Raw genomic sequence first — 72,089 nt, 5'->3', positions numbered from 1 at the left:
GATAGAATGACCTTTTAGCCCATAAGGGTCTGAGTCATTGTTGTAAACTTTTATGAGGGGCATGATTGTAATTTCTTACAGGCTGTGTCCTATGTCTATAAATAGTGAACAGTATTCCTTTACTGTTCACGCTTTCCTGTAATTGCAAACGCATTGCCCGGGAATTATTATCTGTCAAGGAGAAGGTATAAATGTACTTGAACTCTATGTTTTGACATTTTTATGTTCATATAATAAAATATGTGAATGATGTTACTTATTTCTGATACATTTATCTTTAATGTCTCATGTTTTATATGTTATTTCATATTATTTTGTAAGTTTAATCACGAAGGTATGACCTTCGTGATATTTCACTCATGGTCTTCGTCCGAGGTTCATTAAATCCTTGGGGAAATAATGCTTCAGCGGACGAAGAGCATTAATATTTAACATTTTATGTTGCCTTGTTCTTAATTCATAGCATTTGAGAACAAGTCCCCAACATTGGCGCCCACCTCCGGTGAACTCACTTCCACTTTCCTGAGACAATGGCTTCGTTCAAGAACCAAGCTGGAACTGCTTTGGCTCCGAAGCTGGTTCTCCCGATAACAGGCGGTTCATGCTCAGAGCCGGCTAACAAGAAACAGAAGAAGGAGGCATAGAGAAGAGTACAACATGTAGGGGTACAAGGACCCTTCATCAAATCAAGATGGTCTCACATCCCAATTACCTTTTCTCAAGAGGATATTCAGCTCAAGGATTACCCACACAATGATGCCATGGTTATTTCTTGTGTGATCAAAGGATTTCTGGTCCATAATGTTTTGGTTGATACAGGTAGTGCAACAGATATCATATTTGCTAAGGCCTTCAGACAAATGCAAGAGCCCGAAGACAAGATTCATGATGCTACGCACCCTCTTTGTGGCTTCGGAGGGCGGCAGATTGTAGCACTTGGTAAGATTACCATGCCAGTAACCTTCGGATTCGTCAACAACATAAGGACTGAGCAAATTGTGTTTGACATTGTTGACATGGAGTATCCTTACAATGCCATCATTGGTCGCGGAACACTCAATGCTTTCGAAGCAATTCTTCATCCAGCATATCTTTGCATGAAGATACCTTCGGATCAGGGACCTATTGCTATTCATGGGAGTCAGGAAGCCGCCAGAAAGGCCGAAGGGAATTGGACTGATTCAAAGGCAATCCATAACATAGATGAAGCCGAAGCTTGTGAGCAGTACAAGCATAGAAGGGAGAAGGCTGCTTCGGCCGATCAGCCAAAACCCATGCTTTTATGCGAAGATATCGCAGAGCAGAAGGTGCTGCTGGGATCTCAATTGTCTGAGGAACAAGAGAAAACCTTGATAAGATTCTTGTTCAACAACAAAGATGTCTTTGCATGGTTGGCTAATGATCTTTGCGGAGTTAACAGGGATGTTATTGAACATTCGCTTAATGTTGATCCATCCTTCAGACCTAGAAAGCAGAGGCTTCGGAAGATGTCTGATGACAAGGCCGAAGGTGCTCGAAGTGAAGTGAAAAGACTTCTCAGTGCTGGAGTTATCAGAGAGGTAAAATACCTAGAATGACCGGCTAACATTGTTATGGTAAAAAATGCTAATGGTAAATGGAGGATGTGTATCGATTTTACTGATCTCAACAAGGCCTGTCCAAAGGACGAGTTTCCATTGCCAAGGATAGATTCCTTAGTTGATGCAGCAGCTTCATCAAAGCTTATGAGTCTGCTGGACTGTTATTCAGGCTATCATCAAATCTGGATGAAGAAGGAGGATGAGCCGAAGACTAGCTTCATAACCCCTAGTGGAACATATTGTTACCTTCGGATGCCTGAGGGGCTCAAGAATGCTGGAGGAAGCTTCAGCAGAATGACAGCGAAGGTTCTTCAGTCTCAGATAGGCAGAAATGTGTTAACTTATGTTGATGATATCATTGTAAAAAGCACGAAGCAAGAGAATCACATTGCTGACCTCCAGGAAACCTTCGCTAATTTCAGATAGGCCGGTTTAAAGTTGAATCCAGAAAAATGTGTCTTCGGGGTGAAGAAAGGGAAATTTCTTGGCTGCTTAGTTTCAACAAAAGGGATTGAGGCTAATCCAAATAAAATCGAAGCTATCCTTCGAATGGAACCACCCAGTACAAAGAAGGGGGCTCAAAGATTGACAGGAAGACTGGCATCTCTCAACAGATTCATATCTAGATCAGCAGAGAGAAATTTACCATTTTTCGAAGTGCTGAAGTCAGCCGAAGTTTTTCAATGGAGACCGGTCCAGCAGAGAGCCTTCGAAGAGCTGAAGCAATATTTGATAAACCTAACAACGCTAACTCCACCAACGCCAGGGGCTCCTCTGTTGTTATATGTGGCAGCCTCGCACTCAGCGGTAAGTGCGGCACTTGTCCAAGAGAAGCTTGAAGGGCAAATCAAGAAGCAAGCTCCAATATACTTTGTATCTGAAGTTTTTAGTTTATCAAAGAAAAATTATACAGAATTGGAGAAGGTGCTATATGCTGTTTTGATGGCTTCTAGAAAGCTTCGGCATTATTTCCAAGCATACAATATAATTGTCCCTTCTTCACAACCATTGAAGGACATTATGAGAAATAGAGAAGCTACTGGAAGGATTGGAAAGTGGGCTGCGGAACTTAATGAATTCTACATTGATTATGTACACAGATCTTCGATTAAATCCCAGGCATTAGCTGACTTCATTGCTGACTGGACGCCAGGGGCTCAAGTAGAAGAGGCAAATAAATATGCCGAAGCATGGACAGTATTCTGCGATGGTTCTTGGGGAACCTTCGGAGCAGGAGCAGCCGCTGTGTTGGTCGCACCCTACAAAGTTAAAACTTGCTACGCAGCAAGACTTGATTTTAGCTGCACAAATAATATTGCTGAGTACGAAGCTTTACTTTTGGGTCTTCGGAAGTTAAAGGCAATGGGAATCAGAAGGGCGGTTCTTAAAACTGATTCCCAGGTTATCTCTGGTCATATTGACAAGAGTTGTAAGGCAAGAGACCCGAAGCTTGAGAAGTATCTAGATACTGTCTGGAGGATTGAAGCTTCCTTTGAAGGGTTTTCTGTAAAAAATATTCCTCGAGGAGAAAATGAGCATGCTGATTTGCTAGCCAAGTCAGCAGCACAGGGGCTGCCCTTACCTTCGGAAGTATTTTTTGAAACAATAAAAGCACCTTCGGTTGAACTTCTTGAAAGAGCGGTCCTCAACATATCTCCTGTTTATAGTGAAGACTGGAGAACTGAGATCATCTCTTACCTTAAGGGTAATTTCCTTTCAGATGACGAAGCTTATAACAAGAGAATAGAGGCAAGAGCTCGTCCATATGTAATAATAGAAGGGGAGCTGTATAAGCATGGTGTCTGCTCTCCGTTACTCAAATGTTTATCCAGAGCCGAAGGTATAGAATTAATGAAGGAAATACATGCAGGCTTGTGTGGATCTCACATTGGATCTAGGCCTTTGCTGGGAAAAGTTTTTCGCCAAGGATTTTATTGGCCAAAAGCAGCTTCGGATGCAGCGGAACTAGTCCAAAAGTGCGAAGGTTGTCAGAAATGTGCAAGAGATCAAAAACAACCTTCGTCTCTAACTCAGTTAATACAACCCACTTGGCCGTTGCAAAGGTGGGGCCTTGATTTGTTAGGTCCGCTACCACCAGCACAAGGAAATTTAAGATATGCTGTAGTGGCAGTGGAATATTTTTCTAAATGGATTGAGGCAAAGCCTTTAGCCACAATAACTTCGGTTACGGTTCAAAAGTTTTTCTGGCAAAACATTGTTTGTCGCTTCGGAGTGCCGAAGGCTATCACTGTGGACAATGGAACGCAGTTTGACTCCGAAGCTTTTAAAGAATTTTGTGACCAAATTGGCACAAAGATCCATTTTGCGTCAGTTCGACATCCGGAATCAAATGGACTAGTTGAAAGGGCTAATGGCATCATAATGACAGGAATAATGAAGCTAATATTCAATCAACCAAGGGGAAAATGGCCAGAAGAATTAATTAAAGTGGTGTGGAGCTACAACACAACAGTATCAAGGTCAACAGGTTTTACACCATTCAAATTGCTGTTTGGTGATGAAGCAATAACCCCAGAAGAGGCTAAGGCAGGATCAATAAGAACAGTGGCTTCGGCGATAGACGAAGCTGATTGTTCTATGGACAAAGATGCTATAGAAGGGATCAGGCTTCAGGCTGTGGAAAACATCAATAAATACCAAGCCGAAACAATAAAATGGCGTGATAGAAAGGTTCGGTTGAAGAACATTAAGCCAGGACTTTTGGTGCTTCAAAGAGTGGCCAACCCAGACATAGTGGGCAAACTACAACTAAAATGGGAAGGCCCCTTTCTAGTAGTATCTTCGTCAAGACCCGGTTCCTACAGATTAAAGGATATGGACGGCAACGACATTCCTAGATCGTGGAATGCGGATGAGCTTCGGTGGTATTATGTGTAACTTGATGTAATCTTTTCTATTTTTTATTTTGTTGTTTTAGTTTTTCCTTATGACACCCTTTTCCTTTCCAAAGGGGGAGAAAGGTTTTTAATGGGGCCACAACATGTAATTTTTCTTTTCCTTATTTCAATTCTATAAGAGTGATATCCCTCAAAAATGTAAATGTAAAAGCTGACAACGCACCATCGAGTGCAATGGGAAAAGAAAAGAAGGAGAAGCTCAAAAGTCGTTCCCAAGGGAATGCAGAGCTTACAACGAAAAATAAACGCAGATTCCGCCGAAAGTAAAAGGCGAAGAAGCTCCTAAGGGAGGCTTACAGCGAAAAATAAACGCTGATTCCGCCGAAAGTAAAAGGCGAAGAAGCTCCTAAGGGAGGCTTACAGCGAAAAGTCAGCGCTGATACACCGAAAAGTAAACGGTGAAGCCGAAAAATAAACGGCAAAAAGATTTGAGTCATTCTCAAGGGAATGAGGGCTACGATTATGGTTTTTTGGATGTACATTCAAATAACCATTTGCACAATGCATTACATCATGACATTTGCATTCATAAACATTCATTTAGACATATATAGGATCATCATCATCGTATCATACATAAAAGGCAAATGCTTCGGCTATGAGGAAAAACTTCGGAGGAAGAGGAAATTTTCATGCTTCGTTGTGTACGAAAAGAAGGGAAGGTGTTTTTCGCCTTCGGCTCAAAAGTAAAGTTTCATTCGCAACAAAGCAGATTGTACACGGATAAAGGAGAAACGATATATTACAAGGTATGCACAAATTTACATTAGTTTTTTCCACAATTATATTACAAAGATCTCTTCAGAATTTTTTGTAGGAAAGTCTTTTACAGCAATTGTTAAGTTTCAGCCCGTCATTCTTCAGCTTCATCATCCCGCATATATTAAAGCAGAATAAGAAAGGTGCAAATTTCAAGGAGAAGGTGAAAGTAACAAGTATAAGTTTCTCACCGGCTTAAGGTGGCTCCGAGCTTCGTCACCAGCCATTTTTCGCCCGCCATTTACCCAGATCTGAGTCATAAATCTGTTTCCAATGCTTCGGGCTAGGCTTGGGATGTCAACCAAGTCTGCTGGTGACAAGCTGAAGTTTGGCCTATTTACAATTTTTCCGTGCGTACAGCCAGCCTTCAGAAAAGCGGTGGCTGTGCCTCAAGAAGCTAGCAGGGCGCAGAAGTCAGCATGCCCAGCAATGACTTCGTCAAGTGCATCAACCTCGCCTTCAATATATTCTAGGGTGCTAGGCAGGTTCTCAGCTGAAGGTGTAAATGTATCAGAGCTGGCTCCAATTGAGTGAAACACATCCTTAAGCCGCTGCACGCATCGGCTGCCGAAGTTTAAGCATTTCTCCTGAAGCTCCTTCAATGATTTTTGCAAATTTGAGTTCTTCTCGATTTCGGTCTTCAGACTTGTTTCGAGGTTCTTCTTTTCCTGCTCTGATTTTTCTGACTTTTTGAGTAATTCATTGTTTAACCTGTTATTTTCGGCTTGGGCTTCAGCCAATGAACCTTCCATAGATTGAATGACGAAGTCCTTCTTTTCCAAGGCAGCTTCGTGATCTTTAACTTTGATTTTAAGATCTTGAACAACTGAGTCTTTTTCCTTCAGAGCAGCTTCGTAATTTTTGACTTTGCTTTCTAGATCTTTGATAGTAGCTTCGTTCTTTTCATCCTCAAGATCTTGTTGCATTCTCAGCACTTTACTTAGAAGTATACTCTGCCAAAACAACCTTCGTCAAAAAACAACTTAATTTAAAATAAAAATATATAATAATAAAAAATCGACACTTTTTACCTTGAAATTAGCATAGAGCAAGCTACCGGCGATATGTTGTCGCTGGTATCTGCAGAGGTCTGCTTCAATCTTCGGCAGGCCAACGCTTTTGGAGAAGGTCCTAACAACCTTGGCCTCGGTTCGGTTCCGAAGGCATCTCAGCTTCCCTTCATTAACTCCACCAAAAAGCAGAGACACTGGTTTGTATCCACAGGATATAGCATATTTCTTCAGCTCTTCTTTTTCAGCGTCTGACAACTCTTGTCCAAGTATATCTTTAAAATTAAAATCTTCTTTTTCCAAAATGTCTTCAATCTGTTCTTTTCCTTTTTCTGTTGCCGTGTTCACTGTAATCACAGCAGTTTCTTCTTCAGCCATTCTCAAAGCATATTGTCAATATCTTCAAGTGTAGTTTCCAGGTTAGGATCTTCGTTGGTCCCGGGTTCGGTCCCGGTGGCTTCGGCTCCGGTGGCTTCGGCTCCTCCGGTTTCGGCTCCGACGGTTTCGGCTTCGATGGCTGTGGGATCAGCAGTGACAAATTTTGATGCCGAGGTCGGTGGCGGTGTCTGATGAATGACATCAGCCACTTGGATAATTCTTCGTTTTTTCGGCTTTGCGGGACTTTCTGCTGCCGAAGCTTCTTTGCCCTTCTGAAAAAACTTCGTCAGTTCCGGTGCCAGCGGGCTTAGCTTGACAGGCAAAGGTTCAGTCATTACCTTCAGAATCTCTTCCACTTTGGCAGCAGAAGGTGTCGCAGGAGTTTCCTCCTCCTGGGCCGACGTCTTTGGTTTTGGAGATGCAGGTTTTGGAGATGTACCTTTTCTTTTCCTTGAAACAGCTACCATCGGACCAGGGCTCAGTTTTTCAGAAATTTCTTTTTCCTTTTTGGCCAATTTGGTGCTTTCTTTGTCCAGGGCGCTAGCAATCCTCTTTCTCTTTGGGCCTTCGTCATCTCCGCCCAGTTGCTCGTAATCAGGGTAATCAAAATTCAAAGCATCTAGCACACGGTTCAATCTTCGCTTCGGACGAGTGCCGAAGGCTGCAGTCATCAACTGATCTTCTTTATTAGAGTAATTTCCGAGGATATCGTTGCACATAATCTCGATTGAGTCCAGCCACTCTTGGCAGGGCTTTTTAAAGTGTTTTTTTAAACTTGTAGTAATATGGCAATCGAACAAATTCTCCCTTTTTCTTTTCTCCCTCCAGCTTCGGCATCTCCCAATCCCTCATTGTTGGAAACACTTTAAAAGCCAGAAATTCCTGTACCAAGTCTCTAGTGCCAATATGATCTGAAATCACACGAAATTCAGCCAAAGCAATTTGGCTCGGGCTTCCACTTATCATGTTGCATCGGGGCCTCGTTTCTCCGAAGGTTAGCTCTAGTGGACTCTGGACCAATTTATCTTCATCTTTATCAACTTTAACATAAAACCACTCAGATTTCCATCCGGCTGGCCATTTGCTTCGGTAGCTTATCACTGGAAACTTCGAAGTTTTATGATAAGCAAAGTTGTAACATCCAAAATTCTCATGAAGACCATCTCCTCTGGCTTTAGTCTGATAGTGTAGTTCATGGACTCGACAGAAACCTTCACCGAACGGTTCCACTCCCTGGCTACGAAGGGCCCAAATATAAACACTTAATCTAACAATAGCGTTAGGGGTCAGCTGATGCAGGTAAACCCCAAACTTCTTCAACACATCAGCAATCATCCCATTCAAAGGAAATCTTAATCCTGCTTTAAAGAAGCTTTTGAACACAGCAACTTCATTCATTTCCGGCTTCGGAGTAATCTCCTCCCCGCCAAAACGAACCAGCTCCTTTTTTGTTTCACTAAAGTAGCCCAGCTTCACCATTTTTGGAAGATCAGCTTCAGAGATGATGGACTTTCCAAAGTCCAAATGACTAGGTTTGCTTGGCATCCCGCAGTTGTATTCATCTTCGGAACCAGCTTCTTCAACATCAGCTTGCGTTGCTTCGGCAGCAGGTGTGTCTTCTGATGGAACTAGCCCGGAACGCCTCATCGCTTCAGAAATCGGAACAGTTTCAACGGCTTCGGTCTCGTCTCCATCACGCTCAACCCTAGTAGTGGAGCGTATTCTGGCCATTTGATTTTAAATTTTCTTGAAAAAAATCTTTGGAAGTCAATAACCTTTTTTCCGAAGCTATCCTCGTGACGAAGCACAAACCAAACTGGAGCTTCGTTTTGAATGCAAAAATCAAGCTTCGGCTGTGGTTAAATTTTTGGCAGCAAAACAATGCAATAGCAATGAATGCCGTGGTAACTTCACACCTACCTGTCTGTTTATATAGTGCTGTAGGTAAGAAGGTGAATCGTCAGGATTTTTTCACCGGGCAAACAGTCACTCGCACCCACTGCACGGTGGGCCGCAGAAACCAAGAAGGTGAACCTGCATGGTAGGACCGCTCCGCGCTCGACAACTGTATCGTTTCTCGGCAACGAGCTCAGGGAAGGTGTTTTTCGGACCTTCCGCTTCTCGAAGCCTAAGAGACTTTTTTCACGGATCAAGCTCGTTACGAAAAACAATCTAGCACCGCGAAGGGGCTACTATTGTGACCATGCTTCGTCGCCGAAGGTCCTGCAGGAAGAAACAGCTTTGGCTAAAGCTGCTTAAACATGATGACCGAAGCTACCACTCATGAAGCTTCGGTGTTATAGCATGTCTGAAGATGAAGGATCGAACCGACTTAAAGATAGAATGACCTTTTAGCCCATAAGGGTCTGAGTCATTGTTGTAAACTTTTATGAGGGGCATGATTGTAATTTCTTACAGGCTGTGTCCTGTGTCTATAAATAGTGAACAGTATTCCTTTACTGTTCATGCTTTCCTGTAATTGCAAACGCATTGCCCGGGAATTATTATCTGTCAAGGAGAAGGTATAAATGTACTTGAACTCTATGTTTTGACATTTTTATGTTCATATAACAAAATATGTGAATGATGTTACTTATTTCTGATACATTTATCTTTAATGTCTCATGTTTTATATGTTATTTCATATTATTTTGTAAGTTTAATCACGAAGGTATGACCTTCGTGATATTTCACTCATGGTCTTCGTCCGAAGTTCATTAAATCCTTGGGGAAATAATGCTTCAGCGGACGAAGGGCATTAATATTTAACATTTTATGTTGCCTTGTTCTTAATTCATAGCATTTGAGAACAAGTCCCCAACAGGCCCTAAGGTGTACTTCCTTAGGATCGGCTTGGAACCTTGCACACATGCATACAGAAAGCATAATGTCCAGTCGAGATGCACATAAATAGAGTAAAGATCCTATCATCGACTGGTATACCTTTTGATCTATGGATTTACCTCCCGTGTCGAGGTCGAGATGCCCATTAGTTCCCATGGGTGTCTTGATGGGCTTGGCATCCTTCATTCCAAACTTGGTGAGAATGTCTTGAATGTACTTCATTTGGCTAATGAAGGTGCCCTCTTGGAGTTGCTTCACTTGAAATCCTAGAAAATACTTCAACTCCCCCATCATAGACATCTCGAATTTTTGAATCATGATCCTACTAAACTCTTCACAAATAGATTTGTTAGTAGACCCAAATATGATATCATCAACATAAATTTGGCATACAAACAAATCATTTTCAATGGTTTTAGTAAAGAGAGTAGGGTCGGCCTTTCCAACTTTGAAGCCATTAGTGATAAGAAAATCTCTTAGGCATTCATACCATGCTCTTGGGGCTTGCTTGAGCCCATAAAGCACCTTAGAGAGTTTGTAAACATGGTTAGGATACTCATTATCTTCAAAGCCGAGAGGTTGCTCAACATAGACCTCTTCCTTGATTGGTCCATTGAGGAAGGCACTCTTCACGTCCATTTGATAAAGCTTAAAGCCATGGTAAGTAGCATAGGCAAGTAATATACGAATTGACTCAAGCCTAGCTACGGGTGCATAGGTTTCACCAAAATCCATACCTTCGACTTGTGAATACCCCTTGGCCACAAGTCGTGCCTTGTTCCTTGTCACCACGCCATGCTCATCTTGTTTGTTGCGGAAGACCCACTTGGTTCCTACAACATTTTGGTTAGGACGTGAAACCAAATGTCATACCTCATTCCTTGTAAAATTGTTGAGCTCCTCTTGCATCGCCAACACCCAATCCGAATCTTGAAGTGCTTCCTCTATCCTGTGTGGCTTAATAGAGGAAACAAAAAAGTAATGTTCACAAAAATGAGCAACACGAGATCGAGTGGTTAGCCCCTTATAAATATCGCCGAGGATTGTGTTCACGGGGTGATCTCATTGGATTGCTTGGTGGACTCTTGGGTGTGCCGGCCTTGGATCTTGTTCATCTTCCTTGTCTTGAACATTGGCATCTCCCCCTTGATCATTGTCCTCCTCTTGAGATGGTCATCTTCTTGATCTTCTCCTTCATCATCTTGAGCCTCATCCTCATCTTGAGTTGGTGGAGATGCTTGCATGGAGGAAGATGGTTGATCTTGAGCTTGTGGAGGCTCTTCAAATTCCTTAGGACACACATCCCCAATGGACATGTTCCTTAGCGCGACGCATGGAGCCTCTTCATCATCTAGCTCATCAAGATCAACTTGCTCTACTTGAGAGCCGTTAGTCTCATCAAACACAATGTCACAAGAAACTTCAACAAGTCCAGTGGACTTATTAAAGACTCTATATGCCCTTGTGTTTGAGTCATAACCAAGTAAAAAGCCTTCTATAGCCTTAGGAGCAAATTTAGATTTTCTACCTCTTTTAACAAGAATAAAGCATTTGCTACCAAAGACTCTAAAATATGAAACATTGAGCTTTTTACCGGTAAGGAGTTCATAAGATGTCTTCTTGAGGATTCGGTGTAGATACAACCGGTTGATGGCATAGCAAGCGGTGTTGACCGCCTCGACCCAAAACCGATCTGAAGTCTTGTACTCATCAAGCATGGTCCTTGCCAAGTCCAATAGAGTTCTATTCTTCCTCTCCACTACACCATTTTGTTGTGGTGTGTAGGGAGAAGAGAACTCATGCTTTATGCCCTCCTCCTCAAGGAAGCCTTCTATTTGTGATTTCTTGAACTCTGTCCCGTTGTCGCTTCTTATTTTCTTAATCCTCAAGCCGAACTCATTTTGAGCTCGTCTCAAGAATCCTTTCAAGGTTTCTTGGGTTTGAGATTTATCCTGTAAAAAGAATACCCAAGTGAAGCGAGAATAATCATCCACAATAACTAGACAGTACTTACTCCCGCCGATGCTTATATAAGCTATCGGGCCGAATAGGTCCATGTGGAGGAGTTCCAGTGGCCTGTCAGTCGTCATGATGTTCTTGTGTGGATGATGAACACCAACTTGCTTTCCTGCTTGGCATGCGCTACAAATCCTGTCTTTCTCAAAGTGAACATTGGTTAGTCCCAAAATGTGCTCTCCCTTTAGAAGATTGTGAAGATTCTTCATCCCAACGTGGGCTAGTCGGCGATGCCAGAGCCAACCCATGTTAGTCTTAGCAATTAAGCAAGTGTCGAGTTCAGCTCTATTGAAATCAACTAAGTATAGCTGACCCTCTAACACTCCCTTAAAGGCTACTGAATCATCACTTCTTCTAAAGACAGTAACACCTGTATCCATAAAAAGACAGTTGTAACTCATTTTGCATAATTGAGAAACAGAAAGCAAGTTGTAATCTAAAGAATCTACAAGAAAAACATTGGAAATAGAATGGTCAGGTGATATAGCAATTTTACCCAATCCTTTGACCAACCCTTGATTTCCATCCCCGAATGTGATAGCTCTTTGGGGATCTTCGTTTTTCTCATAGGAGGAGAACATCCTTTTCTCCCCAGTCATGTGGTTTGTGCACCCGCTGTCGATAATCCAACTTGAGCCCCCAGATGCATAAACCTACAAAACAAATTTAGGCCTTGTTCTTAGGTACTCAAACGGTCTTGGGTCCTTTTACATTAGAAACAAGCACCTTGGGTACCCAAACACAAGTCTTGGAGCCCTTGTGTTTGCCCCCAACATATTTGGCAACTACTTTGCCTGATTTGTTGGTTAGCACATATGAAGCATCAAAGGTCTTAAATGAAATGTTATGATCATTTGATGCAATAGGAGATTTCTTCTTAGGCATTTTAACATGTGTAGAACGCCTAGAGCTAGAAGCCTCATTCTTATAAATAAAAGCATGGTGAGAATGAGTCTTCTTGGCATGAATTCTCCTAATCTTATCCTCAGGATAACCAGCAGGGTATAAAATGTAACCCTCATTATCCTGAGGCATGGGAGCTTTGCCCTTAACAAAATTGCACAATCTTTTAGGAGGGGCATTAAGCTTGACATTGTCTCCCTGTTGGAAGCCAATGCCATCCTTAATGCCAGGGCGTCTCCCACTATAAAGCATACTACGAGCAAATTTAAATTTTTCATTCTCTAATTCATGCTCGGCAATTTTAGCATCTAATTTAGCTATATGATCATTTTGTTGTTTAATCATAGCAAGGTGATCATGAATAGCATCTACATTAACATCTCTACATCTAGTGCAAATAGAAACATGTTCAACAGTAGATGTAGATGGTTTGCAATCATTTAATTCAACAATCTTAGCATGTAAAATGGCATTCTCATTTGTAAGATTGGAAATGGAAACATTGCAAACATCTAAGTCTTTAGCCTTAGCAATTAATTTTTCATTGTCATTTCTAAGGCTAGCAAGAGAGGCATTCAATTTATCAATCTTAGCAATTAAATTAGCATTATCATTTCTAAGATTGGCAATTGAATCGTCACAAATATTTGACTTCTCAACCTTAGCAATTAAATTAGCATTCTCAATCCTAAGGTTGGAGATAGTGTCATGGTAAGTATTTAGCTCACTAGTTAATTTCTCATTTTTCTCTACCTCTTGAGCATAAGCATTTTTAGTCTTAACATGCTTCTTATTTTCTTTAATTAGGAAGTCTTCTTGGCTATCCAAGAGTTCATCCTTCTCATGAATAGCACTAATCAATTCATTCAATTCCTCTTTTTGTTTCGTGTTAAGATTGGCAAAAAAGTAAGCAAGTTGTCCTCATCATCACTAGAATTATCCTCATCACTAGAAGTTGCATATTTTGTGGAGGACCTTGATTTTACCTTCTTCTTCTTGCCATCCTTTGCCATGAGGCACTTGTGGCCGATGTTGGGGAAGAGAAGACCTTTGTTGATGGCGATGTTGGCGGCATCCTCGTCGGAGGAGGAGTCGGTGGAGTTCTTGTCGGAGTCCCACTCCCGGCAAACATGGGCATCACCACCCTTCTTCGTATAGTACCTCTTTTTCTCCTTCTTCCCCTTCTTGTCGTTATCCCTGTCACTATCACTAGACAACGGACATTTAGCGATAAAATGACCGAGCTTACCACATTTGTAGCAAAACTTTTTGGAGCGGGGTTTGTAATCCTTCCCCTTCCTTTGCTTGAGGATTTGGCGGAAGCTCTTGATGATGAGCGCCATTTCCTCATTGTTGAGCTTGGAGGCATCGATGGGGACCCTACTCGGTGTAGAGTCTTCTTTCTTCTCCTCCGTTGCCTTGAATGCAACAGGTTGTGCCTCGGGTACGGAGGAGGCGCCTTGCTCGATGATCTTCTTTGAGCCTTTGATCATCAACTCAAAGCTCACAAATTTTCCTATTACTTCCTCAGGAGACATTAGTTTATATCTTGGATCACCATGAATTAATTGAACTTGAGTGGGGTTAAGAAACATGAGAGATCTAAGAATAACCTTGACCATTTCATGGTCATCCCACTTGGTGCTCCCGAGGTTGCGCACTTGATTCACCAATGTCTTTAGCCGGTTGTACATGGCTTGCGGATCCTCTCCTTGGTTGAGCATGAAATGACCCAGCTCCCCCTCGATCGTTTCCCTCTTGGTGATCTTGGTCACCTCGTCTCCTTCGTGCGCGGTCTTGAGTACGTCCCAAATTTCCTTGGCGCTCTTCAACCCTTGCACCTTGTTATACTCCTCTCGACTTAGAGAGGCGAGGAGTATAGTGGTGGCTTGGGAGTTGAAGTGCCGGATTTGGGCAACTTCGTCCGAGTCATAGTCTTCATCCCCCGGTGATGGTACCTGCACTCCCAACTCAACAACATCCCAAATACTAGTGTGGAGTGAGGTTAGGTGATGCCTCATTTTATCACTCCACATGTTATAATCTTCACCATAAAAAACCGGTGGTTTGCCTAATGGGACGGAAAGTAAAGGAGTACGTTTGGAAATGCGGGGATAGCGAAGGGGAATCTTACTAAACTTCTTACGCTCATGGCGCTTAGAAGTTATGGACGGCGTGTCGGAGCCGGAGGTGGATGGCGACGAAGAATCGGTCTCGTAGTAGACCACCTTCTTCATCTTCTTCTTCTTGTCGCCACTCCGATGCGACTTGTTGTGGGAGTGTGATTCTCCCTTTCCTTTGGAGCCGGACTCCCTTGATGGAGCCTTTCTGAGACTTGTAGCGGGCTTCTCGCCGGTCACCATCTCCTTCTTGGCGTGATCTCCCGACATCACTTCGAGCGGTTAGGCTCTAATGAAGCACTAGGCTCTGATACCAATTGAAAGTCGCCTAGAGGGGGGTGAATAGGTGGAATCTGAAAATTATAAACTTAAGCACAACTACAAGCCGGGGTTAGCGTTAGAAACATAATCGAGTCCGAAAGAGAGGGCGAAAACAAATCACAAGCAAATGAAGAGTAAGACGCGGTGATTTGTTTTACCGAGGTTCGGTTCTTGCAAACCTACTCCCCGTTGAGGTGGTCACAAAGACCGGGTCTCTTTCAACCCTTTCCCTCTCTCAAACGGTCACCTAGACCGAGTGAGCTTCTCTTCTCAATCAATCGGGACACCAAGTCCCCACAAGGACCACCACACAATTGGTGTCTCTTGCCTTGATTACAGTTGAGTTGGGATCAAGAAAGAAAGAAGAAGAAAAGCGATCCAAGCGCAAGAACTCAAAAGAACACAAATGCCACTCTCTCTAGTCACTATTTGATTGGAATGAACTTTGGACTTGGGAGAGGATTTGATCTCTTTGTTTATGTCTTGGAGTGAATTCTAGAGCTCTTGTATTGAATGCAAATGGCTGAAACTTGGATGGCATTGAAGTGTGGTGGTTGGGGGTATTTATAGCCCCAACCACCAATATGGTCGTTGGTGAAGGCTTCTGTCGCATGGCGCACCGGACAGTCCGGTGCGCCACCGGACACTGTCCGGTGCGCCACCGGACACTGTCCGGTGCGCCAGCCACGTCAACAGGCCGTTGGGTTCCGACCGTTGGAGCTCTGACAAGTGGGGCCGCCGGACAGGTCCTGTTCACTGTCCGGTGCGCCTTCTGGCGCCTGCTCTGACTTCTACGCACGCAGGCGCGCACTGTTTGCTTTTACTGTTCCTTTGCAGATGACCGTTGGCGCGAAATAGCCTTTGCTCCGCTGGCACACCGGACAGTCCGGTGAATTATAGCGAAGCGGCCTCCCTAAATTCCCGAGGCTCGCAAGTTTGAGTTGATCCACCCTGGTGCACTGGACACTGTCCGGTGGTGCACCGGACAGTCCAGTGCGCCAGACTAGGGCTGCCTTTAGTTTAACTTTGCTCCTTTGTTTTGAACCCTTTCTTTTGTCTTTGTATTGGTTTGTTGTGAACCTTTGGCACCTGTAGAACATATATTCTAGAGCAAACTAGTTAGTCCAATAATTTGTGTTGGGCAATTCAACCACCAAAATTCATTTGGAAAAGGTTTGACCCTATTTCCCTTTCACCGGCCTTCGCCTACCTGCATCGTTTCGTGGTGGAGGTCTTGCAGAGGTTTGAGGTCCAGGTCCACCAGTTGACACCTAACGCCGTGGTGGCGCTGGCGAAGTATGTCTGGGCGGTGACTTTGTTCGGTGGTCAACCTTCTATAGAGGTCTTCGCCAAGAATTACTGTCTGCACTGGCAAAAGAGAAAGATTGGGAGTAAGATTGCACAGTTTGGATCGTGCACGTTGACGCCGAGGACTAGGAAGACTTCGGCGGAAGTCGTGGAATTGGTTCCCTGTGCTCGCAACAAGTGGGGCAACTGGTGGGATTATTGGTTTTATGTTTCAGGAAGCAAAGTCGAAGACCTCCCAGGGCTCCCCGCGGCCGTAATGTGCTCCCATTGTTATGTGGCATTCCCACAATTTCAGGTGGCGGAGGATGATGAGGACGAAGGGGCCCTCCGGTGCGCTGCCCGCATGAGCAGCGGGCGTGATTTGGTTGAGGAATTCATTGGTTATGGAGTGTGGCCCCTGGCGCATGGTTGGGTGCTTGGCGAAGTATGCCCTCGCCAGATGCCTACTTTGGGCCAGTAGCTGGTGCGAAGTCCGGCCTTCGCTTTTGTAATACTCGAAGTTGTATACAAAGAATAATAGAGAGAGAGCTCCTCATTTTGTGTGCCTTATTTGCATCATAAAAAGAGCACCTATGTAATTGAGAGTGACTAAATAAAATAATGATTCTAAAATAAAAGAAAGTGCCTTTGTTGGAGTTTTTATGTTTGTGCATTAAATAAAAATAACAACAATATAAAATGACTAGAAATTGGATTAAGCCCTACCTTGAAAACTAGGGTTTAAGAGTAAGAAGAGAAATGATATGAAAATAAAAAATAATATAAATATATTTCTAGAATTTGTACTTTTCATTTCATAATATGGTTTGATAACAAATTTGTACAAGGTTTGAAACTAAATTTGAATTCAAACTAAAAACCTTAGAAATGAAGAAAATAGAAAGAAAAATAAAAAAAGAAAAAGAATAAAAGCTTACCTGGACCGACTGCTTCATTTCGGCCCACCTAAGGTGACTCTCGCGCCAGCCCACTCGAGCCACGCTGCGCAACGCCCACTGAGGACTGGGGCCCGCGGGTCAGTTCCTCATCCCGCGCGCGCGCTCGATGCCTCTGCCGCGCGGGGCCAGCGCGTCAGCCACTCCGACCCCTTCACTCAGCTCGCGCGCGCCTCGCTGACTCGTGGACCCAAGCCGTCGGACTCCTTTTCATCTCCACGCGCGCCGGGTGACTTCCATGTGGGGCCCTGGTGTCAGGGTTATCCCCTCTGCTGTCAGCTCGCGCGCGCTGCTAACAACCTCGCCGGGATCTTCGCGCTGATGGATCGGGAGGGGGAAACGGCTTACAGGGCCACGTCCGTGGGTATTTGAGCCGCCCCTCCTTGCCCCTCTCATCCACCCGCAAACTCCCCACCATACTCGCCACACTCGCGATCCGAAGGTCGGGCGCGCCATTGCCGTAAAGGGCGGGAGAAAGGGGGAGCTCTGTTGCAGCCGTTCTTCACCGACGTGGTAAATTGGGGGCGTGCGACTGCCCTACCACTTTCGTGGCATCCTCGTGGACAAAATTGGCATCGCCGCGGCATAAAGCGAAGCTCGAATCAACCGAGGATTCCTCACCGGGTTGGGCGGTCACCGTGGCCACACCTCACCGTGGCCGAAGCTTGGCGCAGCGAAAACCATGGTAAACATCCCATCCTTCGCTTGTACTTCATACCCCCATCGTGTTGCACCAACTTGAATTGAAATTAGCTTACAAGAACCCCTGGAATTACTCACCGGAATCTATGCGCCGCCGTGGACCCGCTCTACTCCATGGCCAGGGCGGTAACATCAGTCAAACATTAAATTGGGGGCTCTATCGGGTTCGCCCTACCTTTGGCTTAGTGTGGCTTGGTTGGATTGGAAACTCGGGCGGCGTGTGGCCGAATCGCACAAGTCCGGCGATGGTCCGCCGTGTGCCCTGGGCGGCGCCACCGTAGCTCGACAAAGGAATTGGGGGAGACATCTGGGCCGTCCGTCTGTTGATCGACGGCTCGGATTAGAAGATCGCGTACCGTTTCATCCTAACCGTTGTGCGCCGTCGATCTGTGGATGATCGGCTTAGGTTTGATTTGGGGTATTTAGATTTGTGGCCGTTGGATCCATAGTCGACGCACACGATTAGATCTGGGCGGCGTCTTGGCTTCGGGCCCTCGGATCTTGATCCAGTGGCCATTATTCAATACCGGTTCATATAACACTTGATCTATTTTGAGCCCTAGATTCCTGATCGGATGGCTCAGATTAGAAGTTACCCCTTCACGGGTACGTTTTATAAAAGAGCCCCCGCAGAATCATAAAACCAACCCGCCGTCCTCACTCACTATTTATTGGGTCTAGGGAATCTTCTGCACTAGCCCCTGACCTATCCAGGAATCGAGGCCCAGTCCAGAGCACGTTTAAAATGTATAAATGAATTAGTAAATGTATTTTTAATACAAAAATAATTCCTAGAACTTAGTTAATTCATAGAAAATTCATTTTAGCTCCAAATTTAGCCATTCCAATTTCTAAAATTTTGTAATAATATTCTTTATCATTTAGTATCACTGTTTTGACATGAAAGCAGTAATAAAATTAATTTGTCATTTAATTCTATTTTAAGCACATTAAATCTTAGAAAATTCATAACTTGAATTCTATAACTCCAAATTTAGTGATTCCAGTTCCTATGATCTCATTTTAATGTGTAGATTTTTACTGTATATTTTATTCATCTGTTTGGTGTGATGTTGATCTTGGCTATACTATGTATGTATTGTGTTGATGCGAGTAGACGAGCAAGCCACTGTGGAAACTGAGGTTCAACAAGTAGAGATAGCTGAGGAGGAGCTCATTGAAGGCAAGTTGTGTCCTTGATCACTTACTTTTCCCAGCCATGTTCTTATTAATTTTAATGATCTGCATAGGTTAATTTTGATGGGAGCCTTTATGTTACCCAGTTTTGATTACCTCTATACCTTGTTCACCCCTGAAACATTTTTGGGTAGTACTTGCTATTGCTTTATGTGGATTGGGTATGGAGATACACTACTCAGGATTATTTTGTTATTATCTTGTTATTATTACTGTTCATGTTAAGATCATTAAATTAATGGGAACATGGAGCGACCACCCGGGAAAACAGTGCTACCACAAGGGTTTAATGGGACGCCCTTGGCTGATTAACTAGGAAAGCTAGTGGAGGGCTACCTTACCCGAAAGGGGCAAGGGCAGTAGGGGAGTGGTCAGTGTAGGGAGGTCCTTGTTTGATTTTGCTGCGATGGCGGTCAGGCAAGAACCCTGCACTGGAGCTTCCTATAAACTGTAGCGGGTAGTCTGAAGCTAGTGGAACTTTGTAAAGGCCTCGTAGTGTTACCCTGCCTCGCTTCCTTGGTAGAGGTGTATGGGATTCATGACCCCTTGGCAGATGGGTAACACGGCTTGTGGGTAAAGATGCGCAACCTCTGCAGAGTGTAAAACTAGTATACTAGCCGTGCTCACGGTCATGAGCGGCTCGGACCCTCACATGATTAATTATGGAACTTAAATTCAATTTGACATTTGCATCGCATTTGGGATTATTTTACTATTATTGTTCTTTATTATTATTAAGGTTTGGTATTTACTTACACTTAGTAATTGCTAATAAAATCTTGACCAACTTATAAAAGCAATGCTCAGCCTCAGCCTTTACTTCATTGATTAGCCTCACACTACATGAACTCCCACCTTTGGTGAGTTCATGTCACATTATTCCCCACGACTTGTTGAGCTATGAACGTATGTGAGCTCACTCTTGCTGTCTCACACCCCCCCCACAGGAGAAGAACAGGTGGTCGAAGAGGAGCCGCCTAACACTGAGGAGTTCGATCTGATCTAGGTGGCGTTTCTCAGTCGACATTGGCGCCGACGATCCTTAGTTCGTTTTATGTTTACACTTTTATTTTGTAATAAGTCTTCCGCTATGTAATAAATACTCTGATGTTTTATGACATTTATCTCTATACACTCTGTTATTATATATGTCGTCTTCTTTGGCGCATGTATGAGATGCACCCGGCTTTGTTCCTTAAAACCGGTTGTTACAGAAGTGGTATCAGAGGAAATGTTGACTGTAGGACGAAACCTAGATAGAAATGGACAAAACCCTTCCCTACTTACCTTACTCTGATTCATTCTATACTTATCTCATCTTGATCCTATCTCACCTTTTGCTATTCCACTCTGATTACTCTCATCTTTTCTACTCTAAGACAAGATGGATTTCACACCTTGAAATCCTATGATCTTTTTAAGAGATAGGGAACCTAAGACAAAAATTTAAACTATTTTCTCTATTTAAAAATGTTGGTTGATTGTGCTGATGATCAATGCCTGATTTGCTTCTTTGATTGATTGAAATATTATATGGACATCTTAGCATGTGCCAGCATAAGGTAATAAATTAACTATGGTGGGTAAAATATTAAACTGCTTAACTAATAAATCCCCCAAAGTAACATGATTTGTAATTACTGCCTTGGCTACTATTTTCTTACCATATGTATCTAACTCAGATGGTCAATACCAGGAGGGGTGGTGGAATTGATTTGCCTCCTAACCAACACACTCGGAGAATATACAGACAACCCCAGCCACAACCTGCAGAGATGAACCCTCCAAATCCTCCACCAGGCGGAGTTGACCCACTGGTTGCTGCTCAGATGGCGGTGATGCAGCAAATGGCGGACACTATGGCTGATATGCGTGCCCAGATGCAGCAAGAACACCAGGAAATGCGTCAGGAAAGAGAAGATATACGCCAGGAGTTGCGCCAGGAGAGAGATGAGATACGCCAAGAAAGGAGGGCGCAACAACAGCAGCTGCAACAACAACTTCAACAACAGCAACAACAACAACAACAACAGCAACAAGTGCCACTGCCTCCACCACCACCACCAGTTCCACCCCGAGACAAGCATAGAGAGTTCATGAGTCATAAGCCACCTACATTCGCTAGCTCACCTGATCCACTGGACGCGGATGATTGGCTGAAGTCCGTTGAGAAGATGCTGAATATTGCACAATGTACTGACCGGGAGAAGGTTTTATATGCTTCTGGACGTCTGACCGGTCCTGCTGCTGATTGGTGGGATTCTTATACTGCTGCCCACGATGCTGCTGATACTATTACTTGGGCAGAGTTCAGTACGCAGTTCAGGAACTACCATATTCCAGCTGGGATGATAAAGATCAAGAAGAAGGAGTTTCTGTCATTAAAGCAAGGCAACATGTCAGTCAGCGAGTACAGGGATAAATTCATTCAGTTGTCGAGATATGCTCCAGAGGAAGTTGCTGAGGATGAGAGGAAGCAGGAGCACTTTATTGAAGGACTTAATGGACCCCTACAGTATGCACTGGTTGCACACACTTTTCCATCATTTCAGAGATTGCTGGATAAGGCTCTTGCTATTGAACACAAGCGTGTTCAGCTGGGTGATTTGAAGAGAAAGGCAATATCTCAAGGACAAGGAAGCAGCAGTGTTCGTCCTCGCTACAGTTCACCACAGGGTACACCGACTCGACCAGGAGGATCGCGCCCAGTTCAGCAATCACCACTGAGGACTCCACCTCCTCGACAGGCTACTCCCACTGGCACCCCGACGAAGTTTGCAGGACAGAGTCTAGGCACTACGTGTTTCAAGTGTGGGAAGACTGGTCATTATGCAAATGTCTGCCCACAGAGGATTGCTACTACTCCAGCTCAGAACAAGCAACAGACCCCTGGCAAGGGATATTCTATAGCCAGGGTGAATCAAGTCAGCGTTGATGATACTCCTGATGGTGGGGACCTCGTAATTGGTATGTTTTATGTTAATGCAATTCCTGCAACGATATTATTTGATTCTGGTGCTACACATTCATTCATGTCTGCTAGATATGCCAACACAAATGAAATACCACTGCTAAATATGAGAAAACCCATGATAGTAATTACACCTAAAGGGCCTGTTGAGGCGAATCAAATGACACGTAGATTGACATTAACAATTATGGGTAGAGAATTTGGAGCTACTGCTATAATATTAGAGTCAAGCAGTATAGATCTGATCCTTGGTATGTCATGGCTAAGAAAGGCAAAGGTCGTTATAGCATGTGGTAGAGGTACCGTGGAACTCACTACCACTAAAGGAGAAAGATTTCAAGTTAATATTGCAGTAACCTCCTCATCCATGCGTGCAATGTTCTTTATGCCTGAGGAGTTTGTTGGTGACAACATCCGGGTGGTTAGAGATTTTCCGGATGTCTTTCCAGAGGAGTTACCAGGGATGCCACCTGATAGAGAAGTTGAGTTTGTTATTGATCTTTTACCTGGGACCGCCCCTATTTCTAAACGGCCATATAGAATGTCCGTAGAGGAGTTGAAGGAACTGAAGAAGCAGTTGACGGAGTTACAAGAGGCTGGTTACATTCGTCCGAGTTCCTCACCTTGGGGAGCACCGGTATTATTTGTGCAGAAGAAGGATGGATCGCAACGGATGTGTGTGGATTATAGATCTCTTAATGATGTTACGGTGAAGAACAAGTACCCGTTGCCCCGTATTGAGGATTTATTTGATCAGATGAGAGGAGCCAGGGTATTCTCGAAGATTGATCTCCGATCGGGTTACCATCAGATGAGGATTAGACCATCGGATATTCCCAAGACGGCTTTCTCAACTCGATATGGATTATATGAGTTTACTGTTATGTCATTTGGACTAACCAATGCACCAGCTTACTTCATGAATTTGATGAATAAGGTGTTTATGGAGTATTTGGACAGATTCGTCATGGTATTCATCGATGATATTCTTATCTATTCTAAGAATGAAAGTGATCATGAACAACATCTAAGGTTGGTGCTACAGAAGTTACGAGATAATCAACTCTATGCTAAGTTCAGCAAGTGCGAGTTTTGGATTGACAAGGTGCCATTCCTTGGTCATATTATTTCTAATGGAGGAATAGCTGTGGATCCTGCTAAAGTAAAGGAGATAATGGAGTGGAGAGTGCCCACTACAGTTACGGAGATTCGGAGTTTCTTGGGACTCGCAGGATATTATCGGAGATTCATTGAAGGATTTTCTAAGATTGCTAAGCTCATGACATCGCTTTTGGAGAAAGGAAGAGAATTCAAGTGGGATGAGAAATGCCAAGAGAGTTTTGATCAATTGAAGGAGAGATTGATGTCACCTCCAGTATTGATTATGCCAGATCTGCAGAAGGGATTTGACATTTACTGTGATGCATGTGGCCAAGGACTTGGATGTGTGCTTATGCAAGATGGTCATGTGATTGCCTATGCATCTCGTCAGTTGCGGAAGCATGAATTGAACTACCCCACTCATGACTTGGAATTGGCAGCGGTTGTGCATGCACTTAAGATTTGGAGACACTACATTATGGGGACTAAGTGCCAAGTATATACGGATCATAAGAGTTTGAAGTACATATTCACTCAGAAGGATCTCAACCTTAGGCAACGCCGTTGGTTGGAGCTCATTAAGGATTATGATTTGGAGATTCACTATCACCCAGGCAAGGCAAATTTGGTTGCAGATGCCTTGAGTCGGAAGGAGCATGTTCACTCCGCTTTTGTTGTCCAGCTACCTGATGAATTAGCAAAAGATTTTGAGAGACTCAACCTGGGAATTGTTACACATACGGAAGGAGTTATCATCGAATTGGAACCTACATTGGAGCAAGAAATCCGCAAAGGACAGATTGGTGATGCCAAAATCCAGGAGATCAAGGATTTGATAACAGAGGGTAGAGGCCCGGAATTCACAGAGGATGAGCAAGGCACGATATGGTTCAAGAATCGGATCTGTGTTCCCGATATTGATAGTCTTCGGGAAACCATATTGAAGGAAGCACATGACTCAATTTATTCTATCCATCCTGGAAGTACTAAGATGTATCAGGATTTGAAGCAAAAGTATTGGTGGTATGGACTAAAGAGAGATGTGGCTGCACATGTGGCTATGTGCGATGTATGCCAAAGAGTTAAAGCTGAACACCAGAGGCCAGCCGGATTATTGCACCCACTGAAGATACCTGAGTGGAAATGGGAAGAGATTGGCATGGACTTCATTGTTGGATTACCCCGCACGTCTGCTGGATATGATTCTATATGGGTGATTGTGGACAGGCTAACTAAGGTAGCCCACTTTATTCCAGTGAAGACCACGTATTCAGGAGCCAAGTTGGCAGAGTTGTATATGGCACGGATTGTATGCCTACATGGTGTGCCAAAGAAGATTGTGTCAGATCGAGGATCACAGTTTACCTCTCAATATTGGAAGAAGTTGCACGAGTCATTGGATACAAGATTGAATTTTAGTTCGGCTTACCATCCACAGACTGATGGGCAGACTGAGAGGACTAACCAAGTGCTAGAGGATATGTTAAGAGCTTGTGCTCTTAAACATGGTGGAAGTTGGGATAAGAGTTTGCCGTATGCGGAGTTCTCTTATAATAATAGCTATCAGGCCAGTTTGAAGATGTCACTGTTTGAGGCTTTGTATGGCAGGAAGTGCAGGACTCCCTTGTATTGGAATCAAACTGGTGAAAGACAGTTGTTTGGGCCTGAGATTATACAGGAAGCAGAGGAGCAAGTTCAGCAAATAAGGGAGAATTTGAGAACTGCACAGTCAAGGCAGAAAAGTTATGCAGACACCCGGAGAAGACTACTTGAGTTTAAGGAAGGAGATTATGTCTATTTGAAGGTGTCACCACTCCGGGGTATGAGAAGATTTAAAGTCAAAGGAAAATTGTCCCCTCGCTTTATTGGACCCTTCTTAATCTTAAAGCGAGTGGGAGAAGTTGCATATCAATTGGAGTTACCGGATCATCTTGCGGATGTTCATGATGTCTTTCATGTATCTCAGCTGAAGAAATGCCTCAGGGTGCCTGAAGAACAATTACCAATGGAAGACCTTAATGTTCAAGATGACCTGACTTATGCTGAATACCCCATCAAGATTTTGGATACTTTGACTCGAGTTACGAGGAATAAGGTTATAAAGATGTGCAAAGTGCAATGGAGCCACCACAGTGAAGATGAAGCAACTTGGGAAAGAGAAGAAGAGCTTCGCATAGATTTTCCCCACCTTTTCCCTAGATCTTCCTGAATCTCGAGGACGAGATTATTTTTAAGGGGGGTAGGATTTGTAATACTCGAAGTTGTATACAAAGAATAATAGAGAGAGCTCCTCATTTTGTGTGCCTTATTTGCATCATAAAAAGAGCACCTATGTAATTGAGAGTGACTAAATAAAATAATGATTCTAAAATAAAAGAAAGTGCATTTGTTGGAGTTTTTATGTTTGTGCATTAAATAAAAATAATAACAATATAAAATGACTAGAAATTGGATTAAGCCCTACCTTGAAAACTAGGGTTTAAGATTAAGAAGAGAAATGATATGAAAATAAAAAATAATATAAATATATTTCTAGAATTTGTACTTTTCATTTCATAATATGATTTGATAACAAATTTGTACAAGGTTTGAAACTAAATTTGAATTCAAACTAAAAACCTTAGTGAAAGGGAATTAGGCTTACACCTAGTTCCTAAATAATTTTGGTGGTTGAATTGCCCAATACAAATCTTTGGACTAACTAGTTTGCTCTAGTATATAAGTTATACAGGTGCAAAAGGTTCACACTTAGCCAATAAAAAGACCAAGTGTTGGGTTCAACAAAAGAGCAAAGGAGCAACCAAAGGCTCCTCTGGTCTGGCGCACCGGACATGTCCGGTGCACCAGAGGACTCCGACTCCAAAGTCTTCGCTCTCGGGAATTTCCGGAGGCCTCTCCACTACAATTCACCGGACTGTCCGGTGTGCACCGGACATGTCCGGTGCTCCAAGGAAAGGAGGCCTAAGGAACTCGCCAGCCTCGGGTTTTCACTCCAGCCGCTCCGCTAAAATTCACCGGACTGTCCGGTGTACACCGGACTGTCCGGTGTACACCGGACTGTCCGGTGTAACAGCGGGCCAACGGCTACTTCAGGCGCCAACGGCTACCTGCAGCGCATTTAATGCGCGCCAGAAGCGCGCAGTCGTCAGGCACGCGGGAGCAGGCGCACCGGACATTGAACAGTACATGTCCGGTGTGCACCGGACATCAAAGCGGGCCCAGAAGACAGAACCCCAACGGTCGATCCAACGGCTAGTTGGTGACGTGGCTGTCGCACCGGACATGTCCGGTGTGCACCGGACTGTCCGGTGCACCATACGACAGACAGCTCCACCAACGGTCATGTTTGGTGGTTGGGGCTATAAATACCCCAACCACTCCACCATTCATGGCATCCAAGTTTTCCAGCTTCCAACTACTATACAAGAGCTAGCATTCATTGCAAAGCACACCAAAAGAGATCAAATCCTCTCCTAACTCCACACAAAGCCCTAGTGACTAGTGAGAGTGATTTGTAGTGTTTATTTGAACTCTTGCACTTGGATCGCTTCTTTTTCTTTGGCATTCTTTCTTGTGATCAAACACTCACTTGTAATTGAGGCAAGAGACACCAATTGTGTGGTGGTCCTTGCGGGAAGTTTTGATTCCCAAGTGATTTGAGAAAGAGAAGCTCACTCGGTCCGAGGGACCGTTTGAGAGAGGGAAGGGTTGAAAGAGACCCGGCCTTTGTGGCCTCCTCAACGGGGAGTAGGTTTGAGAGAACCGAACCTCGGTAAAACAAATCCGTGTGTCTCACTTCATTATTCGCTTGAGATTTGTTTTGCGCCCTCTCTCGCGGACTCTATTATATTACTAACGCTAACCCGGCTTGTAGTTGTGATTATTTTTGAGAATTTCAGTTTCGCCCTATTCACCCCCCCCCCCCCTCTAGGCGACTTTCAATTGGTATCAGAGCCCGGTGCTTCATTAGAGCCTAACCGCTCGAAGTGATGACGGGAGATCACACCAAGGAGGGAGATGGAGACCGGGGACAAGCCCACTACAAGCCAAGGGAGCACTTCATCGGAAGAATTCCACACCAAGAGGAAGGAGAAAGGAAGGTCTCCTCCAAAGGAAAGGAGAAAAGATCTTCTTCACACCATGAAGAGAAGAAGAAGGACTCCTCCAAAGGAAAGGAGAAAATATCTTCTTCACATCACAAAGAGAAGAAGGAAAAGTCCTCTTCCCACAAGCCGCATCGGAGTGGTGACAAGAAGAAGAGGATGAGGAAGGTGGTCTACTACGAGACCGATTCTTCATCGACATCCACCTCCGGCTCCGACGCGGCGTCCGTCACTTCTAAGCGCCAAGAGCGTAAGAAGTATAGTAAGATCCCCCTACGCTACCCCCGCATTCCTAAACATACACCTTTACTTTCCGTCCCATTAGGCAAACCACCAACTTTTAATGGTGAAGATTATGCTATGTGGAGTGATTTAATGCGATTTCATCTAACCTCACTCCACAAAAGTATATGGGATGTTGTTGAGTTTGGTGTACAGGTACCATCCGTAGGGGATGAAGATTATGATACAGATGAAGTGGCCCAAATCGAGCACTTCAACTCCCAAGCCACAACCATTCTCCTCGCCTCTCTAAGCAAGGAGGAATACAACAAAGTGCAGGGGTTGAAGAATGCAAAAGAGATTTGGGACCTTCTCAAGACCGCGCACGAGGGTGATGAACTCACCAAAATCACCAAACGGGAAACGATCGAGGGGGAGCTCGATCGCTTCCGTCTTCGCCAAGGGGAGGAGCCTCAAGACATGTACAACCGGCTCAAGACCTTGGTAAACCAAGTGCGCAACCTCGGGAGCAAGAAATGGGATGACCACGAGGTGGTTAAGGTTATTTTGAGATCACTTATTTTCCTTAACCCCACTCAAGTTCAATTAATTCGTGGTAATCCTAGATATACTCAAATGACCCCCGAGGAAGTTATCGGGAATTTTGTGAGCTTTGAATGCATGATCAAAGGCTCCAAGAAGATCAACGAGCTTGATGAACCCTCCACGTCCGAAGCACAACCGGTGGCATTCAAGGCGACGGAGGAGAAGAAGGAGGAGTCTACACCGAGTAGACAACCAATTGACGCCTCCAAGCTCGACAATGAGGAGATGGCTTTAATCATCAAAAGCTTTCGCCAAATCCTCAAGCAACGAAGGGGGAGAGACTACAAACCCCGCTCCAAGAAGGTTTGCTACAAGTGTGGTAAGCCCGGTCACTTTATTGCTAAATGTCCATTATCAAGTGACAGTGACAGGGGCGACGACAAGAAGGGAAAGAGGAGAGAAAAGAAGAAATACTACAAGAAGAAGGGCGGCGATGCCCATATCTGCCGGGAGTGGGACTCCGACAAGAGCTCCACCGAGTCATCCTCCGACGAGGACGCCGCCAACATCGCCGTCACCAAGGGACTCCTCTTCCCCAACGTCGGCCACAAGTGTCTCATGGCAAAGGACGGCAAAAAGAAGAAGGTTAAATCTAAATCCTCCACAAAATATGAATCCTCTAGTGATGATAATGCTAGTGATGAGGAGGATAACTTGCTTACCCTTTTTGCCAACCTTAACATGGAACAAAAGGAGAAATTAAATGAGTTAATTAGTGCCATCCATGAAAAGGACGATCTCTTGGACTCCCAAGAGGACTTCCTAATCAAGGAAAATAAGAAGCATGTTAAGGTTAAAAATGCTTATGCTCTAGAGGTAGAAAAATGTAACAAATTATCTAGTGAGCTAAGCACATGCCATGACACTATTGACAACCTTAGAAATGAGAATGCTAGATTAATTGCTAAGGTTGATTCTCATGTTTGTGATGCTTCAATTCCCAATCTTAGAAATAATAATGATGATTTGCTTGCTAAGATTAAGGAATTGAATGATTCTCTTGCTAGCCTTAAGATTGAGAATGAAAAATTGCTTGCTAAGGCTAAAGATTTTGATGTTTGCAATGTTACTATTTCTAACCTTAGAAATGAAAATGATATACTACATGCTAAGGTTGTAGAATTAAAATCTTGCAAACCCTCTACATCTACCGTTGAGCATGTTTCTATTTGTACTAGATGTAGAGATATTGATATTGATGCTATTCATGATCACATGATCTTAATTAAACAACAAAATGATCATATAGCAAAACTAGATGCTAAAATTGCCGAGCATAACTTGGAAAATGAAAAGTTTAAATTTGCTAGAAGTATGCTCTATAATGGGAGACGCCCTGGCATTAAGGATGGCATTGGCTTCCAAAGGGGAGACAATGTCAAACTTAATGCTCCCCCTAAGAACTTGTCCAACTTTGTTAAGGGCAAGGCTCCCATGACTCAAGATAACGAGGGCTACATTTTATACCCTGCCGGTTATCCTGAGAGCAAAATTAGGAGAATTCACTCTAGGAAGTCTCACTCTGGCCCTAATCATGCTTTTATATATAAGGGTGAGACATCTAGTTCTAGGCAACCAACCCATGCTAAGTTGCCTAAGAAGAAGACTCCTAATGCATCAAATGATCATGACATTTCATTTAAAACTTTTGATGCATCTTATGTTTTGACTAATAAATCCGACAAGATAGTTGCCAAATTTGTTGGGGGCAAACACAAGGGGTCAAAGACTTGTGTTTGGGTACCCAAAGTTCTTGTTTCTAATGCTAAAGGACCCAAAACCGTTTGGGTACCTAAAGTCAAGAACTAAAATTGTTTTGTAGGTTTATGCATCTGGGGGCTCAAGTTGGATACTCGACAGCGGGTGCACAAACCACATGACAGGGGAGAAAAAGATGTTCTCCTCTTATGAGAAAAACCAAGATCCCCAACGAGCTATCACATTCGGGGATGGAAATCAAGGTTTGGTCAAAGGATTGGGTAAAATTGCTATATCACCTGACCATACTATTTCCAATGTTTTTCTTGTTGATTCATTAGATTACAATTTGCTTTCCGTGTCCCAATTATGTCAAATGGGCTACAACTGTCTATTTACTGATATAGGTGTTACTGTCTTTAGAAGAAGTGATGATTCAATAGCATTTAAGGGAGTGTTAGAGGGTCAGCTATACTTGGTAGATTTTGATAGAGCTGAACTCGACACTTGCTTGGTTGCTAAGACTAACTTGGGTTGGCTCTGGCACCGCCGACTAGCCCATGTTGGAATGAAGAATCTTCACAAGCTTCTAAAGGGAGAACACATTTTAGGACTAACCAATGTTCATTTTGAGAAAGACAGGATTTGTAGCGCATGCCAAGCCGGGAAGCAAGTTGGCACTCATCATCCACACAAGAACATCATGACTAGTGACAGACCACTGGAGCTACTACACATGGATTTATTCGGCCCGATTGCTTACATAAGCATCGGCGGGAGTAAGTACTGTCTAGTTATTGTGGATGATTATTCTCGCTTCACTTGGGTGTTCTTTTTGCAGGAAAAATCTCATACCCAAAAGACCTTGAAGGGATTCTTGAGACGAGCTCAAAATGAGTTCGGCTTAAGGATCAAGAAAATCAGAAGCGACAACGGAACGGAGTTCAAGAACTCACAAATAGAAGACTTCCTTAAGGAGGAGGGCATCAAGCATGAGTTCTCTTCTCCCTACACTCCACAACAAAATGGTGTAGTGGAGAGGAAGAATCGAACTCTACTGGACATGGCAAGAACCATGCTTGATGAGTACAAGACACCGGATCGGTTTTGGGCCGAAGCGGTCAACACCGCTTGCTACGCCATCAACCGGTTATATCTTCACTGAATCCTCAAGAAGACATCCTATGAACTCCTAACCGGTAAAAAGCCAAATATTTCATATTTTAGAGTTTTTGGTAGCAAATGTTTTATACTTGTTAAAAGAAGTAGAAAATCTAAATTTGCTCCTAAAACTGTAGAAGGCTTTTTACTAGGATATGACTCAAACACAAGGGCATATAGAGTCTTTAACAAGTCCTCAGGACTTGTTGAAGTTTCTTGTGACGTTGTGTTTGATGAGACTAACGGTTCTCAAGTAGAGCAAGTTGATCTTGATGAGATAGGTGAAGAACAGGCTCCATGCATAGCGCTAAGGAACATGTCCATTGGGGGTGTGTGTCCTAAGGAATCCGAAGAGCCTCCACATGCACAAGATCAACCATCCTCCTCCATGCAAGCATCTCCACCAACTCAAATTGAGGATGAGGCTCAAGATGTTGAACAAGAAGATCAAGAAGATGAGCCACCTCAAAATGACGGCAACGATCAAGGGGGAGATGCAAATGATGAAGACAAGGAGGATGAACAACCAAGGCCGCCACACCCAAGAGTCCACCAAGCAATCCAACGAGATCACCCCGTCAACACCATCCTCGGCGACATCAATAAGGGGGTAACTACTCGATCTCGGGTTGCACATTTTTGTGAGCATTACTCTTTTGTTTCCTCTATTGAGCCACGCAGGGTAGAGGAAGCACTCCAAGATGCGGATTGGGTGATGGCGATGCAAGAGGAGCTCAACAATTTCACAAGGAATGAGGTGTGGCACTTAGTTCCACGTCCTAACCAAAATGTTGTAGGAACCAAGTGGGTCTTCCGCAACAAACAAGACGAGCATGGTGTGGTGACAAGGAATAAAGCTCGACTCGTGGCCAAGGGGTATTCACAAGTCGAAGGTTTGGATTTTGGTGAAACCTATGCACCCGTAGCTAGGCTTGAATCAATTCGCATATTATTAGCCTATGCTACTTACCATGGCTTCAAGCTTTATCAAATGGACGTGAAGAGTGCCTTCCTCAATGGACCAATCAAGGAGAAGGTCTATGTTGAGCAACCTCCCGGCTTTGAAGACTGTGAGTACCCTAACCATGTTTATAGGCTCTCTAAGGCGCTTTATGGGCTCAAGCAAGCCCCAAGAGCATGGTATGAATGCCTTAGAGATTTCCTTATTGCAAATGGCTTCAAAGTCGGCAAAGCCGATCCTACTTTATTCACCAAAACTCTTGAGAATGATTTGTTTGTATGCCAAATTTATGTTGATGATATTATATTTGGGTCTACTAACAAATCTACATGTGAAGAATTTAGTAGGATCATGACACAGAAATTCGAGATGTCTATGATGGGGGAGTTGAAGTATTTTCTAGGATTTCAAGTCAAGCAACTCCAAGAGGGCACCTTCATTAGCCAAACGAAGTATACTCAAGATATTCTAAGCAAGTTTGGAATGAAGGATGCCAAGCCCATCAAGACACCCATGGGAACCAATGGGCATCTCGACCTCGACACGGGAGGTAAGTCCGTGGATCAAAAGGTATACCGGTCGATGATTGGTTCATTGCTTTATTTATGTGCATCTCGACCGGACATTATGCTTTCCGTATGCATGTGTGCAAGATTCCAAGCCGACCATAAGGAATCACACCTTACGGCCGTAAAACGAATCTTGAGATATTTGGCTAATACTCCTAAGTTTGGGCTTTGGTACCCTCGAGGATCCACATTTGATTTGGTTGGTTATTCGGATGCCGATTGGGCGGGGTGTAAGATTAATAGGAAGAGCACATCGGGGACTTGCCAGTTCTTGGGAAGATCCTTGGTGTCTTGGGCTTCAAAGAAGCAAAATTCGGTTGCTCTTTCTACCGCCGAAGCCGAGTACATTGCCGCAGGCCATTGTTGCGCTCAATTACTTTGGATGAGGCAAACCCTGCGGGACTACGGTTACAAATTAACCAAAGTCCCTTTGCTATGTGATAATGAGAGTGCAATCAAAATGGCCGACAATCCCGTCGAGCATAGCCGCACTAAACACATAGCCATTCGGTATCATTTTCTTCGGGATCACCAACAAAAGGGGGATATCGAGATTTCATACATTAACACTAAAGATCAATTAGCCGATATCTTTACCAAACCACTTGATGAACAATCTTTTACCAGACTTAGGCATGAGCTTAATATTCTTGATTCTAGGAATTTCTTTTGCTAAACTTGCACACATAGCTCATAAGAATACCTTTGATCATGTCTCTTTTACATGCTATGACTAATGTGTTTTCAAGTGTATTCCAAACCAAGTCATAGGTATATTGAAAGGGAATTGGAATCTTCGGCGAAGACAAAGGCTTCCACTCCGCTCTACTACTCATCCTTCGCCGTCGCTCCGCATCACTCTCCAACGTTGGTATAATCTTCACTCATTTATTTTATGACCAAAGGAGGAGAAAGTACTTCTAAGAGCTCTAATGACTCCGTTTTTGGCGATTCATGCCAAAGGGGGAGAAAATATGAGCCCAAAGCAAAAGGACTGCACCACCACCCTAATTTTAAAATTAATGATTTTCAATTGGATGGAAAATTTCAAAACTGGTATCTCTTTGTGTTCTAAAGGGGGAGCAAGTAGTATTTTCCAAATTGATTTTTTAAAAACCCTCTTGAACACTAAGAGGAGAATTTATTTGAGGGGGAGTTTTGTTTAGTCAAAGGAAAAGCATTTAAAACAAGGAGAGAAAATTTCAAATCTTGAAAATGCTTTGAAAATCTTATTCATTCTACCTTTGACTATCTTGCAAAAGGACTTTGAAAAGAATTTACAAAAGGATTTGCAAAAACAAAACATGTGGTGCAAATGTGGTCCAATATGTTAAAAACAAAGAAGCAATCCATGCACATCTTGTAAGTATTTATATTGACTCAATTCCAAGCAACCTTTGCACTTACATCATGCAAACTAGTTCAATTATGCACTTTTATATTTGCTTTGGTTTGTGTTGACATCAATCACCAAAAAGGGGGAGATTGAAAGGGAATTAGGCTTACACCTAGTTCCTAAATAATTTTGGTGGTTGAATTGCCCAACACAAATCTTTGGACTAACTAGTTTGCTCTAGTATATAAGTTATACAGGTGCAAAAGGTTCACACTTAGCCAATAAAAAGACCAAGTGTTGGGTTCAACAAAAGAGCAAAGGAGCAACCAAAGGCTCCTCTGGTCTGGCGCACCGGACTGTCCGGTGTGCCACCGGACATGTCCGGTGCACCAGAGGACTCCGACTCCAAAGTCTTCTGTGACACCCCAGGTGTCAGTTTCGTGTTACGTCGCGAGATTAATCCTAATCTCGGACGCTCAGTAAAAATTTCTATTTCTCGATCGTGCCTATCTCTATTTATCAGGCTTTCTCTTGGAAGTTCACCGAATTCAGAGTTAATCGATCGCGAGAAACAGCCAATTTCGGAGCATGTTAAAACTTTTTATTTCTCGGCTCGAATGCCAACCCGTTAATCATTCTCGATTTATAAAATCTTGTCTAAAGATCATTTAATCAAAACACTCGACTATTGTTAGTGGAGCTGTGCCCGAGTCTAAATCCTCAACCTTCGATCTATGTCCAAAAATTAATCTGACTCCGTACTCTCACACGGAATACTCAGTACGTCGTCCTCTAATTATTTCTTACTCGACTCGGCCAAATATCTCATGTCCGAACCGAATTCAAACCCCCGTATCGACAGCGATTTTAAATTATCACACTTCGCCTTCTTCGACTAAAAATCCGAAAGCTGATCAAATCTCAGGATGATTTATTTTCGAATCACGTGTAGGGAATTATTTTCCGAACGAATTCAAATCAGACTCTCAGCCGAGTTAATCGCTCAATCGTCCATTCGTCCGAACTGTATTTCGCTTTGTTCTCTGTTGAGACAAAATCCGCGAGAGCATTTTATTCCGAAAAATAAATTTAGCGCAGCCCGATTACATGTTTTGGGCCAGCCCAACCCAGCCCACTAAGCAACCCTAACCCTAGGGTTTCTCTATAAATAGCAGCCCTCTCTCCTTGCACATGGTTATTTTGCACTCCCACCCCTCAAAAAATTTCCAGCCGCCACAGCTTTTCCCTGCCTTTCTTCTTCACGGCAGCAACAACCATCAGGGAGCCGTGCTCCTCCCATGGCGCCTCCTCTCCTTCCCTTCCTCGAGCAAGCCAGCAGCAGGCGCCTCTCCCCTTCAGGCATGGCAGCGGCTTCTTCTCCTCCCCTCTATTCTCCTGGGCGTGTGCAGTAGCTCCATGGCTGCCGAGCTCTTATCCATGGCGCGGCTCCCCTGTTCCCCTGCGTCTCCCTCCTCTCCGGCTTCCCTCGCGCAGCGGCAGCAAGCATGGAGCTTGGCTCCTCTCCCCTGCGCCCTACCTTTTTCCATAGAAAGCAGCAGGAGCTCCACCTCCCATGGCGCCCTTTTTTTTCAGCCGTGCAGCTCCCTACTCCATGCCGATGCCCCTTCTCTTCCCCTGCTCGTTCTCCCTCGCGCAACAGCAGCCGGGTCTTCTTCCTCCCCTGCTGTCCACGGCGCGCAGCAAACAGGGAGCTCAGCTCCATCTCCCCTCACGGCAGGACACAGCAGCAGCTCGCCCCGCCTCTCCTCGCAGACGCAGCCCTCTCCCATGGCGCGCTGCAGCAGATGCCGTGGAGCATTCCCTCCATGCATTGCGACTCGGTTTCCTTCCTGCGTGTGTGCTGCTGCGCCTGCGCCATTGATGCTTGCTGGGTGCTCGACAAAATGTGCAGCAGCCCCGACGGCTCCGCGCGCTGTCGGCTTGCTGTTTTATTGCGCAGTGAGCAGCACGCCGTGATGCCCGTCGGTGGTTTGCTGTTTTTGCGCAGCCCCGCCGCCGTCGTCGTTCGCCCCGGTGAGACCGCGACGCTCCTTTCTCGATTCCGCATCGACGTTATTTTTCTATGATTAATCATGAATGTGTGCTGCTTTGTTTTGTTTTGTGGAGGAGAGGAACCCCGTGTTTGGCGTGGAGAAGAAGGCAAGCCGCTCGTCGATGTTTGTAGCGATGCACAAATCGGAATCACCGTCATTCTTGCAAACGTCGATTGGGTTTGTTTATGGTGAGCCGATGCATGTCGCTCTCGATTGACTTGATTAATAAATTATATAGATGTGGTTGAAATGTTTTGGCGGTAGGTCGTAATATGGTCGTGCTCATGATTTCGAGATAGAGATTGGTGGTCGTCGATTCGTATAAATTTGGTCGATGTGGTGCGTGTTTAAAAATTGTATTGGTATAGATTGAAGTTTGTGGTGAATGCATTGATTTATTGTGGATGGTAGTCCTAACGCACGTAATAACTTGTATAAAAATTTGTAAGTCGACTGGTAGATCCTAATTTGATTGTTTTAACTCTAACAAACGGTAAAGTATTAGAGTAATTCCAATCGCTAGAACATGGTGATTTTTGAAGAAAATAGAAGCTGAAATTTATTAATCGCTGTTTTGGACTGCACGTACTGTTTTCGGTGTGTTGTATGTTTGATGAGCTAAATTGTGTTTTCTCTAGATATATGCTATAGAAAAGTTGTAGATAACATGATTATCTTGCTTGTACTAAAATTTGACAGCCATAAACCTGATCGTTTAGGAGTTGTGCTTTTCACAAGTCCAGCACCTGAATCTGTCGAATTTCTGAACAGATTTCAGAAATTGCAATGGTTGCTTAAGTTAATGTTGAAATCAGTGATTGGTGGTCACAAGAAAATTGTGGACAACTTTATTATCTTGCTGGTGTTAAAATTTGACAGCCATAGGTCTGACAGTTTAGGAGTTATGCTTTTTACAAATTCAGTAACTGAATCTGTCCAAATTCTGTACAGATTTCAGAAATTGTATTGTTTGCTCAATTTAATGTTGCAACCTGTTCATGATCATTATAAGAAAGTTGTAGAGGCTTTTCTTATCTTGCTTGTGTTAAAATTTCATAACTATAGGCCTGACGGTTTAAGAGTTATGAATTTTACAAACTGCTTGCTGTGTTCTGTCCACCGTCAGAAACAGATTTCGAAAACTGTGTTGTTTGATTTAGTTAAACATTAAATCACTTCTTAGTGATTATAAAAGTGATGTAGTGCTTTTGCTGAGCTTTCCAAAAAGTCTTAGATCACTCTTTTTGGTGGTCTGAAGCTTGAGTTATGAATGTTTCAAATATGAAGACTGAATCTGTCCAGTTCTGGACAGCAAAGTCTTATAGTGATGTTTATCCTTAGTTAAATATTGAATCACCTTGAGATGTTTATAAATGATATGTAGACAATTTAATTAGCTTTCCAGAAAGTCTAGGATCACCTTGTTTGGATGCCTGAATCTTCAGTTATGATTTTTTAAAGTCATAAGTCTGAATCTGTCCAAATCTGGACAGCGCTGTTGTATTAGCACGTTTTGACCTTGCTAAGTGTTGAATCATGTTGTGATGAAAATACCAAAGTTGTAGTTCACTTTTTAAGCTTTCCAGAAAGTCCTAGTTTGATATTTTTGGACTAATAATTGAAGAGTTATGATTAAAACAAGTGACTGCTGTATTGCTGTCCAAAAAATTCTGCTAGTGCTTATTTAGTTGTTAGTTCACCCTTTTGGCTAAAAATGGTTGGTTAGCACTAAATTAATGTAGATTTGCCATGATTAAGCTTAATAATGCACGCGTGTCATGTTTTGTATGTTTCTTGCTGTAGTTGATTGTGATATAGGAGTCTATCGACATTGATGCATAGGTCCTCTATTGAACTTGTGTTGGGATGCTTTTTGTGTGCTTAATAGAAGAACTAATGAAAAGTCGTAGCTAATTAAATAAATGCTCATACTTGTGATGTCCTGTGTGTGTTGGTTAATTATAGGTAGTAATCGTCGTCCTTCCAGTGGTATTGATGTGGTGCGCTCGATAGAGTGTAGATAGCTAATGCTAGCATGTGGTTGGTTACGGTGTCTTAAAATTAAGTGCCTAGCTCGCTACCGTGTGTCTTTATATATCCTGTGCTACCTTGTGCTATTCCATTATATTCATACATATGCATCTTGCACCTCATATAGGACCGAGAGATGATGATCGAGCCAGTGATGTGGTGCCAACCACAAGACGCAGTTGGTAGACGACCCGAAGGATGGACATAACCAGTGGATGCTCGCCAAGCGAGTACCTCCCCCCCAACAAACACTACTTAAGTGTTAAATTAAAGGCAAGCCCCGGTTTTATACATAACCTGTTATTTATGCTATTTTACTTCACTTAATGATTGTAGGATTGATTGTGCACTTAAGTGTAGGAACTGTTTGAAACCCTAGTTGCATGATCTCAGGATTTCCTATTGAGATGAATACTAGTATGCTAGGTCGAGTAGCTGCTTTATTAAGTAGGATCTCGGTAGAAGACGAGTGATTTTTCTAGCACTCGCGCGAGATCAGGACATTGATTGTATCCACTTTCATATCGAACTAATGTTGGTTGTGGGCAACAATCCATGGGGATTGGTTGTCCACGGGATAAAAAGTTGAATAAGGATTAAGGTGTGGTACCGTGAGTCAAGCGTTTGAACGTACTAAACACATACCGAGAAATATGGTAAATCGGTAAGCCTAGTACCTGAGTGAACCTGCCCGCAGACTTTACCCCTCACGCGACCTGAGACGTGGTCTCCCATTCCGGTTATGGTGGGTACAAGTGCGGTCACTGCACGACGGCCAGTCGGGGTCAGTGGGGCATTGTACGCCAAGGCGGTGAGCCCTGATCTGTTGCCAGGGAATCGATGGGGACGGTTGATGTGTGTGGGGACGGAGTGCCCCTGCATGTCGTGTGTTTAGGTTTACCTTGCAAGGATAAAAACTCGATTCGAATCGTCTGCTTCTCGCAGCTAATGAGACTGCTTGATCCATGCTGCTACATTGAGTAATAAGTGGAACTGTGTTGAGATGATACAAGATGTTGATTGCTAAAAATGCTTGTCACTATGAATGAGTAGATAGTACACTTTTAGCCTTAAGAGAGTCACACTTAATTTTGACAAAGTTAAAATCTTGATTTAGAAACTCAGCTAGTGCTTTTGGCAACCAAACCCCTCAGCCAAACAGCTGCATATCTAGAGGTAGAGGAGTAGACTCCTCACACCGGGTAAGTCTAGCTGAGTATTAGTATACTCAGCCTTGCTTGTGGCACAATTTTTGTAGGTACCTCCTTGCTTTGGTTGTTGGTGTGACTTGGCCTTCATCCCTGCCACCGGGATAGATGGTCGAGTGGGTTATTGCTTCCGCAGGAGAGGACCAGGTGGAGTAGCGTGGCCAGGCTTCGCCATGTTACTCGGTTTTCTCCGTTAGTTATTCCCGCTGCATTAAAATTTATGGTTATTATTTCTGAAACTCCAATAATGTAATCACTAATGATACTTATCAAATTTGTGGTATTATGTTTTATTGTATTTCTCTGTGCCTCACCTTCGAGTGAGCTAGTGGTATTCGATCCTGGTTAAGTGGCTTTATCGGACTAGATCCGAGGGACTGACGTTTTATTCCGATTTAAGTGTGGTCTAGCCTCTAAGGCGGGACTTAGGCACTTAAGTTGGAATAATTCGGGCGGTTCCGCCACATCTTCGCTCTCGGGAATTTCCGGAGGCCTCTCCACTACAATTCACCGGACTGTCCGGTGTGCACCGGACATGTCCGGTGCTCCAAGGAAAGGAGGCCTAAGGAACTCGCCAGCCTCGGGTTTTCACTCCAGCCGCTCCGCTAAAATTCACCGGACTGTCCGGTGTACACCGGACAGTCCGGTGTAACAGCGGGCCAACGGCTACTTCAGGCGCCAACGGCTACCTGCAGCGCATTTAATGCGCGCCAGAAGCGCGCAGTCGTCAGGCACGCGGGAGCAGGCGCACCGGACATTGAACAGTACATGTCCGGTGTGCACCGGACATCAAAGCGGGCCCAGAAGACAGAACCCCAACGGTCGATCCAACGGCTAGTTGGTGACGTGGCTGTCGCACCGGACATGTCCGGTGTGCACCGGACTGTCCGGTGCACCATACGACAGACAGCTCCACCAACGGTCATGTTTGGTGGTTGGGGCTATAAATACCCCAACCACTCCACCATTCATGGCATCCAAGTTTTCCAGCTTCCAACTACTATACAAGAGCTAGCATTCATTGCAAAGCACACCAAAAAGAGATCAAATCCTCTCCCAACTCCACACAAAGCCCTAGTGACTAGTGAGAGTGATTTGTAGTGTTTATTTGAACTCTTGCACTTGGATCGCTTCTTTTTCTTTGGCATTCTTTCTTGTGATCAAACACTCACTTGTAATTGAGGCAAGAGACACCAATTGTGTGGTGGTCCTTGCGGGAAGTTTTGATTCCCAAGTGATTTGAGAAAGAGAAGCTCACTCGGTCCGAGGGACCGTTTGAGAGAGGGAAGGGTTGAAAGAGACCCGGCCTTTGTAGCCTCCTCAACGGGGAGTAGGTTTGAGAGAACCGAACCTCGGTAAAACAAATCCGCATGTCTCACTTCATTATTCGCTTGCGATTTGTTTTGCGCCCTCTCTCGCGGACTCTATTATATTACTAACGCTAACCCGGCTTGTAGTTGTGATTATTTTTGAGAATTTCAGTTTCGCCCTATTCACCCCCCCTTAGGCGACTTTCACTTAGAAATGAAGAAAATAGAAAGAAAAATAAAAAAGAAAAAGAATAAAAGCTTACCTGGGCCGACTGCTTCATTTCGGCCCACCTAAGGTGACTCTCGCGCCAGCCCACTCGAGCCACGCTGCGCAACGCCCACTGAGGACTGGGGCCCGCGGGTCAGTTCCTCATCCCGCGCGCGCGCTCGATGCCTCTGCCGCGCGGGGCCAGCTCGTCAGCCACTCCGACCCCTTCACTCAGCTCGCGCACGCCTCGCTGACTCGTGGACCCAAGCCGTCGGACTCCTTTTCATCTCCACGCGCGTCGGGTGACTTCCATGTGGGGCCCTGGTGTCAGGGTTATCCCCTCTGCTGTCAGCTCGCGCGCGCTGCTAACAACCTCGCCGGGATCTTCGCGCTGATGGATCGGGAGGGGGAAACGGCTTACAGGGCCACGTCCGTGGGTATTTGAGCCGCCCCTCCTTGCCCCTCTCATCCACCCGCAAACTCCCCACCATACTCGCCACACTCGCGATCCGAAGGTCGGGCGCGCCATTGCCGTAAAGGGCGGGAGAAAGGGGGAGCTCTGTTGCAGCCGTTCTTCACCGACGTGGTAAATTGGGGGCGTGCGACTGCCCTACCACTTTCGTGGCATCCTCGTGGACAAAATTGGCATCGCCGCGGCATAAAGCGAAGCTCGAATCAACCGAGGATTCCTCACCGGGTTGGGCGGTCACCATGGCCACACCTCACCGTGGCCGAAGCTTGGCGCAGCGAAAACCGTGGTAAACATCCCATCCCTCGCTTGTACTTCATACCCCCATCGTGTTGCACCAACTCGAATTGAAGTTAGCTTACAAGAACCCCTGGAATTACTCACCGGAATCTATGCGCCGCCGCGGACCCGCTCTACTCCGTGGCCAGGGCGGTAACATCAGTCAAACATTAAATTGGGGGCTCTATCGGGTTCGCCCTACCTTTGGCTTAGTGTGGCTTGGTTGGATTGGAAACTCGGGCGGCGTGTGGCCGAATCGCACAAATCCGGCGATGGTCCGCCGTGTGCCCTGGGCGGCGCCACCTTAGCTCGACAAAGGAATTGGGGGAGACATCTGGGTCGTCCGTCTGTTGATCGACGGCTCGGATTAGAAGATCGCGTACCGTTTCATCCTAACCGTTGTGCGCCGTCGATCTGTGGATGATCGGCTTAGGTTTGATTTGGGGTATTTAGATTTGTGGCCGTTGGATCCATAGTCGACGCACACGATTAGATCTGGGTGGCGTCTTGGCTTCGGGCCCTCGGATCTTGATCCAGTGGCCATTATTCAATACCGGTTCATATAACACTTGATCTATTTTGAGCCCTAGATTCCTGATCGGATGGCTCAGATTAGAAGTTACCCCTTCGCGGGTACGTTTTATAAAAGAGCCCCCGCAGAATCATAAAACCAACCCGCCGTCCTCACTCACTATTTATTGAGTCTAGGGAATCTTCTGCACTAGCCCCTGACCTATCTAGGAATCGAGGCCCAGTCCAGAGCACGTTTAAAATGTATAAATGAATTAGTAAATGTATTTTTAATACAAAAATAATTCCTAGAACTTAGTTAATTCATAGAAAATTCATTTTAGCTCCAAATTTAGCCATTCCAATTTCTAAAATTTTGTAATAATATTCTTTATCATTTAGTATCACTGTTTTGACATGAAAGCAGTAATAAAATTAATTTGTCATTTAATTCTATTTTAAGCACATTAAATCTTAGAAAATTCATAACTTGAATTCTATAACTCCAAATTTAGTGATTCCAGTTCCTATGATCTCATTTTAATGTGTAGATTTTTACTGTATATTTTATTCATCTGTTTGGTGTGATGTTGATCTTGGCTATACTATGTATGTATTGTGTTGATGCGAGTAGACGAGCAAGCCACTGTGGAAACTGAGGTTCAACAAGTAGAGATAGCTGAGCAGGAGCTCATTGAAGGCAAGTTGTGTCCTTGATCACTTACTTTTCCCAGCCATGTTCTTATTAATTTTAATGATCTGCATAGGTTAATTTTGATGGGAGCCTTTATGTTACCCAGTTTTGATTACCTCTATACCTTGTTCACCCCTGAAACATTTTTGGGTAGTACTTGCTATTGCTTTATGTGGATTGGGTATGGAGATACACTACTCAGGATTATTTTGTTATTATCTTGTTATTATTACTGTTCATGTTAAGATCATTAAATTAATGGGAACATGGAGCGACCACCCGGGAAAACAGTGCTACCACAAGGGTTTAATGGGACGCCCTTGGCTGATTAACTAGGAAAGCTAGTGGAGGGCTACCTTACCCGAAAGGGGCAAGGGCAGTAGGGGAGTGGTCAGTGTAGGGAGGTCCTTGTTTGATTTTGCTGCGATGGCGGTCAGGCAAGAACCCTGCACTGGAGCTTCCTATAAACTGTAGCGGGTAGTCTGAAGCTAGTGGAACTTTGTAAAGGCCTCGTAGTGTTACCCTGCCTCGCTTCCTTGGTAGAGGTGTATGGGATTCATGACCCCTTGGCAGATGGGTAACACGGCTTGTGGGTAAAGATGCGCAACCTCTGCAGAGTGTAAAACTAGTATACTAGTCGTGCTCACGGTCATGAGCGGCTCGGACCCTCACATGATTAATTATGGAACTTAAATTCAATTTGACATTTGCATCGCATTTGGGATTATTTTACTATTATTGTTCTTTATTATTATTAAGGTTTGGTATTTACTTACACTTAGTAATTGCTAATAAAATCTTGACCAACTTATAAAAGCAATGCTCAGCCTCAGCCTTTACTTCATTGATTAGCCTCACACTACATGAACTCCCACCTTTGGTGAGTTCATGTCACATTATTCCCCACGACTTGTTGAGCTATGAACGTATGTGAGCTCACTCTTGCTGTCTCACACCCCCCCCACAGGAGAAGAACAGGTGGTCGAAGAGGAGCCGCCTAACACTGAGGAGTTCGATCTGATCTAGGTGGCGTTTCTCAGTCGACATTGGCGCCGACGATCCTTAGTTCGTTTTATGTTTACACTTTTATTTTGTAATAAGTCTTCCGCTATGTAATAAATACTCTGATGTTTTATGACATTTATCTCTATACACTCTGTTATTATATATGTCGTCTTCTTTGGCGCATGTATGAGATGCACCCGGCTTTGTTCCTTAAAACCGGGTGTTACAGCTTTGGATCTACGCGGCCGAGACCTAGCCGCGTTCGTTCGTGAAGTGGAGGACGGGGCTGTGAGGATTGTAGGGCGGTATGCGCCGAGGACGGAGAGTCTGCGGAGTTGGGATATTCGGGGATCCAATGTTCACTTGAATCGGGTCTTTGAGTTAAACCGTTTGCCATACGGTGGTTACCCTGGAGATGACGCTGCTGCGGCTATTGACCGCCGCGGGAAAAAAACTAGTGGCTGAGGAAGGCCCTTCGCGGGAGGCTGCCCCGACCACTAAGAAGAGAAAAATAGGTACTACAGTGGGGGGGGGGGGGTTGGGGGTCTCTGACCATTTTGCTGTGGAGTTGATGGGGACTTGCGCGGCACTCGGGGGAAGGATGTCTTCGCCCGAGCTCTGGGAGTCTTTGGCGCGAATGCTGAAGGTTACCGGGGGTCGATGGCCAAGGAACGTTCCGATTCCCTGGGTGGCCGGCAAGGACATATTTACGTCTCGTTTGGCCTGTGAGATGAAGATTTTTCCTTATGGATGGAATATTGCTGCTGTTGTATCAGCAGTGATGGACAAGGATCGTCAAGATGCGGCGCGGAAGCGCCAGGTGTTTACTAGGGTCGAGGACCCTACTCGCGAGATGAAGCTAGCGCGGGGAGGCGCGAAGTCCACCGCCCCTGGCAGCAGTAAACCACCACCAACAGCGAAGCCTGCCGTCCCCGGGCCCAGCAAGTCTTCGGCGGGTTCGAGGGCTACCGCTTCTGGCGCGGGCAAGCCGCCCTCGGCTGAGCCCACGAAGGAGCGAAGGCCGTCGTCGCTGGTGCGCGCCGACGAAGTGGCGGCGGGTGGTGCCGACTTCGACACGGACATCTGCGTGGAGGATTACCTCATTGGTGAGTGTTTTTTTAGGACTAGGTCTTGAACAAGGTTATGGTGCAGGGTCGGATGCAGGGCAGCTGGCTGTTGTCCCGGCTCCGGTGGCGGACACTTCGCCTGCGACGGCGGATGGAGCGAAGGGTACTTCGCAGGACCCGTGGTCCAAATTCTGCACCAGCGGCGAGATTTCGTCGGCCGTCGCCGCCAAAGACATGGCGGGCTCGGTGTCCCAGCAGCTGAGGCATGCGTCGCGGCAGATAAAGCATGTAAGCCGTCTTGGACTTTGTTAGTTCGTTGTTCTTATGTGGTTGTGGATCTAATGGATTTTTCATGGCAGGCGGTCGCCTTCACCGACCATGTTGCGTCGGGCGCCCTGACTTTGGAGTTCGCTGCCGAGAGGCAACGGCTCGAGGGCAGGATCGAGCGCCTCCGAGCGTAGCATACGGATGCTATTTAGGACAAGTCAGCTGCGGAGAACAAGAGCCATAGGCTGGCGAAGAGGCTGGCGGCTGCGGAGGCCGACAAGGAGGATCTCAGGCATCAGTTGGTGGAGGAGAGGATGGACACGAACAAAGCTTGTGCTGAGGCACAGTATGCGCAAGCCGAGGCCAAGCTTGCGCGGGCGGAGGCCAGTCTCGCCCGCCAATGCGCCGAGGAGATGGAGACGAGGATCGGTGGCCTGCGCGACCGCCTGGACAAAATGGTGGCCTCGACGCGTGCAGAGGTCGAGCGGACGCATACGCAGCTGGTGGACGCGTACCGGGAGCTCGGTGCGCAGACCGCTCCCTTCGAAGCGCTCGGTCAGGAGGTCAGCCTCCGCTTCCTTGGGTGGCTATAAGAGGAGCTAGAGGTGGTCCCAACCATTGTGACGGGCCTCATGTCCTTCGCCTCCCTCATCACCTGCGAGGGGGCCATGAATGCCTTGTCCCGCGAGGGATGCAGGCACTTCGAGGTCTTCGACCAGTCGGACGAAGGCTTCGAGCGTGGAATCTTCCAGGTTGAGGACCCGGTGTTGAAGCGGTCGGTTGGGGCACTTTTTGGTAGGATGTGGGGCCCTCACGGTCGAGAGACTGTCCGGGAGAGGTCCGACCGGGCGATGGATCATGTAAAGGTGCATTTGTGTGATTATATGTGTGGGTATGTGTGGTTTGTTGAATGAATGTGTTATTGCTGTAGATGGCACATGATGAAGAGGTTGAGGACCTTGGTGATCTGGACAGCACGCTGCCCGAGGCATCGGAGGTGGAGCTGGCGCCGCCATACGATGCTGGCGAGGGCCCCTCGGCGACCCCTGTGCCGACTGGAGCTGGCGAAGACCTCGCGCCAGCCACTGCGCTGACGGATGAGGACGCTTCGAAGGTAGTGGGCGAACCAGCTGCCGAAGACCCAGCGGCGTCGGTCGGGCCTTCGCAGGTGGCAGAACAAGGGCTAGGGCTTTCAGTGTAAACTTTTATTTTTGTGATACTGAACCTCGGTTGCTGCGCAGGTTTCGACATTTGGGCCTGCTCAAGCAACTGCTGCTAGCAATACTGATTTTGTGGCGGCCTCAACCGTAGTGCCTGCCGATGAGAATTTATTTGGCTCTGGATCTGAATGTTTTGAGTCTGATGGTGAATCTGGGAGTTCATTTTCCTGGATGGAGGAGTCCTTGGATGAAGGCTTGGATTATTTTGCTGCGTTAGATGTGGCCGCAGTGGAGTCTTCGCCGTGTGTGGAGGGTGCTAGGGCTGCTGATCTTCCTAGTGCGAGTACTGAGTACAGGCGGCAAAGGGTGGTGTCGAAACATAGTGTGGGTGAGTTTTCGCGAAGTGGTAGGCGCCGTCGTATGGGGATGGAGCGTGGCCATCTTCGAGTAGACCGGATTGGTAAACGAGAATTGTTGTCCTCGCCGATTGGGGCGAGCATAGGTGAGGGGGATCTGCAAAATCTTTTTAAGGGTGAGGAATTGAGGATAATGTTGTTCAATTATAGGGAGATGGGTATCATCCAGAAGGTTGAGCTGATGTAGTATGTGGTGCCCTCGCCGTGTGTATGTAACTGTAATTTGTATTGTAATGCGACCTGTTGGCCGTTTTCGCACGCCTGTGCTGATCCGGCTGCACTCGTGGGCGACTTTTGCGCGGAGTATTTGTTCGGCGAGAGACTTCGATGGCGTATTTTATTGTGCTCGTCCGGCTGCACCCTTGGGCGTCTTTCGCATAGAGCGTCTTTAATGAAAGACTTCGATTGATGTACTTGGTGTGCTGCTCCGGCTGCACCCTTAGGCGACTTTTGCGCGGAGTGTCTTTTCAATAAAAGACTTCGATTATCGCACTTGTTGTGATATTCGGGCTGCACCCTTAGGCGACTTTTGCACGGAGTGTCTTTTTAATAGAAGACTTCGATTATCGCACTTGTTGTGCTATTCCGGCTGCACCCTTAGGCGACTTTTGCGCGGAGTGTCTTTTTAATAAAAGACTTCGATTATCGCACTTGTTGTGCTATTCCGGCTGCACCCTTAGGCGACTTTTGAGCGGAGTGTCTTTTTAATAAAAGACTTCGATTATTGCACTTGTTCTGCTATTCCGGTTGCACCCTTAGGCGACTTTTGCGCGGAGTGTTGCACGCGAGGGTAGTCTACGCTGTCGGTGTTTCGGGTCCGACCGCGCACCCGGGGTTACCCCTCAAGGTGCTTTCAGGAGTAGGACGGTGTTATCGACTGTAGCTCGATGGTTCGTGCTGGATGCACGAGAAACAGTGGGCAGAGGTTTACAGGTTCGAGCCGCTTTGAGATGTGTAACACCCTACGTCCTGGCGAGAGTGCTTTATGTGGTGGGTTACAAGGGAGTTCTCTAGCACTGAAAACGTAGAGAGTTGGGTGGAAGGCTAAGTAACGAGCATCTGATCTGAAAGGGTGCCCCCTAGGCCTTATATACTCGACCGTGGGGCGATACATGCAGGTATGATAACTATATGTACCTAAGAAATAGTGAACTAACTGAGTTTATCCTCCTATAATTCCGCCGACCCATCCTCGCTTGGTTCCGTTGTACGGGGCTCCTGCGCGGGAAGGTCGGGTCACTATTGTGATTATTGCTCGAATTCGTTGGGCCGTCTTGGGCTCGCGCTGATATGGCCTTGTGTCGATCCGCTTCACTGGTCGTTCCTCCCCAGGCCCACAAGGGGGATGACCTTACGAACTATGGGGCCCTTGGGCCTTTCGTGAGGCCTTTTATCCTTATAGTGGACCCGGCAGATATCTGTCCCCCACAAGCCCCCGATCTTTGGGTCGATTTTGAAATAAACGGCCCAAGGATCCTAGGTCCAACTTGCAGTCTTTGATTTTAACAAGGAATGCTTTGGAGATAAGCCTGCCGGGCCACTGCTTCTAAATTCTGAGTGATCCGATAGAAACAATTTTTCACTGCCTTTTTCTGTTTTCATCACTCGAAATTTGGTGTTATCTCAGACTCATGCTTCGGAGGTCAACATTTCTGTATCGTAGGACTTCAAAATTCATTGGGTGCACTGAAGGTGCACCCAATGGGTGTAGCCCCCGAGCTTCGAGTGGATTTTTGCAAACAATCCACTCGAAGGTCTTCACTTCAAGTATTATCAGAGATCACTTTTATCTTCTACTTGTGCTTTTTCAGAGGTCAGCCTTGTCTTGATCTTGCCCTATGCTTTAGAGGTCAGCATTTTGCTTCTTCGGGGATGATGATTCATTGGATGCACCAAAGGTGCACCCAATGGGTGTAGCCTCTGAGCTTCGAGTGGATTTTTGAAAATAATCCACTCGAAGGTCTTCATTTCGTGCCTTTTTTCCGGGAATTATCCTTCCCCTTTGCCGAATGCCTTGGAGATCAGCATTATATTATTAATACTACGCTTTGAGGCCAAGTATGCGATCTGCTCGTATTTTGTTGGATCTTGCAATTTATTTGATCTGCTACTGATTGGACGTTCGATAGATGGCCTTTGACTAGTCTTCATGTCACTTCACACTTTGATGCTTCTGTCGATTAGACTTGTACCTCATCGGCTATATTTGGCTTTCCTTTGATCCTTGCTGATATCTTTCTTCTCTCTTGAAGTATTCATTACATATACTGTTCGGATGTGACAATTTTGAAAATATACTGATAATTCCTAGGTGTCCCCCCAATGGGTGTAGGCAAGGGATGGCTTGGTACGCTGAGCGTTTAGCAAATTGCTTCTGAGTAGTAACTTGATGTGACCGCGGGTGTAATCATATTGCCCGCGTAGTTGACTGGAGTCCCAATGGGTGTCGTGTTACGTGAAACGACGTCAGCCGCCTGACGTGTCTCCAGGCGGTTTGAATTGCATATTGAATTTTTGCGACTGTTTAGTGGCCGTGGTAGGAGGTGAGCGGTTGCCTTCTTCTTCTATAAATAGTGCTCTTGCTTCTCCGGCATTTTCACATCTCTTGCTGCTGCTTACTGTTCGCTCTCTTCTCTTTCCTTTTTCATCCACCATGGGCAAGAGTAAGAAAGGTGGTAGTTCTTCGCATCGTTCTGGTGACAAACGCAAGCGCGAGCCGACTCCTCCCTTGGAGGACTTCGGCGACTCGGAGTACTCGGAGGAGAAGTTCTCCTCCGAGTCCGAGGGCTCTCTGGCTCCTGCCTCTCCCCCGGCGTCGTCTGATGATTCAGACGACTCCCAGGGACTCGCCGCGGAGGTTTGGACCTACATCCGGGCCATCGAGCGCGCCGGGCTCGAGGGCTCGGATGAGTCGGAGTACTCCTCGGACTCGTCCGAGGAGGGCGGCGGCGACGGCGATGGCGATGGAGGCGACGGCGACGGCAGCGGCGACGGCAGCGGTGACGGTGGCGAAGGCGACGGTGACGGCGGCGGCAAGGGTGGCAGCGACGACGACGGCGACAGTAGCAAGGGCGGCAGTAGCAGGGGCAGCAACAATGCCAGTGGCTAGATGCCACTGGTTTTAATTATTAGTATAGATTAGTAGTAGAAGTAGTATTAGCGGAATAATGTAGTAGTAGCTAGTAGTATAGTTAGTGAAATGTAATGTAGTAGTAGGGAAGGCATCAACTCATAATGAGTTGATTTGTAAGTTCGCTGATGCTTCCCTATAATGAAGAATGATTTCGTCCCACTTCTGTGCGCGTTATTTTGCTTTCCTGTCATTCACCGATCTCATTAATGCCTGAGGAATGTTTGGAATCATCGAATCACGCTTCTGACTGTTTTCTTCGCGATGTCAGCGCTTTGGTGGTAGCGGCTGAGTCATCTGAAATCACGTTGTTGCTTTAGGAGTGATGGTCGAGTTATTACTGGTGATGTTGGCGCTTTTTGGAGTAACAGCCGAGTGATAGTGGGCCACGTCAGTGTTTTAGACATAATGACCGAGTGACTAATGGCGACGTCGGCGTTTTAGAGGTAACAGCCGAGTCATTGATGGCGACGTCGGTGTTTTAGAGGTAATAGCCGAGTGATCGATGGCAACGTCGACGTTTTAGAGGTAACGGCCGAGTGATAACGGGCCACGCCGGCCGCTTTGGAGACAATGGCCGAGTGGAGTTTGGTAACGTCAGTGTTTTCAGAAATAACCGCTGAGTTAAAATGGACCGCGTCGGCCGCTTTGGAAATAACGGCCGAGTGATGATGTGGCATGCCCGCGCTTTAGAAATAACTGCGGGGTGATGATGTGGCACGCCAGCGTTTTAGAAATAACAGTCGGGTGATGACTGGACGCTTTTTAGATTTGGCATCTGGCTTCGGAAAACCCCATATGTACTACAGTGTCGCATGTCTCCGCATTCCGTGCCCTAGTTTTTGCTTTTCCGCAATACTGCTTTCGCTCCGCTCGTCCGCAAGGTTGAGATCGCGCCCAAGCGGAAAGCTTCGAGTTCGTCCGTCGTAGTCATTCCTCCCATCGATCCCAACAGTCAGTTGCCTTTCGCAGGTAACCATATGTCTGTTGTCTCTGAATCCGACCTTCTCCATCTTGTATCCATCGGAGTTCTTCCTCCAAAGGAGCTCTGTTCCTGGCGAATCTGCCGTGGGGTCACTGTTCCAACAGAGGACACTCACGAATCCGTCATCTACGTTCCTTTTCTCCTCCACGGTCTTGCTCTTCCCATTTCTCCTTTTTTCTGCGGTCTCCTTGATTTCTATTGCTTGAATCTGACCCATCTGAATCCCAATTCTATTCTGCAAGTTTCTATCTTTGTTCATTTATGCGAAGCTTTTCTCGGCGTTCTGCCACACTTTGGCCTGTGGAAGTATTTGTACCACTGTCGCCCTGGGATGGCTGGAGGGCAGCACCAGCTGGTGGGGGGCGCGAGCTTGGAGATGCGCCATGGGAGGAAGGCTGACTACCTCGACATCCCACTCAAGGATAGTATCAAGGGATGGCGCCTGGAATGGTTTATCATGGAGAATCATGGGAATTCTCTCCCCCCACGGTCAGGGAGACAGCCAGATGTTCGCACTCCGAGCTGGACCGAATCCCCCACAGACCAGGAAGTGGCTGAGGCAGGGGCTTTGCTGGCTGAAGTTGGATTGTTGAAAGAAAGGGGTCTGACTGCAGAGGCTGTGGTCGCTGACTTTGTTTTCAAGAACATTCAACCACTGAAAGACAGACCATATCCGGCCTATCTGTATCGAGGCTTTGCTGATTCAACTCGGATAACCAACAGAAGAATTCCTGTCGTGGACTTGGTGAGCCGGCTCGAGATGATACTCAGAGGCAAGGTGTCAAACGTCGGCGCTCCTGTTGCATACTCGGCCTGGAATCTGCCTCCTTCCAAGGCCTTTACCAGTTTTGTGTCAAATTCTCCTGCTGGTGATAGCGGTTTGGGCCTTAGAGTGCGACCCTCTCCCGAAGAAGTTAGTGCTTTGGTTGCCTCTCTTGAAGAAATTCCTGACGATGAGAGGCAGGTTCATTTTGAGGTGCCTTTGAATCCGAGTGATGCAGAGATAAGTGTCATGCTGGATATGTTAGCTGAAGATTCTTCTGATGTAGTCCCTGCTGGAACATTGGTGGTAGCGACCATCCCAGAGGCTAGCAAAGCTTTGGATATTCAGAAGTCTGACAGTGTTCGTCCGAAGCGTTCTCGCCGAGCCAATCAGCCTGCTTCTCCTGCTGAGGGGAGAAACAGAGGAAGAGACGTCTTCGTCGAGTGTCTAGTTTGGATCAGGATGCTGGTCCTTCTGTTCCTGCTGCTGAGGAAGTGCCAGTGCCTGCATTTGCTGAAGCTAATCCCAATGGGTGCAACCTGCCTGCTGTTAATGCCAATGGGTGTGACTTGGATGACGCTGACCCCAATGGGTGTACTGTCCGCGTTGTTGATGAAGATGAGGAAGGGGAGGATGAAATCCCTCTAATTCGGAAAAACAGCCGACGCTACGTAGCCAGCGGGGAAAGCAGTGGTGTTCCTTCTCCAGCTTTATCTACCCTCATCGGTCTGCAAGAATTATCTCTGACGAACTTTGATCAGACTCTTGAAGACATGGTACCAGAAGATCTGTTGTCCGAGCCAGCAGATGGTAGCATGATGGACGTTTGCACTGATGTGCCTGGTGCTGGGCTGGAGTTATCTCGGGCGGCGTCCCGCACCTCATCGACCTTGGAGCGTAGTCTTAAGGGTCAGGAGGCTGGCCTGGATTGCACTATTCCCATGGAAGTGGTTGAAGGTCCTTCAGCCTTAGAGGTGGCTGCCTCGGAGGGCTCGGCCCTCAAAGATAGCGCTGGTGCTTACCCAGCCCCCGAGGGTGTTGTCGGGGATGATCCGGCTCGGATGGGTAGCGCGAGCGATGACCTAGCCCCCGAGGGTGTCCGAGTCGGTTCTCCCTCTAACACTTCCATGGATGTTCACGTGGGATCTTCTCCTCCGCACTCTGATTCTATGACAGCAGCACGAGTTTCATGTCAAGAGGTCGCTTTAGAGGCCAGCGTACCTGATGACAGAGTTCTGACTTCTGCTGGTGACACTGACTTAGTTCCCAATGATGCAGTGCGGGTTGTTCCAGTTGGTGACCCTTCAGCAAGCCGTCAGTTGATTTCCCACGACTTGGGTGTTCCCTCATTCTTCTCCAACCTCCAGGTAACTTGGTTTCTTCTGTCCTGACTTTTATTTCAGGTAGACTGCTGTTATTATGCTCATCTGTTCTTAATGTCAGGCGTTGGTGGACGAAATGGCTGGTCGGTTGAAATAGCAGGGCACCTCTGTCCTAGAAGGGGTTTTGTCCCTAACGCATTGGAATCCAGTGCTGCTTTAGCGGTGAGTATCTGACTTGGAAATGGCAAATGCTGGTTAGTGCCCTTTGTTCCTTCATTGGCTATTTGATTAATCTGCTTTATAGCTGAACACCTTTGCTTGACTGTTTCCTGACAGATATGGCCCGGCGATATTCTGACCTTGAAGGAAGGTATTCTCAAAGTCAGGCTGAACTGGCCCAGGTTTCTGCTTCTCTGAATGATGCTAACTCCACTCTCCGTGCTCAACTTGATTCTGAAAAGGTGGCCACTGAATTGAACTTTCACTTGCCCTTATCTATTATGTTTTTAGTGCTTGCTTGACGTTGGAGAAACCGGTTCTTGTCTTCAGGAGGAGAAACGTGATCTTGCCACTTCTCGCGACAATCTGGAGAAGTTATACCGCGATGCCAGCAACTCGTTGACTATCTTGGAGAGGAGCCATCGTTTCACCATGGAGGACTTGGATAACCATTGCTATAAGCTGCAAGAGTCTCTAGATGATATGATTCGCCTCAGGCAATTGGTGTCGAACAAGGATACTGTCATCAAGGATCTGCGCGCTTCCAAAAAGTCGGTGGTCCAGGAGCTAGAAGCCGCTCGGTTGGCTGTCAAGGCCGCTGAAGATACTTCTGCTACTCTGAAGGCCTAGCGCGACAGAGCCATGGACAAAGCCGTTCGCGCGGGGCGAATCCTGATGAGGAGACCCGGCGTGGTTGTTCCCGACGACATAGTGGCAGATGTGAATGCCGCTCCCGATTCTAAGAGTCGTCCCTCCTCGTCGATTGCTCCTGAGAAAAACATTCCCAAATAGAAAACACTGTGTGCTTTGATCATGTGGTTAGTGTGCTCTGATGCTTCGTTAGAAAACGCTTTTTAGTACTGAATGCTGTTATTGCTTTCCCGTTGTTAGAATTCAACGGTATCTATAGTCGTAAAAGTAAGTGTATCATGATGGTTTTGAAATTTTTTCGTGGGGCATAGAGATCGCCCTGGGATGAATAATCGCAAACGTGCCGAATGTGTCGTGCCAATTTAAGTCGTTGCCAACTTAAATCGATCGCTCCGTTATCAGGGGTATAGTGATCACCCCGAGTCAAGTAAGCGTGAGCATGTCGCACCGTCTTAAGTCATCGCCGACTTAAGCCGATTGCTCCATTAGCAGGGTATAGTGGTCACCCCGGGTTAAGTAAGCGTGAGCATGTCGCACCATCTTAAGTCATCGCCGACTTAAGTCGATTGCTCCGTTAGCAGGGTATAGTGGTCACCCCGGGTTAAGTAAGCGTGAGCATGTCACACCGTCTTAAGTCATCGCCGACTTAAGCCGATTGCTCCGTTAGCAGGGTATAGTGGTCACCCCGGGTGAAGTAAGCGTGAGCATGTCGCACCGTCTTAAGTCATCACCGACTTAAGCCGATTGCTCCGTTAGCAGGGTATAGTGGTCACCCCGGGTTAAGTAAGCGTGAGCATGTCGCACTGTCTTAAGTCATCGCCGACTTAAGCCGATTGCTCCGTTAGCAGGGTATAGTGGTCACCCCGAGTTAAGTAAGCGTGAGCATGTCGCACCGTCTTAAGTCATCGCCGACTTAAGCCGATTGCTCCGTTAGCACGGTATAGTGGTCACCCCGAGTTAAGTAAGAATGTAGGTTGATAGTGAACAACTTGAGTGCTCTTGAAGTCTTTTTATTGATGATATATTTCCCAATTTACAGAATACATTGCCGTCCCGATAGCTTTTGGGGTATAGCTAGGGGTAAAACTTCCTGAGATGTTCTATGTTCCATGAGTTCCCAACTTCTGTGCCATCCATCTGTGTGAGACGATATGATCCAGGCCAAGTGACTTCAGCTACTATGAATGGTCCTTCCCATAGACGTGACAATTTGTGCCGCCCCTCCCCCGTTAGAATTCGGCGGAGGACGAGATCTCCCACTGCGAAGGATCGATGTCGTATGGCCTTATCGTGATAGCGCCTCAGAGTTTGCTGATACCGCGCTGATTGAATCACCGTGTTCAGTCGTTCTTCTTCGAGTACATCAACATCCTCCAGCCTAGAAGCCTCAGCTTCTGCTATGTTTTCAAAGATTAACCTTGGCGCCCCAAACTTGAGATCAGCAGGTAGCACTGCCTCCGAACCATAGACCATGAAGAAAGGAGTGTTTCCATGCAGGGCTCGACTAGGTTGAGTTCTCAGGCTCCAAATGACGTACGGCAGCTCTCTGATCCACTTTCCTGCGAACTTTTCATTCTTGTCGAAGACTTTCTTCCTGAGCGCCTCCAATATCATCCTGTTGGCTCTTTCTACCTGCCCGTTGGTTCTTGGGTGCGCCACCGAGGCATATTTGATCTGAATGCTCTTTTGCTCGCAGAAATCGAAGAACTCTGAGCTTGTGAAGTTGGATCCTAGGTCGGTTATGATGTTATTTGGTATTCTAAACCTGAATATTATATCTTGTATGAATTCCACTGCCTTAGCTGAAGTTAGAGAAGCAATGGGTTTGAATTCTATCCATTTAGTGAATTTGTCGATAGCAACTAGTACATGAGTGTATCCTCCTTGAGCTTTTTTGAAAGGTCCAATCATATCCAACCCCCAGCATGCGAACGGCCAAATTACGGGTATGGTTTGTAGTTGCTGTGCCGGTAGATGCTGCTGTTTTGACAAGTACTGGCAGGCTTCGCACCTCTGAACTAACTCAGCTGCATCACTCTTTGCTGTTGGCCAATAGAAACCCGATATGAAAACCTTCCCAACCAGGGTCCTGGAGGCTACATGTACCCCACATTGCCCAGCATGAACCTCTTCTAGAAGTTGTTTTCCAGTAGCTGAGAGAATACATTTCATGAGGACTCCTGATGCGCCCCTTCTGTATAGCGTTTCCCCAATGAGTGTATAGTGACCTGACTGTCTTGCAATCCGTTCTACTGTATTTTTGTCATGTGGTTCCTCCTCATTTCTTATGTACTTGATAATCAGTTCCCTCCAGTCATCAGAATCTGACTCTGGTTGGCTCAGAGCGTTGCATTCTCCCACCTGATCCATTGAAATGCTCGGGCGCGATACTTCTTGGATGAAAACTCCAGGCGGGACCTGAGTCCAACTGGATCCTAGTTTAGACAATGCATCAGCTGCTGCGTTGCGGTCTCTTTCCACATGATGAAATTCCAAACCTTCAAATTTGTCTTCTAGTTTCCGAACAGCAGTGCAATATTTTTGAAAGGGAATTAGGCTTACACCTATTTCCTAATTGATTTTGGTGGTTGAATTGCCCAACATAAATAATTGGACTAACTAGTTTGCTCTAGTCTATAAGTTCTACAGGTGCCAAATGTTCACAAAAAGTCAATAAAAAGACCAAGAATGGGTTCAAACAAAGAGAGCAAGGGACAACCGAAGGCTGCCCTGGTCTGGCGCACCAGACTGTCCAGTGTGCCACCGAACAGTGACTGGACAGTGTTCGGTGCACCAGGGGACTCCAAGCTAAACTCTTCACCTTCGGGAAATCTCAGAGGCGCTTCGCTATAATTCACCGGACTGTCCGGTGCACCACCGGACAATGTCCGGTGCCCCAGGGGAGAGCGACTCTGAACTCGCCAGCTTCGGGAATCCGCTCCGCTAAAATTCACCAGACTGTCCGGTGAGTCACCGGACAGTGTTCGGTGCACACCGGACTGTCCGGTGAGCCAGCGGGGCAACGGCTACTTCGCGCGCAATGGTCGACTGCAACGCATTAAATGCGCGTCTGCGCGCGCAGAGGAGCAGAGCACGCGCGGGTGGCACACCGGACAGCCTACAGGGCCTGTCCGGTGCACCACCGGACAGCCAGGCGGGCCCACAAGACAGAGCTCCAACGGTCGAACCCTAACGGTCTGCTGACATGGCTGGCGCACCGGACAGTGTCCGGTGGCGCACCGGACTGTCCAGTGCGCCATGCGACTGCAGCCTTCCAACGGCCACTTTGTGGTGGTTGGGGCTATAAATACCCCAACCACCCCACATTCATGGCATCCAAGTTTTCCACCTTCCAACTACTTACAAGAGCTCTAGCATTCAATTCTAGACACACCAAAGAGATCAAATCCTCTCCCAATTCCACTGAAAGCTTTAGTGATTAGAGAGAGGGATTGTTGTGTTCATTTGAGCTCTTGCGCTTGGATTGCTTCTTTTTCTCATTCTTTCTTGCGATCATCTCAATTGTAATCAAGGCAAGAGACACCAATTGTGTGGTGGTCCTTGCGGGGAAGTTTGGTTCCCGTTTGATTGAGAAGAGAAGCTCACTCGGTCCGAGGGACCGTTTGAGAGAGGGAAAGGGTTGAAAGAGACCCGGTCTTTGTGACCACCTCAACGGGGAGTAGGTTTGAGAGAACCAAACCTCGGTAAAACAAATCCTTGTGTCTCACTTCTTTATTCGCTTGCGATTTGTTTTTACGCCCTCTCTCGGACTCGCATTATATTTCTAATGCTAACCCGGCTTGTAGTTGTGATTAAGTTGTTAAATTTCAGTTTCGCCCTAATCACCCCCCCTCTAGGCGACTTTCAATTCGTATCAGAGCCCAGTACTTCATTAGAGCCTAACCGCTCGAAGTGATGTCGGGAGATCACGCCAAGAGGGAGATGGAGACCGGTGACACACTACAGGAATCAGGAAGATTCCCGTCGGCCATTTTAATTCCCGTCGGCCCGAGCTCGGGCCGACGGGAATTAAATAACTCCCGTCGGCTCCATTCCAGCCCACGGGCTTTATTTTAACTCCCGTCGGCCAGCCGCCAGCCGACGGGCTTTATTTTAATTCCCGTCGGCCCAGCCACCAGCCGACGGGCTTTAGTTTAACTCCCGTCGGCCCAGCCGCAAGCCGACGGGAGTTAACTAATTCCCGTCGGCCCTGACGCCAGCCGACGGGAATTAATTCTTTATGTGCCCGACGCCGCCGCCGCGCGGCTCATTTTCTCGCTTGTCTCTCTCGGTTTCACGCCGCCGCCGCTCACCACCGCCCCCGACGCCGGCCGCCGCTCACCACCGACGCCGGCCAGCCGCCCGCGGCCTAGAGCGCGCCCGCCGCCGCCCCGGGAGCGCCGCCCCCAACCGTCACCGCCCCGGCGTCGTAGCGCCGCCCGCCGCCGCCCCCGTAGTGCCGCCCGCCGCCCGCCCACGCCCCCGGAGCGCCGCCCACCCACGCCCCCGGAGCGCCGCCCGCTCTAGGAGCAACGACCGCCGCCCGCCCCGCCTCCGGAGGGCCGTCCGCCGCGCCGCCGGCCCCGGAGCGCCGTCTGCAGCCCGTCCCCGTTGCGCCGCCCGCCCCCGAAGCGTCGCCCGCTGCTCGCCGCCACCAACGCCGCCGCCGCGGAGTGCCGCAGCCGCCCCGGACCGTTAAGGTATATTATGGTTTGAATTATAATGTAAATGCGAGTGTTATTGTTAAATGTGTGTATAAATGTTTATTTTCGTCGGTTTTTTATGGCCGACGGGAGTTAACTTTCATGTGATTAGAGTTAGTTTAGGGTGTGATTAGAGTGTAATTAGAGTTAGTTTAATATAACATGTGATTAGAGTGTGAATAGAGTTAGTTTAATATCACATGTGTGCCTTGATGTTACGTATAATTCAAAATTTTTATTATTATAATAAATTTAACTTATTCTATTAAATTGTTGAATTTGATGTTATTTATTGAATAGATTTAACTTATCATATTAGGTTGTATGAAGGTTTCGCTATTGATAAATTTAATGTTATTTATGTATATAACTATATATTTATGTATATATATAGTTTTTATGTATATATATAGTTATTTATGTATATATATATATATATATATAGTTTTACTACTTACATATAGATGTATGTGTTACGTTTAGAAACGTGATATTGTCTCACACACTCTTTACTCGTACACACAGCCGCAATAATGGGTGATAGACGTGATTGGATGTATGAAGGTTTCAAGAAGGGTGGGTGTCACACAAGTGAATGGTTTGCCAAGACGCAGATGTTTCTGGACTCCTGGTGAGGACGAATATCAAATTGGTCACCTTGAGCAGGTTGATGAGGTGTTTCAAGAAGAAGAGTTGCCAACTAGTTTTCATATTGATCCTGCACCGGCATTAGATTCACTAGTTGCAGACGTTAACGACTTAACTTTTCCCGAGAGACGGAGAAGACAACCTGTTAGGAGAAAAGTTACATGGCGACCTCTGCATAGAAGAGAACAAATAGATCCTGATTTTGATGATATTTAACAAGTAAAGTTGTTTTGTTATTTCATTTGTTTATATTTTAAGTATTATGTCATTTTGATGCACTAATGAATAATTTCTTATTTTTTATGCAGGATGCCGCCAAAATCAAAGAAGTCAGTGAAGGGGTTGTTCAAGGGCTTATTCCCGTCGGTTTAGGGCTTATTCCCGTCGGTTTCAGGCCGACGGGAATTAAGTGTTTTCCTGTAGTGACAAAACCACTACAAGCCACGGGAAGGCTTCATCGGAAGAGTCCCGCAACAAGGGGAAGGGGAAGGAGAAGAAATCCACTTCCCACAAGTCACATCGGAGTGGCGACAAGAAAAAGAAGATGAGGAAGGTGGTCTACTACGAGACCGATACTTCATCACCATCGACCTCCAGCTCCGACGCGCCATCCGTAACTTCTAAGCGCCATGAGCGCAAGAAGTTTAGTAAGATCCCCCTACGCTATCCTCGCATTCCTAAACATACGCCTTTACTTTCCATCCCATTGGGCAAACCACCAACGTTTGATGGTGAAGATTATGCTAGGTGGAGTGATATGATGCGATATCACCTAACCTCACTCCACAAAAGTATATGGGATGTTGTTGAGTTTGGTGTGCAGGTACCATCCGTAGGGGATGCAGATTATGATGAGGATGAAGTGGCCCAAATCCAACACTTCAACTCCCAAGCTACAACTATACTCCTCGCCTCTCTAAGTCGAGAGGAGTATAATAAGGTGCAAGGGTTGAAGAGTGCTAAGGAAATTTGGGACGTGCTAAAAACCGCTTACGAAAGGGATGAGGTGACCAAGATCACCAAGCGGGAAATGATCGAGGGGGAGCTCGGTCGCTTCCTTCTTCGCCAAGGGGAGGAGCCACAAGACATGTACAACCGGCTCAAAACCTTGGTGAACCAAGTGCGCAACCTCGGGAGCAAAAAATGGGATGACCATGAAGTGGTTAAGGTTATTCTGAGATCACTTGTTTTCCTTAACCCTACTCAAGTTCAATTGATTCGTGGCAATCCTAGATATACACTAATGACTCCCGAGGAAGTAATCGGGAATTTTGTGAGCTTTGAATTGATGATCAAAGGCTCAAAGAAGATCAACGAGCTTGACGGCCCTTCCACGTCCGAAGCACAACCGGTCGCATTCAAAGCGACGGAGGAGAAAAAGGAGGAGTCTACATCAAGTAGACAACCAATAGATGCCTCAAAGCTCGACAATGAGGAGATGGCGCTCATCATCAAAAGCTTCCGTCAAATCCTCAAGCAAAGGAGAGGGAAGGATTACAAGACCCGCTCCAAGAAAGTGTGCTACAAATGTGGTAAGCCCGGTCATTTTATTGCAAAATGTCCATTATCTAGTGATAGTGACAGGGGCGACGACAAGAAGGGGAGAAGAAAGGAGAAGAAGAGATACTACAAGAAGAAGGGCGGCGATGCCCATGTTTGCCGGGAGTGGGACTCCGACGAGAGCTCCACCGACTCCTCCTCCGACGAGGATGCCGCAAACATCGCCGTCACCAAGGGTCTTCTCTTCCCCAACGTCGGCCACAAGTGCCTCATGGCTAAGGACGGCAAAAGGAAGAAGGTAAAATCAAGATCCTCCACTAAATATGAAACCTCTAGTGATGTGGGTAATGCTAGTGATGAGGAAGATAATTTGCGTACCATTTTTGCCAACCTCAACATGCAACAAAAGGAAAAATTAAATGAATTAATTAGTGCTATTCATGAGAAGGATGATCTCTTGGACTCTCAAGAGGACTTTCTAATCAAGGAAAACAAAAAGCATGTTAAGGTTAAAAATGCTTATGCTCTGGAAGTTGAAAAATGTGAGAAATTAACTAGTGAGCTAAGCACATGCCATGATTTAATTGCCAACCTTAGAAATGAAAATGCTAAACTTATTGCTAAGGTTGATTTTAATGTTTGTGATACTTCAATTCCCAATCTTAGAGATGATAATGTTGATTTACTAGCTAAGATTGATGAATTGAATGTGTCTCTTGATAGCCTTAGAACTGAAAATGAAAAGTTGATTGCTAAGGCTAAGGATTTAGATGTTTGCAATGTTACAATTTCCGATCTTAGAGATAACAATGATATTTTACGTGCTAAGATTGTTGAACTTAATTCTTGCAAACCCTCTACATCTACCATTGAGCATGTTTCTATTTGCACTAGATGTAGAGATGTTGATATTGATGCTATTCTTGATCATATGGTCTTAATTAAACAACAAAATGATCATATAGCAAAATTAGATGCTAAAATTGCCGAGCATGAACTTGAGAATGAAAAATTTAAATTTGCTCGTAGTATGCTTTATAGTGGGAGACGCGCTGGCATCAATGATGGCATTGGCTTCCAAAAGGGAGACAATGTCAAACTTAATGCTCCTCCTAAGAAATTATCCAACTTTGTTAAGGGCAAGGCTCCCATGCCTCAGGACAACGAGGGTTACATTTTGTACCCTGCCGGTTATCCCGAGCATAAAATTAGGAGAATTCATTCTAGGAAGTCTCACTCTCGCCCTAATCATGCTTTTATGTATAAGGGTGAGACATCTAGCTCTAGACAATCAACTCATGCTAAATTGCCTAAAAAGAAAACTCCTAGTGCATCAAATGAACCTAGCATTTCATTTAAAACTTTTGATGCATCTTATGTTTTAACTAACAAATCCGGCAAGGTAGTTGCCAAGTTTGTTGGGGGCAAACACAAGGGCTCCAAAACTTGTGTTTGGGTACCCAAAGTTCTTGTTTCTAATGCTAAAGGACCCAAAACCGTTTGGGTACCTAAAGTCAAGAACTAAAATTGTTTTGTAGGTCTATGCATCCGGGGGCTCAAGTTGGATCATCGATAGCGGGTGCACAAACCACATGACAGGGGAGAAGAAAATGTTCTCCTCTTATGAGAAAAACCAAGATCCCCAACGAGCTATCACATTCGGGGATGGAAACCAAGGTTTGGTCAAAGGTTTGGGTAAAATAGCTATATCTCCTGACCATTCCATTTCCAATGTTTTTCTTGTTGATTCATTAGATTACAATTTGCTTTCCGTTTCGCAATTATGTCAAATGGGCTACAACTGTCTATTTACTGATGTAGGTGTCACTGTCTTTAGAAGGAGTGATGATTCAATAGCATTTAAGGGAGTGTTAGAGGGTCAGCTATACTTAGTTGATTTCAATAGAGCTGAACTCGACACTTGCTTAATTGCTAAGACTAACATGGGCTGGCTTTGGCATCGCCGACTAGCACATGTTGGAATGAAGAATCTTCACAAGCTTCTAAAGGGTGAACATATTTTAGGACTAACCAATGTTCATTTTGAGAAAGACAGGATTTGTAGCGCATGCCAAGCCAGGAAGCAAGTAGGTGCCCATCATCCACATAAGAACATCTTGACGACTGACAGGCCACTTGAGCTCCTCCACATGGGCCTATTCAGCCCAATCGCTTATATAAGCATCGGCGGGAGTAAGTACTGTCTAGTTATTGTGGATGACTATTCTCGCTTCACTTGGGTGTTTTTTTTGCAGGAAAAATCTCAAACCCAAGAGACTTTAAAGGGATTCTTGAGACGGGCTCAAAATGAGTTCAGCTTAAGGATCAAGAAAATTAGAAGCGATAATGGGACGGAGTTCAAGAATTCCCAAATTGAAGGCTTCCTTGAGGAGGAGGGCATCAAGCATGAGTTCTCTTCTCCCTACACGCCACAACAAAATGGTGTAGTGGAGAGGAAGAATAGAACTCTACTAGACATGGCAAGAACCATGCTTGATGAGTACAAGACTTCGGATCGGTTTTGGGCCGAGGCGGTCAACACCGCCTGCTACGCCATCAACCGGTTGTATCTACACCGAATCCTCAAGAAGACATCATATGAACTCCTAACCGGTAAAAAGCCCAATATTTCATATTTTAGAGTCTTTGGTAGCAAATGCTTTATTCTTGTTAAAAGAGGTAGAAAATCTAAATTTGCTCCTAAAACTGTAGAAGGCTTTTTACTAGGATATGATTCAAACACAAGGGCATATAGAGTCTTTAACAAGTCCTCAGGACTAGTTGAAGTTTCTTGTGACGTTGTGTTCGATGAAACTAACGGCTCTCAAGTAGAGCAAGTTGATCTTGATGAATTAGATGAAGAGGCTCCGTGCATCGCACTAAGGAACATGTCCATTGGGGATGTGTGTCCTAAGGAATCCGAAGAGCCCATTCAAGCACAAGATCAACCATCCTCCTCCACACAAGCATCTCCAACAACTCAAAATGAGGATGAGGCCACCAGTACAATTTGGCTCTATACAAGCGGTAGGCTTTTTACATCACAGGCGGTTCGGTTAGAAAACCGCCTGTGATGTCCCAGGCGGTTCAGTACGCCTGTGATGTAATAGTATCACAAGCGGTTTTTGTTTAGGACCGCCTGTGGTGCTCTATCCTTTTCACAAACGGACCCTAAGAAAAAACCGCCTGTGATTGCAAAAATATGAAAATACAATTTAAATATGAAAATAATTTTAATTTTTAACAGAAATATGCAAATACAATTTAAATGAATTAATATTTAATTTTTAACAGAAATATGCAAATACAATTTAAATGAATTAATATTTAATTTTTTACAATAATATGCAAATACAATTTAAATGAATTATAATAGCACACATAGATAACTAGAGAGATTTTAAATTAATTGGCAACCACAATTCATAGTCGATCATACATGATAACAAATACAATTTGATTCATACAATTTTTCATGAACTACCATTTTTCCGCATGTATGGCTTTAAGTTCTTATCAATTTTCTTTTCCACACGCTTGATTCTCTCTGGACCGTTAAAGACGAACATCTCTTCATACTTATTGTATTCCTCATCTTGGTCTCCCACATTCTCAACTCCAACAATTTTTTGCTTTCCAGAAATAACTACATGCATCTTCTCATCTGCTGGATCGAGTACATAGAACACTTGTGCAACACATTCGGCGAGAACCCACGGGTCATCTTTATATCCTACTTTCTTTAAGTCTACCAGTGTGAGTCCGTAGTTATCCACTATCACCCCCACGAGATGTTGTACTAATTGGCACTTAAATAAGGGTATTTTCATGCTTGGGCCATAATCAAGTTCCCATATTTCCTCTATGAATCCAAAATATGTGGTCTTCTGTCCATGTAGGTCAAAAGCATCGATACGAACACCACTATTTTGTGCAACACTTTTCATGTCTTTTGATTTAGTGTAGAATGTGTACCCATTGATGTCATATGCTTGCCATGATGTCACAAAACACGATGGCCCAGAAGCCAAATTCTTCATTGTTTTCTCTTCCAAAGAGTCTCCGAATGGGATGTTTTTGTCCATTAACCATTCGCTGAAACGATGTCTGTGCTCCCTCATGATCCAGTCCTCTGTGCGGTTCTGATTTTCTTTACGAAGCTCATCCAGGTGTTCCTCTATGTAAGGCTCGGCTATCGTGAGATGTTGTAGTACACTACCATGAGCACAATGTACTAGCTTGTAATCCTCAACGCGAAAAGTTTTCTTGCCCATTCTCCCTCTCCCACATAGTTTACCCTCATGTTTAGGTACAGGCACACCTATCATTGTTCCGTCACTGATGTAATCTATACAGCTCTCAATCACTTCTTCTGTAGTGTATCCCTCCATGATTGAACCCTCTGGGTGAGCGCGATTTCGCACATAACCTTTTAATACTCCCAGGTATCGCTCCAACTGAAACATATGATGTAAATATAGTGGCCCTAATATTTTTATCTGATCCACGAGATGTATGATTAGGTGTACTTGCATATCAAAAAATGATGGAGGAAAACACATTTCAAGCTTGCACATAGTCTCGATGATGTATGCCTTTAGATAGTCCAAATATTCTAAAGCTATTACTTTTTGTGAAACCGCATTGAAAAAGTAACACAAGCGTGTGATGACAACTTTGACATGCTCTGTTTCGAGGGCTCTTACCGCAATTGGGAGGAACACCGTCATCATCACATGGCAGTCATGAGAGTTGTAGCCAAATAGAGACAAGTCCTTCATCCTGACTAGTCTGCTGATATTGGATGAGAAACCTGTGGGCACTTTGACCCCACGCAAACATTTGCAAATCTTTGTTCTCTCCTCAACTGACAAGTTGTAGCTAGCTGGGGGGAGGTAAGGCTTCCCTTTGCCACTATCCACTGGATGAAGTTCCGGTCTGATTTGAAGATCTACTAGATCATTGCGTGATTTGAGTCCGTCTTTTGTCTTACTCGGCATGCCCAGCAAGGTTCCAATGATGCTGTAAAAACATTTTTTGTTACATGCATCAAATCAATGCTGTGGCAAATTTCCATATCCTTCCAGTATGGGAGGTACTTGAAAAAAATTGATTGCTTCTTGAAAGTTGTGTAAGTTGAAGGGTCAGTTCTCTTTCTCTTTTCTCCTTTTTTTTTCCCTTTCCGAATACAACATGAATGTTCTTTACAATTTCAAAAACAAGTTTCCCACTATAAGGCTTTGGTGCACCTTCACTTTCCAGTTGATTGTTAAATTCCGCTTTCATCTTTCGGTACTTATGCTGCTTCATCAAGAACCGTCTGTGTCCCATGAACACCAACTTCTTGGATGATTTAAGGTACATGGAAGCAGTTCCATCGACGCACACTACACAACCATTCTTTCCTTTAGTCTTTTGCCCTGATAGTGTGGCGCCACCGGGAGAATCATGGATGGTAACAAATATAATTGCTCTTAAGTTGAAATACTCATGGCAATACTCATCCCATATTCTAACTCCTTCATTCCAGAGCTTTGTCATATCTTCCATAAGAGGTTCTAGGAACACATCAATATCAACACCAGCTGATTTCGGACCTTGAATAAGAATAGTTAACATAATATACTTTCTTTTGTGACACAGCCATGATGGAAGGTTGTACATCGTTAAAGTCACGGGCCAGGTGCTATGTACACTTCTTTTTTCACCAAATGGATTCATTTCGTCTGTACCCAAAGCAAATCTTACATTTCTGGTTTCTTTGGCAAACTCAGGATACATAAGATCGAAATTTTTCCATTGTGATGCATCAGCAGGGTGTCGAATCTGTTTGTTATTCTGCTTGCGATTTTCAGCATGCCAACGCATAAGCTCAGCCTCCCTAGGATTTGAGAACAAACGTTTTAAGCGATCAATTACTGGAAGCTACCACATCACCAAAGCTGGGTTCTTTGACTTCTTTTTCCCATCCATGTCATCAAAAGTGTCATCGTCACTTTCAGGTCCAATAGTGGATTTCTTGTTTTTATTTTTCTTCAGGAATTTTTTTACACAGTCTTGATTGTAGCTCTTCTTGTATCGACTGACATTGCAAACTGGGCATCTTGATGCGTTCTCAAAATCGCCACGATACAGAATACAATGGTTCGGACATGCATGAATTTTTTGCACACCCAGAGCTATGGGAGATATAAGCTTCTTCGCTTTATAAGTGCTTGTTGGTAGTTTGTTGGGTTTTGGTAGTAATTGGGACAGAAAATTCAAAAGATCTGTGAAGCTAGTATCAGACCATCCGGCGCTAGCCTTCAACTTCAGAAGTTCTAGAACTGTATGCAGTGTAGTAAACTCTTTGTCACAACCCTTTGATTCATCATATAAAGGTTCTTTTGAAGCACTTTCCAGTCCCTCCATTTTAGATAGCCCTTTCTGCGATCCCACAGAACTCAACATTTCTGGTTCCATATGGCGCAACATCTCTTCGCAATCAAATTCTTCAAAATCTTGATTAGCATCCACATTATCCACTTTACCATCAACTTTAAGATCTAAAATTCCGACAACTCTCTCGTCATTACCAGGCACTTCACACGGATCCAACTCACCATGTTCTGACCATATCGTGTAATTGTTTTTAAACCCTCTTTTTAGCAGATGTGATTGGATTACTCCTGTATCTCTCCAAGATATCTTATTATCACAGTCGATGCACGGACATAATATCTCCTTGCTCTTTCGCAAATTCGCGTGCTTTTTGGCCGCTTCAATAAAGCTTCTCAAATTTCGAATATACAACGGATGTGGTCTTGGCACATTGTACATCCAACCTCGGTCCATTACCTATCCTTATATTGATTAACATCAATAAAATCATTAATTAATTGAATTCATCCATAAAACATGAAACAAATTGATATGTATGAAAATAAAACAAACATTGCAACAATAGATACCTTGAGGTGAGACAATTGTGTTTTTAAAGAATCTTTAAACTAGATCAACTATTATAAGTCCAAATCTTGAATTCCAAAGCTTTTCTTCAAATCCGTTCTATATTACAAAATTGAGGCAAAAAATCGCATCAAAATGAGAAAGAAAACAAATGGAGATCATATATATGCATAAACTATTGAAATCAATCAATAAACTCAAAAACAAAACCTTCTCCCTGTAGATCTCAAAAAAAACCCGCCGCCGCTACAGTGCTGTGAATTAGGGTTCTGCGAGTTAGGGTTCTGGAACCCGTTGGGGGCTAGCCCTTTTATAGTGTACACACATCACAGGCGGATTGTTGGGCCCATGCTTCGTTGCGCCGAAGGTCTTGCGTGAAGAAGCAGCTTCGGCTGAAATCGTCCTCAGGAAATGGCCGAAGGTTCCTTTTTATAGAGCTTCGGCGTTGCAAACCGACATAAAGATAGAATGACCTTTTTATCCATAGAGGTCTAAGATAATGTTGTAAACTTTTGTAAAGGGCATAATTGTAATTCGTCACAGGTTGCGTCCTGTGTCTATAAATAGATGAACAGTACCCCCGTACTGTTCACACGAACCTGTCATTTGCCTTCACATCACACTTGTATTCTTCAAGACCGAAGGTACATTTGTAATTTGGAGTCATTTACATTCGTTTATAATATTGAAAATGGAGATGATTTTATGATAACATTTAAGTATTTTCATATCTCATGATTTATATGAATGCTTCGTTCCTCATTGTCACGCTTACGAAGCTACGTCCTTCGTAACCTTCGTCCGAGATGCTTTATATTCCAAAGGGATATAATGTTATGGAGGACGAAGGACTTTTACACTTAACATTTTCTATGTTGCCTTGTTCTTAATTCTTAGCATTTGAGAACAAGTCCCCAACATTGGCGCCCACCTCCGGTGAACTCACTTCCACTTTTTGAGCTGATGGCTTCGTTCAACAACCGAGCTGGAGCTACTTCGGACCCGAAGCTGGTGCTACCGATCACAGGTGGCTCGTCCTCAGAGCCAGCTAACAAGAAACAGAAGAAGGAAGCACAGAGGAGGGTACAGCATGTTGGGGTGCAAGGACCCTTCATCAAGACAAGATGGTCTCACATTCCTATTACCTTCTCCCAGGAGGACCTTCAGCTCAAAGATTACCCACACAACGATGCCATGGTTATCTCTTGTGTTATCAAAGGATTTCTGGTCCACAATGTCTTGGTTGACACAGGCAGTGCAGCTGACATCATATTTGCTAAAGCCTTCAGACAAATGCAAGAGCCAGAAGATAAGATTCATGATGCTACACATCCTCTCTGTGGCTTCGGAGGAAGACAGATTGTAGCACTGGGCAAGATCACCATGTCAGTGACCTTCGGATTCATCAACAACACTAGAACTGAGCAAGTTGTGTTTGACATTGTTGACATGGAATATCCTTACAATGCAATTGTTGGTCGTGGTACTCTTAATGCCTTCGAAGCAATCCTTCATCCTGCTTATCTTTGCATGAAGATACCTTCGGAACAGGGACCCATTGCTATCCATGGAAGTCAGGAAGCCGCAAGAAGGGCCGAAGGTAACTGGACTGACTCCAAAGCAATTCATAATATAGATGGAGCCGAAGCTTGTGAACAGTACAAATTCAGAAGGGAGAAGGCAGCTTCAGCAGATCAGCCGAAGCCCATGCTATTGTGTGAGGACATAGCAGAGCAGAAGGTGCTGTTGGGCTCGCAATTATCTGAAGACCAGGAGAAAACCTTGATAAGGTTTTTATTCAACAACAAAGATGTTTTTGCATGGTCGGCTAATGATCTCTGTGGAGTAAATCGGGATGTTATTGAACATTCGCTCAATGTTGACCCATCCTTCAGACCCCGAAAGCAGAGGCTTCGGAAAATGTCTGATGACAAGGCCGAAGGGGCTCGCAATGAAGTAAAAAGACTCCTCAGTGCAGGAGTTATCAGAGAAGTGAAGTATCCAGAGTGGCTAGCTAACACTGTTATGGTGAAGAAGGCCAATGGCAAGTGGAGAATGTGTATCGATTTCACAGATCTCAACAAGGCTTGTCCGAAGGACGAATTCCCGTTGCCAAGGATAGACTCTCTAGTCGATGCAGCAGCTTCTTCAGAGCTCATGAGTCTCTTGGACTGTTACTCAGGATATCATCAAATCTGGATGAAAAAGGAAGATGAGCCGAAAACTAGCTTCATAACTCCAAGTGGCACGTATTGCTATCTTCGGATGCCTGAAGGGCTCAAAAACGCTGGAGGAAGTTTCAGCAGAATGACTGCGAAGGTTCTTCAGTCTCAAATAGGCAGAAATGTGTTGACCTATGTTGATGACATTATCGTCAAAAGCACGAAGCAGGAAAATCATATTGCTGATCTGCAGGAGACCTTCGCCAGCTTCAGACAAGCTGGTTTGAAGCTGAATCCAGAGAAATGTGTCTTCGGAGTAAAGAAGGGTAAATTTCTTGGATGCTTGGTTTCAACAAAGGGAATCGAAGCTAATCCAAATAAAATCGAAGCTATACTTCGAATGGAGCCACCAACTACAAGAAAAGGGGCCCAAAGATTGACAGGAAGGCTGGCATCTCTCAACAGATTTATATCCAGATCAGCAGAAAGAAACTTACCATTTTTCGAGGTGCTGAAGTCAGCCGAAGTCTTTCAATGGGGCCCAAGTAAACAAAAAGCCTTCGAAGAGTTGAAGCAATACTTGATAGATCTCACAACATTAACTCCACCAATGCCAGGGGCTCCTCTGTTGTTATATGTGGCAGCTTCGCACTCAGCAGTAAGTGCGGCACTTGTCCAGGAGAAGCTTGATGGCCAGCTCAAGAAGCAAGTCCCAGTGTATTTTGTATCTGAGGTCCTTAGTGTCTCAAAGAAAAATTATACAGAGCTGGAGAAGGTATTATATGCCGTTTTAATGGCATCCAGGAAGCTTCGGCATTATTTTCAGGCATACAATATCATTGTTCCTTCTTCGCAGCCGTTGAAGGATATAATGAGAAATAGAGAAGCTACTGGACGGATTGGGAAATGGGCTGCAGAGCTCAACGAATTTTGCATTGATTATGTGCATAGATCTTCGATCCAGTCTCAAGCATTGGCAGATTTCATTGCCGACTGGACGCCAGGGGCTCAGGATGAAGAAGCAAATAAAGATGCCGAGGTGTGGACAGTATTTTGTGATGGATCTTGGGGAATCTTCGGAGCAGGTGCAGCTGCTGTGTTGGTTTCACCATCCAAGGTCAAAACTTGTTATGCAGCAAGACTTGATTTCAGCTGCACAAACAATATTGCTGAGTACGAAGCCCTGCTTCTGGGCCTTCGGAAATTAAAGGCAATGGGAATCAGAAGGGCAATTCTTAAAACTGATTCCCAGATGGTTTCGGGTCATGTTGACAAAAGTTGCAAGGCTAAAGATCCGAAGCTTGAAAAATACCTAGATACGGTCCGAAGGATCGAAGCATCCTTCGAAGGATTCTCTGTCAAGAATATCCCTCGAGGACAAAATGAGCATGCTGATTTGCTAGCTAAGTCTGCGGCACAGGGGCTGCTGTTACCTTCGGATGTGTTCTTCGAAACAATAAAGGCACCTTCAGTGGAGCTCCTTGAAAGAGTAGTCCTCAACATATCTCCTGTTTACAGCGAAGATTGGAGAACTGAAATAATCTCTTACCTTCAGGGTAAGTTCCTTTCAGATGACGAAGCTTACAATAAAAGAATAGAGGCAAGAGCTCGTCCGTATGTCATGATAGAAGGGGAATTATACAAACATGGAGTTTGCGCTCCGCTGCTCAAGTGCTTATCTAGAGCCGAAGGTATAGAGTTGATGAAAGAGATACATGCAGGCCTGTGTGGATCCCACATCGGATCCAGGCCATTACTTGGGAAAGTCTTCCGCCAAGGGTTTTATTGGCCGAAGGCAGCTTCGGATGCGGCGGAGTTAGTGCAAAAGTGCGAAGGTTGTCAGAAATGTGCAAGAGATCAAAAACAACCTTCGTCTTTGACACAGCTGATACAACCCATCTGGCCATTGCAAAGGTGGGGCCTTGACTTGTTGGGTCCATTACCACCGGCTCAAGGGAATCTAAAATATGTTATAGTGGCTGTGGAGTATTTTTCCAAGTGGATTGAGGCGAAGCCATTGGCCACAATAACTTCGGCCACTGTCCAAAAGTTTTTCTGGCAGAATATTGTCTGTCGCTTCGGGGTACCGAAGGCAATCACTGTAGATAATGGAACGCAGTTTGACTCCGAAGCTTTCAGAAATTTCTGTGATCAAATTGGAACGAAGATCCATTTTGCATCAGTCAGGCATCCGGAGTCAAATGGGCTCGTTGAAAGGGCCAACGGCATTATAATGACAGGAATAATGAAGTTAATCTTCAATCAACCCAGGGGAAAGTGGCCAGATCAGTTAATCAAAGTGGTGTGGAGCCACAATACAACAACATCAAGGTCTACAGGCTTTACCCCATTCAAATTATTATTCGGTGACGAAGCAATAACTCCGGAGGAAGCAAAAGCTGGATCAATAAGAGTAGTAGCTTCGGCAGAATCAGGTCCCGAAGATGCTTGCCTTGTGGAAAAGGATGCTTTAGAAGGGATCAGGCTTCAGGCCGTGGAGAATATCAATAAATATCAGGCTGAAACAGTTAAATGGCGAGATAGAAAAGTCCGGCTAAAAAATATTGAGCCGGGACACTTGGTGCTTCGGAGAGTGGCTAACCCAGATACAGTGGGTAAGCTACAGTTGAAATGGGAAGGACCATTCTTAGTAGTATCTTC

At 45.3% G+C, this 72,089-nt stretch overlaps 1 protein-coding gene and 1 long non-coding RNA gene across 2 annotated transcripts; both read left to right on the top strand.

Annotated features, from left to right (window-relative positions):
- Positions 1-34,922: 34,922 nt before the first annotated feature.
- LOC103642707 (uncharacterized) lies at positions 34,923-39,306 on the top strand. The gene is made up of 4 exons (XM_035964211.1): positions 34,923-35,753; positions 35,847-35,961; positions 37,932-38,077; positions 39,063-39,306. Exons 1-3 carry the CDS (start codon positions 35,225-35,227, stop codon positions 37,942-37,944), a joined length of 657 nt encoding a protein of 218 aa, XP_035820104.1. The 5' UTR covers positions 34,923-35,224; the 3' UTR covers positions 37,945-38,077; positions 39,063-39,306.
- Positions 39,307-44,115: 4,809 nt separating this feature from the next.
- LOC103642701 (uncharacterized) lies at positions 44,116-53,813 on the top strand. Its single transcript, XR_560752.3, has 4 exons — positions 44,116-52,642; positions 52,719-52,819; positions 52,934-53,058; positions 53,147-53,813. It is a non-coding gene; the product is annotated as an uncharacterized lncRNA (long non-coding RNA).
- The last annotated feature ends 18,276 nt before the right edge of the window (positions 53,814-72,089 follow it).

Source organism: Zea mays, chromosome 1 (genome assembly GCF_902167145.1).
Source record: "Zea mays cultivar B73 chromosome 1, Zm-B73-REFERENCE-NAM-5.0, whole genome shotgun sequence".
NCBI lineage: Eukaryota > Viridiplantae > Streptophyta > Magnoliopsida > Poales > Poaceae > Zea > Zea mays.
Note: the sequence above shows the minus strand (reverse complement) of the source record. Positions and strands in the feature narration are given on the sequence as shown.

Bases quoted from the DNA above. Each gene is read 5' to 3' on its own strand.
- LOC103642707 (XM_035964211.1), top strand. From the start codon at position 35,225: ATGGAGCTTGGCTCCTCTCCCCTGCGCCCTACCTTTTTCCATAGAAAG. The intron at 35,754-35,846 runs GTGAGACCGCGA...TGTTTTGTGGAG, and splicing joins CGCCGTCGTCGTTCGCCCCG to GAGAGGAACCCCGTGTTTGG.